Source organism: Eupeodes corollae, chromosome 3 (genome assembly GCF_945859685.1).
Source record: "Eupeodes corollae chromosome 3, idEupCoro1.1, whole genome shotgun sequence".
NCBI classification, from domain to species: Eukaryota; Metazoa; Arthropoda; class Insecta; order Diptera; family Syrphidae; genus Eupeodes; species Eupeodes corollae.
The window spans coordinates 122764437-122836293 of record NC_079149.1 but is presented as its reverse complement, the minus strand read 5'-3'; the positions used below and the strand labels follow the sequence as shown (position 1 = coordinate 122836293).

General features: G+C 34.1%; 5 protein-coding genes across 7 annotated transcripts; 3 read left to right on the top strand and 2 right to left on the bottom strand.

Moving 5' to 3' along the window:
• The first annotated feature begins 12738 nt into the window (after positions 1-12738).
• Positions 12739-13633, top strand: LOC129949870 (COP9 signalosome complex subunit 8). The gene is made up of 4 exons (XM_056061565.1): positions 12739-12900; positions 12965-13026; positions 13086-13264; positions 13332-13633. Exons 1-4 carry the CDS (start codon positions 12844-12846, stop codon positions 13589-13591), a joined length of 558 nt encoding a protein of 185 aa, XP_055917540.1. The 5' UTR covers positions 12739-12843; the 3' UTR covers positions 13592-13633.
• Positions 13634-15744: 2111 nt separating this feature from the next.
• On the top strand, positions 15745-28729 carry LOC129949858 (serine/threonine-protein phosphatase PP2A 65 kDa regulatory subunit). The gene is made up of 9 exons (XM_056061543.1): positions 15745-16170; positions 21514-21667; positions 21725-22143; positions 22208-22282; positions 22347-22484; positions 22546-22887; positions 22952-23237; positions 23297-23569; positions 28555-28729. The coding sequence occupies exons 1-9, from the start codon at positions 16087-16089 to the stop codon at positions 28557-28559; spliced, it is 1776 nt and encodes a 591-aa protein (XP_055917518.1). The 5' UTR covers positions 15745-16086; the 3' UTR covers positions 28560-28729.
• A 3028-nt stretch (positions 28730-31757) lies between these two features.
• On the bottom strand, positions 31758-33408 carry LOC129949864 (pancreatic triacylglycerol lipase-like). The gene is made up of 6 exons (XM_056061555.1): positions 33229-33408; positions 32916-33165; positions 32698-32855; positions 32420-32634; positions 32004-32178; positions 31758-31942 (listed from the first exon to the last, which is right to left on the bottom strand). The coding sequence occupies exons 1-6, from the start codon at positions 33390-33392 to the stop codon at positions 31873-31875; spliced, it is 1032 nt and encodes a 343-aa protein (XP_055917530.1). The 5' UTR covers positions 33393-33408; the 3' UTR covers positions 31758-31872.
• A 659-nt stretch (positions 33409-34067) lies between these two features.
• Positions 34068-43314, top strand: LOC129949865 (lipase member H-B-like). Of its 3 annotated transcripts, none has more exons than XM_056061558.1 (6): positions 34068-34201; positions 42133-42385; positions 42444-42601; positions 42664-42872; positions 42933-43107; positions 43170-43314. In XM_056061558.1, exons 1-6 carry the CDS (start codon positions 34161-34163, stop codon positions 43237-43239), a joined length of 906 nt encoding a protein of 301 aa, XP_055917533.1. In that variant the 5' UTR covers positions 34068-34160; the 3' UTR covers positions 43240-43314. The 3 variants fall into 3 exon arrangements, with proteins under 3 accessions (XP_055917533.1, XP_055917532.1, XP_055917531.1); XM_056061557.1 differs by lacking the exon at positions 34068-34201 and adding an exon at positions 37675-37793; XM_056061556.1 differs by lacking the exon at positions 34068-34201 and adding an exon at positions 41870-42070.
• A 1478-nt stretch (positions 43315-44792) lies between these two features.
• LOC129950772 (uncharacterized) lies at positions 44793-69558 on the bottom strand. The gene is made up of 3 exons (XM_056062691.1): positions 69436-69558; positions 45099-45440; positions 44793-45053 (listed from the first exon to the last, which is right to left on the bottom strand). The coding sequence occupies exons 1-3, from the start codon at positions 69556-69558 to the stop codon at positions 44793-44795; spliced, it is 726 nt and encodes a 241-aa protein (XP_055918666.1).
• Between the last annotated feature and the right edge of the window lie 2299 nt (positions 69559-71857).

Here is a 71857-nt window from a genome sequence, read left to right as displayed (position 1 = left end):
ACGACGACAACAACGAGAACGACTGGTGGCAGTGGTTATGTCGTTGGCAGATTATGTGGGGTTAGAGGATGACATAAAGTAAGGGAAGTTTTTGTGATGAAAATACGCCGTGGCATGACACAGCTCGTTTGGTGCCGTGTCGTAACGTCTGTGGCATTAGAGAGGCAAGTAGCTAACGAATGCGGGCTTGGCTCACTCTATACAAAGTCTGAACATACATATATATATATTGTTGTTTTGTTTTATGTTGTTTTTCTATGATGTGAATTTCTAGTCGTTTCTTCTTGACTTTTTTCGTCACTCTGCTGCTGTGATATCAAGAGTAAGCACACTGCCTACACTTACAGCTAAATTCAGGACTTACGATGGTGGTATAAATGGCAGCGGTAGTGGCAGTGGCATGAAGAAGGACGATAACCGGATAGCATAAGAAAGAACAAAAAAAAAATCAAAGTTTTATGAAACTAACTCAAAAGTTAAGGAGAATTGAGCTGAGTGCCTTATGGCGTAGCACCTTAATTCTGTGCTATTGACAAGGCATCAGGGACCGAGCAGGGGGTGAAAGAATAGCAAAAAAAACAGTGGAATGAGGAAGAAATCCACCGAAGAAATAAGCAAGGCATATCAGCCGCCAAGCCGAGTGAAGACGAAAAGGTTGGATACATCTTAATGTTCGAAAATAAGTTATTACCTTTTGGCTTGCAAGTGAAAATTGACAAATGAGCTTATTTTATTGTGAAATGACGAACTTTAGATAGAAATGTTTATATTTAATGTTTGTTTTGTTGAAAGAACTGCCGACAATATGAATGAACTGCATAAACTTAAAATTTACTGCTTTATTGAACAAAACGTTATAAAAAGGCATCGTGTAAATTCCGTACTCTCATCATTTTTTAAATTTTGAATATGAAGAAAAAGTCGAGTAAAAGTCATTTTTTCTGTGATCTTCTTGTTAATCATCGTTGTATTAATAAGCAAACAAATAAATGACATTATAGATATTCACATGGAGTGAAATATAAGCAATAATGAAATTTGATTATAAAGACAATAATTGGTTTACCAAACACGCGGCTTCACTTATTGTTGTTGTAATTGATGTCTAATTTTACGTTTTGAAATATTCAAATTATTCAATTTTTGGGAAATTTTTTGAATTTTAAATTGACAGTTGACAGGTTGATGACGTTTTTGATAAGAAAAAATATCGTTTCAACAAACAAACAAACAGGTCTAAGCGAATTCTTGTAGCATTGGTTTTATTGATAAAGAGTTTGGCAGCTGACAGATTAATTACATATGAAATTGGAAGTCCCAAAAAAAACATACTGATTCAGGTTCCTGTCTCATGTTTCTAACTTTAATTGGGCGGTGCAACAGTGTGCAGAGGATCATGGCGTGCGAATCATTTCATTAAATGTCGAATCTGAACGACTAATTTCAGAAAAAAACTTTTCATAACAAGAATTACTCTTGGAAGATTTTTCAAAAAATTTAACGTCTCAGAGATTGAACCCAAGTACACGACATGAGTCCAACGCACTAATCATCACGCCTGCTTTATCTCCTTCCTGCAATGGACAGATATTTAGTTTAAATGAGTAGGAGTAAGATAAGTGGATACGATTCGCAATGATTCGAATCCAAAGAGTCCAAAATGAATACTGCCTATAAATGACATTTTGTTTCATTATGCACAACTGACGTTGACATTTTACTTCTGTCAGTATGAAATCAAATCCAGAAGCTCTTAGTTTTTGTCCTACTTCCTCTTCCAGCACCAAGTTAAATACAAAAAATTGATCTGTTTGAACTTAAAAATATAAATTTCGTCTATACCTCTGGTTTACAAAAAAAGCATCAATTTGAAACTTGTCGTTGTGTTAAGGCAAACTTCTTTAACATACTGTCAACGTATTACTGTACATGGCTTAGATAGCGTACCAGCACAAAATTATAACCAGGCTGACGATGACTACGGCGATGACGATGACGCTGATCCAGAGCGACAATGACTACCGGCAACGACAAGGATAAAAGTTATACGATTCCAACTTAGTTGGTGCCGACGAAGATGACTACGACGTCGACGACGACGACGATGATAATGATGATGGTGATGGTGATGATGATGTGTTTTTCTCGTCCCACTTTTGACTGCACAGAAGGCACCGAATCGTTTTCATCCTTTCTCATCCCTTTTAGTCTTAATAATTTGTCAGCGACGGATTGTGCAGACTGTGAAGTGAACTGTGCACGAGATTTGTTTAATGGTTGCCCTCGCTTCTGGCACAAAATTTTCAACTGCCAACTCCTCGCCAGCCCCATTCCATTCCCAACCGCATCAACATGCTAAAAGTGCCGGCAGTTCTGTTTCTGTTCCATCGTTCATCGTGTGATCCCTTAGTGTTGTTCTTGGTTCTTGCTCCTGATGCTGATGTTACTACTGCTGTATGTCGGTTCAGTTGCCAGCGCCTTAATGGGCGGCATATCGGCGACGGCGACGATGGCGGTTGGTGGACGGGTTGCTTATTGAGGGTGTTTTCGTTTTCTTTCGTTTTTTTTTTGTTCGTTTTTCATCCCAAACCACTCAATCTACCCTAACCTCAAACCCAAATGCTGTTAACTAAGTTGCTCAACTTTTGCTTGCTTCTGAACTTTTACTTCTTCATGCCCGATGATTGTTCGTCGGGGCTTTTGGGTTCAGTGGCAGAAAAAATTTCCAACACACAACATAAAGAAATAAAAAAAGAGGAAATTTATAAAGGATAGAGAGAAATATTTTTCTGCTTTTCATCCAGATATATCCTTAGATACACACTCACATTCACTCTGTATGTTTGTACTCACAAAATACGAAAGGTATCCTGGATGGGTAATTATGTCCTTCACATTTTTAATACATTTTTCTTAGAAAATGTGCTCGTTATGGTATCATCAATCCAGGCAATCCATCCCGAAGGACATGATTCTTTTTTTTTCCTGAAATTTCTTTCTATATTCTTAGTTCATTTACTTTTGTGAATACATATAAGAAGTCCTTTTTTAACTTCAGATTACCCCGAAAATCGAAGCCCTAAAACGTTTAACATTTTTAATCTTTTTCGTTCACTATGGCGTATACTTATTGTAAAAATTCTAATAGTTACAAAGAGATTGTATATGCACACTTCAGAGAAATTAAATATTTTATAATAATTTCTCTAAGGATACAATTTTATTTCTAAGAGACATATTTTGACGTGTCATCAATTTATCTCGTTCTTATTTGAAGTTTAAAAAAAAGAAGGAAGAGGTAGATATTTTAATGAGTTGAAGCGATAAAACCATTCATAATGAGTCACCTCAAATCATTGAAATGTTTTCACTGTTACTGAAAAATATGTTAACTCAATTATTTTCTAAGTGCGAGGTGACGTTATTTCTCTCAAATTTACAAATGGTAGAAATTATGTCAAATCTGTTTTGCGAATTGACAGTTAATTGATGTAATTTCAGAATCTGTTTTGAAATTTTACAGTAAAATTATGAAACTAAAAAATGAGTCGCATCAAAATATTCAAATGTGAAGAATGGCTGCGTTCAATTTCTGACAGATAGGGTATTAAGATACCTTTTTGTGTAAAATAACAGCTGATCAAAAACAGCTGAAATGTCAAAAAAGGAATTCAAAGGTATCCAAGAATTTCTGGGGTATGTAGGTATATGACAGGACAGCTGATTCAACACATAGTTGAATTTCAAGAAACTTGAAAATTGATTTCATCTTTTTGTTTTAGTTTGTAAACAGAAAGATACAAAATGTTAGTTGTATTTGATCTATTTTTTTAAACTTCAAAATTGGCTTATTTATTAAATTGTTATGCACCAATTCAACATCATCCGACGAATGAGTTGAATTATCTATTAAATGTTTTATCTTACAACAATTTTGACTTCGAAGCTTAAGGGGGTATTCTGGTCTAGAGACATGAATTTTAGGTAATTTTTGAAGCGCTGTAGAAAAAAGCAAGCAACAATTTTACCATCAATCTTTGAATACAATATTTATTTACATTAGAAGCATAAAAAAAAATAAAAAAGTAAAAAAAAAATAAAAATTCCGTTAGTTATCAGCTGATGGAGTAGTGCGGCCCAAAAATTTGTTGCGTGACCATACCCACGATTTTAACTCTCCTAGAAATCTGAAATCAAAAACTAAAAAAGATTATTAATCTACAATAATGTCGCAATGTCTGGAACTACGGAAAAGTTACAAACATTTTTTTTTACAAAATGGCGACTGTCTAAAGAAAAATAAAAAAAAAATTACCATTTTTTTGAACATTCTTCGATTTGTTAAAAATAGTAAAAATGAAAATTGGGGGATGGCCGTAGTTCCGGACGTAGACAAGACCCTAAAGAAGACTCTCTTAAAATTTCAAGTAAATCGGTTCAGCAGAACCTGAGAAATCGTGGGTATCAGATTCAAAAAGACAGTTCTGAGAAAAACGCGTTTAAAGTTTCCCCTTATGCCTTTTGTTCTATTAGTTGCAGCCCAACCGATTTGGATGGCTGCTCAGCAAAATACTTATTTCTCCGAAAATAATTTGAATTTGGGAAAATCCTCTCGTAGACATATTCTTAAATAGTTAAACTACGAAAATGTGAAAAGAAAAAAAAATCGATTTTTTTTAATTTCTAGACCAGAATACCCCCTTAAATGTCTCAATACAAGTATCCAACTCAATCAACAAGGTATCTAAAAATCCATCTATCCAAGATACCCTATCCAACACGAGATTGAACGTAGCCAATGTCTTTCCAAATGGATGAAAAGTGGTGCCATATTGTGCAAATGTTTGCATATGTCAATTCTGATTTGAAATTGACAGTAAAAATTTAAAACTTCAGAATGATTAGTAAAATTACTTTCCAATTATAAGGTGGTGCCATTTTATGCCAATGGTTGCAAATGTGAACCCCACTTTGTTTTTTTTATGCAAACAAACACTATGTTTACTTCAAAAGATTTGTATGGCTAAATCACAAACTTCAGCTTCGGCTTCACTTGACGTTTATGAGTTCAGATATAGGAATTAAACGCATACTATCACAATGGAGCTTCGACCTCACGTTTTGTTTGACAATCGTAAGGAAAATAACGTAACGTGACTCCAAACGCAAGCTCTAGTTTAATTATCTGAACACTTGCTCACCAGCTGCAAAAAAATGTCAACAAACAAAATATTTGCTCTTTGGAGGAATAAAATAATAGAAATGTCATTCAAAGCAACCTCGAAGCAGGACCTCCGTAACGCAGACGAAGCCGAATCTGAAGCGTGTTTGTGATTCAGCCATCAGAGTAATTCGTGGAAGAAGAGAACTTTTGTGCCACCTATGGCTTTCTTTTTTTTAGTTCTGAACAAATTTTGAGCTATCTCACCCCAAATAGAGTTTCTTTTTTTGTTCAGTACGTTGAGATCTTGTGTTACTTTTGCTGTTCAAAATAAAATACAATTTTTGAATATTCAGAACGCGGCCCACTAAATAAAACTTGAAAAACAAGCTATCTGAGTAGAAAGTTGAACACAACAAATGTTAAACTTGTTAAATGTAAAAAATTTTTAAAAATTTAGTATTCAAATTGAAAAAATCGATGACAAAACTTTTGATTTTCAAAGTTAATGAATTTTTGTTCGTTCGAATCAAAAATATCGATTCCTGACTTATGCTAAAATTTATTTTAAACATATATTTTAATTTTCAGGCAACGTTCACAGCAGATTTTGTTCAGAGCATGGTGAACACGTTTACAAGACTAAGGTTTGAAATAAAATAGAAAAACACCATTTGTAAAAGCAACAAATATATTTTCATGTGATGTACCTCAGGGTTGTAATTTTTCTCCTTATCTTTTTACTTCTCATTTGTTGAGGTTAAATACCCGAACACCCGAAAACTTAACTTATCTTGGGAATTTTTTATGCGGGATGATTGTGATACCATTCATCATGGTCCTAACATGATTTTCAAACAAAATAAATAATTTTAAAAAGCCCTAAAGTTCACTGCAATGGAAATATATCGTTAACTTTATCCATTTCGTTTCTTTTGAAATGTGCTCTATTGACTTCTCCTTAACTGATTACATCAGATGTCTCATCTCAAACCCAAATCACTTACGTTAGCATGAACTCGATGGTTGGTTACGTAGGTACAAATATATCTACAAAAATAAATATATATATCTACAACTGCAGGATACTTTACTATAGCCATCAGCAAGCCGCAGATGATGCTGACATCCAGATCCACATTGTGTTTCCGACGAACAAAATAAAAATATCTCGAAAAGAAAATAAACGAAAAGTGAACTCCCTGCAAAGCACAAGTGTACTCTGTTCTGTATTCCAATCCAAGCCAACAGGCAAGTTAGCAGGGAAGCAGGCAGGCAGGTTGGAAGGGAACGGAAGGGAAGGAATGCAGGGAGACAGAAACAAAAGTAGAACCAGAACCAGATAGATACATCACATATAGATTGGGTTGAAAGTATATATATGGATAGTTTAATGCTGGGAATGCTGCTTCGTGTTAGGCAAGGACCCAAAGACCCAAACTCGTCCTTCGAACAGTTATTTGCCAAACCTCCATCATCTCAACCAAACTACTCCACCGCACTACCACCCATATTCGTTCTATTCATTTGGACTGCCGTCATCTCACAGGTCCTTAATACAAGCGCCTAGCCATAAGTATCTTCGTATATATCTATCCATCCCTAACGATACCATATAGCTCTGGCAACTCGATGCTCTTGGATATGAAATCATGGCACTTGGGACAGAGTGCCGAGTCAAGCTCCTCCGTCCGTAGTCTCTCGTAGTAGTAGTTGTTGTTTGTTGGATACGAGTGTATATGGCTATAGAAAAACAGCAGCAGTTGCTGCTTAAATACGTGCGGCACCAACTCTGGCACCATTGCCAACTCGTGCACCCGTAGTACCAGTGCCAGTTCCAGTGCCATTGCCAGTGATATAGATGTATCTATGGGGCATAATCATACGTCAATACTCCGCAGATACTATAAGCGTTCCGTTTCGTTGTTATTCAGAGGTGTGAAAGCATTTCCCAAGCAAGTTATGCTCTGCTTTCCGCCCAACCACCGGCACCGCCCCAAGACCACCCAGACAGTTGAGTTGAGTTGAGTTGAATTGTATAGCCGAAGAGTAGCAGTCGAGGCAGTATAGTACTCGTACCCATAGATCGTAGTCATATACATAGTTGGTATAGTCGTCCTCGTCGTCGTATCCGAGCCGTATCCTGGCCGTAGTATCTTTTTTCTTATGTTGCTTTTTACAGTTTTTGGTTCAATGTGTTTTCGTCGTTGTCATCATGGAAGTGAAGATGGCTCGTGCTGTGGATCTGATCCTGGAAGTTAGAAGAAAAGGAGCAACAGCAATAGCAACAGCAACAGCAACAACAACACAGAGTCATCGAAAGGACACAAAAAAATAAAACTCACACAGAAAGCTGGAAAAGGATTTAGGGGGTGGCTCTGGCTGGCAATGGATTTATCTATGAACGTCGTCGTCGTAGCATATTTTGCTCCTTCAGCTGCCAATGCTGATGCTGATGGTGGTGCTGATGCTGATGCTGAGCCATGTTTGGTGCTTTGTGTCGTCTCGTTTACGGTGTGCATCTGCACAGTAGGAGATTATTTTCACGTAGTCGGTCGTCTGAAGAGCTCTAAGACCAAGTTATAGATAGAGGTGGTAGGATGAGATGGTGCAGCAACCAGCATGGTAGCGGTAGTGGTATAGTGGTAGTGGTAGCGGTAGCAACGTTGGGTTCTGCTTTCTGCATAAATCAAACGGACACGGCACACAAAAAGCTTTGCGGTGAACTTACTTTGAAAACCTCTTTTTAATGGGGACTGATGCTAGAGCTGGAGCATGGAGTTGGTGTTGGATGGTGTGGAAGCGTAGAAGGGTTTAAGCCTCGTCATGTCTTTTGCTATATGCGGTGATGATGGTGGGATACTGCTTCGGCATCAGCATCGGCATCGAAACATCCTCAATTCATACCGACTTATAATAGGACCTGCCGTGCCTATATACGGAAGAGTAAAGATTTATGCTCCAAAGAAGGGTATACGAGCAGTTTATTTTTTGTTTGTAGGTAGGAAGCAGCTTTATTTTTTGAGGTGGAACAGGAGTCAGAGCTGGAGCGTTGCGCTTGGATTGATCTTTGGCAAGGAATGGGCCAAGGTGGTGGACAGGTAGTTATCCTTGATGATTCTCGTTGCAGCCTGATTAAATAGCTCGAGTTTTCAGGTTCTTTTTTTGTGTGTTTTAGCTTCCTTTTAGTATCTCTTCATCCATCTTGTGGTATAGATTGAAGTGGCTGTATATTGAGAGGATGAAAGACAGAACGAGCCAGGCATCACTTGTTATCTATCCACTTGGGCATCAATTAGAAATCAAAATAGGTTGCTGAGTCCTTATGGAAGGGATATGCTATGCATGTTCTTCAGTTTGTCTTGCTGGTTGGTGTTGCTGTATTGCTGTTGCTGCTGATGCACCTGTGCTAAGCGTTCGAGTTAAGTTTTAGCAAGTTTGTTTTACGAAATATAAACGGACACTAAAGGTAAAGGCGTAAATGTAGACGAAAGGTTAGAAGCGGGACATCAGGGGCTGTGGAGTTTTGTCGAGTTGCCATGTGGCAATGTGATGCGAGCAGGCAGGGCAGGCAGACAGGCAGAAGGATAAAATGGAAATTATTCCCTAGGGTGGATGTTTGTATAGCTATGCTTTATGCTTACGAAAGGAAGTTAAGGGAGAGTTTTCTTTGAAGTTTTCATTGAACTTTAGGACTTTTGGCCCATTTTGTGTTGTCATGGAAGTTTTAATTTGAAATCATTTGCACCACGATATATACCTAGGTACCTTAAATGGACATGGAGTGGGTAATTTTGGAAATAAGTTGTGTTTTAATATAGGTATACAAGCGTTCACCTATAAAAGGAGGAGGATGTTGTAGCGTTTATTAATGTGGATTAAGGAAGCAAGTGTAATTAATGGAATTAATGAACCCAATCAGTGTTTTTCTCTTGTTGGGGTTCGAGTTAGATTTTTTAAAACTTCCTAAACTTGTTGGGTGTAAGAAAACATGTGTCAAAAAGTGTCATTTTGAACATTTTGTAATGGGTTTTAAGGATTTCTATTTTTCGGGGTTGAACAAAGAACGAAAAATTTTAAGGTAGTTGTTTTCATATTCCACTTAAATTTATTGGCACAAAATTATATTTTAAACAGCCTTTTTATTTTTAAGGGTACGCATTTTAAATTGTTAGCAATTTTGAATTTTCAATAAAATACTAATTCATTTTTATTGAAGATTTCAGTATCAGTTTGTGGAAAAAAAAAACATATTAAACACACCTAGACCTGGGTAATGGAAGTATGAATTTGAAATTTCAAAAACAACATTTAGCAAATTAGTGAAAGTTAAAGTATCTGATTTGGGATTTTATTTTTGTGTCAGTAATTTACTGAAACGGTTAAAAGGTTGCGTCTTATTTTTTTAAAGAAGGTAACTTCAAACCCTTAGAACAAGTGCCTCCATTTTTTTTTTGAGCTGACAAGAAAAATGCAATTTAATACGCAGACAAATCACGGGTATGTAATTATTTTGTTGGAAAATATATTAATTTATCAATTTTATAATGGAATTTAATAATTTAAAGGACATACATTTATGGGCATTTAAATTGACAGGCCAAAAAAATCAATTTGTTTGTTTTGGGAATTTCAAAAAAAAGGTTTATTCATAATCTTTAAGACACGATTTTTCAAAACTAATTTTGGTACTTGAAATTAAGTCAAGTTTCTAGTATTTGATTAACCAGCTGCCAAAAATTGCCTTCCAATTAAGTTAACTTTTATAAAAAATCTCCTTTACTATCAGGGCTAGTCTAGTTACTTCAAAATGACAGTTGATCAGGTTTTTTCATTCAACAGAAATCTGAGCTGTATTAATCTATGGTTGATTTATTTTCTGCATAATTTTATTTAATGTTTTGTGTAAAAAGATCCCTTGTCAAAATGGAAAAGAAATAAGTAATATTTACATATTTAAAATACAAAATACAAGTCAATATGGACTTTTAGCTTGCCTGAGAAGATTTTTTGTTGTTAGTAGTTTTCACACGATCAGTTGAAAGTAGATGTTCGTGAAGTAAAGTTCTGAGTTTGAAGTTTATGACACTTGACCAATTAACTAGTTGATTTGGTCAAAATTTACGTTCTAAGAACGCAGTTTACTGCCATATATAAAAATATGAGTTTTGAAATCAACAAAATTTAATTTATCGAGGAAGTAGCTAACATAGCCTATAATAACCAATGCGAATCCCTCCAAAAGCAAATGTATTTTATTTGTTGACTTTTTTACAGCTGTTGAGATGTCAGACAAAGCAAATGTTCAGCAAATTTGAACTAAAGCTTCCGTTTGGAGTCACATAACGTTCTTTTCCTTACGATTGTCAAATGAAACGAGAGGTCGAAGCTTCATTGTGATAGCATGAATTGAATCCTATGGCTGAACTAGTAAACGTCTGCTGTTTGTGTTTTAGCCATGATGTCTTTATTCTCAGAAACATTAAACAAACTCGGAAAAATGAATTTTTGTGATTTGATTTTTCAATGTTAAGTGAGAATGAATATTGAATTCTGTTTATATTTTATTCTTCTGCTTTAATTTACAATCCGACTGAAATAAAATTCAGAAATTTTGGAAACATAAACTGGGCAGTTAAATATGTATAGGTAAAATATACGGCACTTGAAATGTCAAAAATGAATAATATTTTATTTTTCACCTCTCTTCAAGATTTTCAATACCGTTCAGGTCGGTATGGATTTTGAATTTTGCACGGTCTTAAGAAGTTGAGCGGTTTTAAGAAGAATTGATGGTCTTTAGAAAAATGCAGGGTCTAACAAAGACTACTGTAAGTATCCCGTTTGGGCAGTTCAAAAATGTTCTTCTGAATTGAAACCTTCTTGTTTTTTTTCATATCAATATTGACGGAGTTTTTTTTTTAATTTCTCAAGACAACATGACGTACGGTTTAAATTAATCTGTGTAAATTTAACCTTTTAATGAACCAAAATAAAATAATTATCTTTTTCTTAATTACTTAATTCATTAGTCTCTTCTTCTCTTCTTACTAAAAATACCAGTGGCGTGATGAATAGTGCGTCTTTGGGTTCAATCGCTTTTTCTAGTACTGCATCTTTCGAGGAATAAGAAATCCTTCAAGAGTTATTCTTTTTATAAAAACTTCTCTCTAATATTAGCTGTTCTGATAAATAATGAAATGTGTAGTTTCCCTTCGTCACTGACATGCGACCATACATAAGAAAGGTTCAGATTTTCAGAGTTATCAGTAACTAGACCCTGAATTTCTACGATCAGTTGCGCACCTTAATTTTGATTTTCTTAAGCTCTTCTCACTTACTATTTTCTAAAGCTCCTATATGATATTCGTTTCACGTGTTTTTATTTATATGAAGTATACAATTGAGATTAATGTCCATTAAATTATTATCTAAATGACGACGCTTGGACATTATTGGGGCTACTTTTCGTTAGATGTATCTTAATAGATAGCAGTTTGAAGTTAAACGAGTAACGAGTAAATATGTATAAATCATAAAAATGTTTTCTTTTCATTCAAAGACTTAAATGAACTTAAGACATTTTATTTAAACCAAATATGAATTTTTCTGACGTATTGTCTAAAGACTAACTTCATACGGAAGTTAGCAATTCTGCAGGTTAGTCTTGTCGTTGGTATATGGTACCGAAGAAAACTTTCATTAAACCAGTTTCGTTCAAATCAATAACATAAGGGAAGTTGACTTGAATAAGATATTTGCTCGGTTCTTATATCTTGAGCTCTGAACTAACTCGGATGTAAAAATTATCTGCTCCAGTATATCTGAGCTAAGAACAAAAGATTTTTGTGCTAACAGTTCCGTGCTAAAACCTAAAAAGAGGCCATTGATGTGATTTTAATTTTTTTTATTTTTAGCGGGATACACAATTATTTTGGTTTTTACTATTTGTCTATTTATTTTAACTTTGTTTGAACTGCTGCTAGTTTACTGGATTCACAACGAATAAAAAACTCTACCCTACTCTTGTAGAATTAACGTGTATTCAACTTTCGTTACACTCAGATTAATTGCATCTTGAATTAAGTGCTTACTTTTGAGTTAAATTTACGTAGTAATAAAAAAAGCTAGTTTTAAAACTTTAATGATTCTAAAATAATGATTAAGTTTTAGTTATGTAAATAATTTCCCTAAATTTAAAAAAATACGGATCACATAACCAAACAAAAACAAGGATGAAAAGTTTAAATAAACCTAAATAAACCATTATTGGGCCAAAAATTACAATTTTTAACATTTTTTATATATAAATGTTTTTCTACCGAAGAAGTTGAGTCTAACTTTCTTTTTTTTTTCTTTGAAATGTATAATTTAGTTTAAAAATTATAATGTTACCGTTGTTTTTAATAAATAACTGACAAAAAACATTTGTAATAATATATAGAAACGTCACATTCACATAATATTACAAAATAATAACAAAATCAAACTCACTGACATGCCTGCCACTACCTTATAAAGCGTAAAGCTCACATGTAAGAAAACCGAAATAAAAACTAATTTGACAGTTCTTATATCTATTTCACAAAAAAAAACTAAAAAGAAATATACCAAACGAAGTAATCAAGTTAAGAAGAAATTCTACTATTTTAATAAATTTAAAAAACATACAATTAAAAAACATGCAACCCGATAAATACACTGATTTGGTAAAACAACTTGAGGATGAAGAATTAGAGGTAGGAATAAATAAACCAACCAAAACCAATTAAACTGCTGCATCACTTTTCTTTTTGTTTCTAGTCCTGTATCAGTGCTGAACAATATATCCAACTCCTTGCTGCATATTTATACCAGGATGATCTGTAAGTCAATGCTTGATTATTATTTCCTTAGAGAACATTATAAACTTGTTATTTATCAGGTCAAATGCAAAATACCTATGGAAACGAATACCACAAAGTACTAAAACCGGCAACAAAGAACTTGAAAAATTATACACCTTGTGCTTGGCTCTGAAGAACAATAACACCGCTGAATTCTTCAAAGCCATTTCCTACACTTGGTCTCCGGCTATTAAGGATCTCATGACAGATCTAGAAGGTAAGAACAACATCCATTCTAATTAACGAGAGTACCAAAAATAACAAATTATTGATCATTGAAACAGAAAAAATACGACAGGATGTCTTTACTTTGGTTGGGAAATCATATACTTATATCTATGAGAATAAGCTAATGGAGTTAACAGCTCTTGCCCAAGATCCATTGAGAAAAGCATGCGAATCAATGGATTGGAAATTAGAACAAGATGCTCAGCAACAGTCTTTGGTTGTGCCGAAACTCAAACCTAATGCAGAATTAATTAACACACCATCTGAAGACCTTTTGTATACCCTAACTGAATTTGTGTCTTTCCTGGAGAATTAATAATAAAAGAAGAGAAGTTTTGTTTTATTTTGTGAAGAAGAATTTTTATTTAAATAATTTGAAATTTGTTAATTGATGTTAATCATTACATTCCTCTTTCAAAAATGGATACGAAGGTGTTCTGCAGTAGTTAGTTGCTAGTTGGGTCTTGATTAGGGATTTTGGAAGATGGGACATGGGAGCAGTCAACAAAAAAATCGGATATCCACACTTATGTCAATAAATATACTTTTTAAGAAAACTGTACTGCTGAGAAAAAACCCAGAAGATGGCAGTAGCAATCAAATGTCAAAGAGTATTACAGGGAAGGAACATTTTACCAGTATTTAGGAATTTTAATCGTTTAAGGGTATGTGTACATATATTTAACATAGTGCTGATTTTTAAGGTTGATTTTCACTTTCGAGCTTGACTGTAGTAGTTACAAATTTTTCTTCTCAATTGTTTTCAATGGCAGAATTTTTTGGAGTCTTTCATCTGGCATATTAAAAACTTTTTTGGTATAATCAACATGGCATTTAATAGTTTTGATGAAGAGCGGTGATAATCCTGTTTTAATTGAGATCATATAGTTTGGGGTGTTTTTCGGTAAACGAAAGCATCTTTTAGTGAAGAATCTTTGGAGTTTTTAAACCGATTCAAACGTTTTCCCTCCCCATACCTGTTCTGCATACATCATAAAAGATTCCACCACTGCAACAAAGACCTAATATTTAACACTATGTGATATTGACTGGTTTGAGAAGCATTTCTTCCATGTTGCGGATATTGCGCTTTTAGATTGAATCAGCTTTTCTTTATGGTGTGTTTCTATAATAAGATTGTTGATTACGGTAAATCCTAGATATTTGTAGGCTTTGAACATTTCGATTGGTTCTCTGTCATAGTGCCATTTCTCATTCCTGGCTATTTTACCAGAACCATTCTGGAATATCATTACTTTATATTTGCTCGAATTGACTTTCAGTCAATACACTTTTATTCAGTAAATCATTTACTGTAGGGTTTTGGCATAGTAAGCAAACATTATGACGTCATCTGCAAGAAACAAGGCTTTGATGAGTGTCCTCGATATTTCAATTCCACGATTAAGTAAATCAATCAGTTCCTCTATGGACAAGGCAAAAAGATTTGGGCTTAAATTGCAACCGTGCTTGACTCCCATCTTCGATTCGAAACACTCCGACTTTTCGGCCCCATTCCATACCGCTGCCTTATTTTCGTCAAAAATGCTTTCTAGTACCTGCCTAAATTTGTCTGACAGCCCATAATTGTAAAGCTTGAAGAATAGTGATTGGCGTTCAACGGTATCAAAAGCTGACTTGAATTTGACAAAAAATACCTAGAGCTTCTTTTTTTGCTCAATAGAGGTTGACGCTATACTTTGCAGTAAAAAAATATTGTCGATAGTCGAGTAGCCACTTATAAAACCTGCCTTAAATTCTTCAAGCAATTTATTATTACGTTTTAAATCACATTTGATCATTCATCCGTTGATTCAAATTTTGGTTTCGATTTTTTTCCTTAGTGAGGTTTTAATTTAGCTTTTATTGTTGGTTCTGTTCACAAATTTATTAGATTTACAGCTTTCACATCAAAGATGTAAAACAAAGTTATCTGCTCTGCATTACAAATGATAAAATGTAGCGTGATGGTTAGACTGTCAAGCAAGGGGTTTTGTTTTCAATCCCTGCCTGTGCCACCTAACTTTTTTCAAGGGTACTGCCTCTTGCGAGGAATTGACAAATCCTCCAAGAGTAATTCTTGTCATGAAAAAGTGCTTTCTCAAATCGGATTCGGCTTAAAATTGTAGGTCCCTTCCATCCCTGAAAAAAGTACTCGCACACAGGAATGGTTGAGAGCTGTAAGTCACTAGGCCCTAGTTCTCAAATGGACTGTTGCGCCTCCCAATTTATTTTATTTACAATTAATAAGCAAAAATTACTTTTGCGGTTATTATTTAATAAATCCGTCACAAAGGAGTCAGCAACAAAAACACTCAGTTTACATTCGCTTTATTTCTATTCGTCTGAACGCACCCTAGAATAACCTACTCCGAACAAAAATTTCTTTGAACACTGCCCAACAAAAATCCCACTTTTTGAAATATTTTTTGTTCTTTCAAATTAATTTTCCACTGATACCAACCTAACAAATGAAAAGAATCGAAAAATACTTGAACTGCATCGGAAAGCGAGAAGAAGTTGTGTCATTTTTTTATTCATGCAAAATTGAAAAAGAATAAAATTAAATTTTGATTATTATCTAATTAATTCAATAAACTAAATCATCGAATCATAACTCTAAATAATCTTTAACCAATTTTTGTGCAGTTCAGTGAAAAAATTAACGTAAAAACTCGCAAGAAAAAAAGTTCACGGGCGGCGACTGAACAAAAAGAAAGAAAAAGAAAAAACGGGGCAGACAAGAACAAAAAACGAAAAAGGAAAAAATCGAAACCACACATTTCGTGAGAATTTTGCAAATATCTTAAAATGGCAGCAAGCGACAAGGCCTTGGATGATTCCCTTTATCCAATTGCTGTTCTAATTGACGAATTAAAGAATGAAGATGTCCAGGTGAGTCCAAGTCTAGTTTTGGTTTCATTTTCGTTGGCCAATATCCAGAAAAGTCTGTGAAATAGAAGAAAAATCATTTTCAACAGGACGTGTTCCAATGCCAAGATCCCAAGAGCCGAGTCGAGTAAGGTGCAAGGGAATTTTCTTACTTCGTAGTCGAATAAATGAGTAATGGCTGCCGCTGCCGCTTGGTTGAAAAATGAAAATTTTCTTTTCTATTTTTTTTTGTTGTTGAATTAATTAATTTGCGAAATTTGTTGAGAGAATTGAGATGAGATAAAGTGTTGCAAGTCGCAACTAGCAAGTGCTTGTCATGATGGGCACATGGTGTCTGTCTTGTGTGTTTATTTAATTATTTTTAATTTGTATTTATTTTTGTTGTAAGTTTTTATGTTGACGAATTTAATTTCTATTTTCTCGTGTCAATTTGTGTTTCGTCTTTTCTGTGCTTCGGCGTTTATGAATCAATCAGGAAATCGAAATAGCGCATTGAACTTTTAAAAGATTCAAACAATAATGATGTTTGGCTATAGGTAGCTTTGTCATGTAAATAAAATAAAAATTTGTTTAGTTAGTATTTTAGAAAATTATTTCAAGATCATTTATGGGAGCTATCATGATTTTAACAGGATATTATTAACTTGACAGGTTGATTATGCGTTTTAGTAATCGATTGATCCTTGGAATTCTAATTATAATTTGAATTGTCACCATATAAAAAAAATAGATGCATAGAAACCTACATTAATCCCATAGCAACAATGCATGCAAGATGTGGATAATTTCCTTTAAAGATAACAAGAAGTTTTATAGAACATTTTCTAACTTTACTTCCTCAATCCTTGTATTTGATAAGATGTCAACAGTTTTGAAATAAAAGGAAAGATAAAATAAATGTTCGCATTTCATTGTTTGAATATGCCTCTTTGCTTATATTGCCGCCTCATGTGTGTCAGTTTCCATATGTTCTACGGCGTTATTGAACTGTTTACAAGAAATATGTATTTAATGTCTTCGGTGCGTAGGTGTTCGTTGGGTTAGACCCATTAAAGGCTATATGGTAAAAATACAAAAAAAAAGAAAACGAAACACACGAACGCCCACATTAATGGTCATGGGGATGAATGGAGGAAGTGAAGCATATAAATTATCGTGCAATTGCACTTATGGGGTATACCTACTATACCTAGATTCTAGAATATGTATTCTTAGAGTCACATTTTTCGTTTAGACTTTAATAAACCTAGAGATTTGGAAAACTAAATTGCGCTCATAACTACATATTTTTTTTAAAAAGTATACCTAAATAAATGTGAATAAATCTCTATTCTTAACAAGGTCTAACTCTGCACTGCGGAATAAATAATAAAAATAGGTATGTTCAAAAAACTGAGCTCCCAATAAATTTCCCATCTCTGGTATGGAAACAGAGAATGAAATCTGAACTTAAGTTTTTTCATGAATATACTGACTGTAGTAAACCAAACATCGAATTTGGGGGTGCGGCATCTTTCATACAACAATGGCAATCGTGATGCTATCAATAAAGAATCAGAAACAAGATTAAGAACTCCTTCAGATTCAACAAAGCGCACTTTTGGCTACAAAACACGAATGAAACGCACCAGGTAGGTACGAGCAGGTAGAGCATGAAATGCATAACATCAGTATTCAGGGAGTGAGTGAAACCAAATGGAGAGGAAGAGCTGAATATATTGCAGAATCGGGCCAAACGAGAATGTTGTACTCTGGTGAAGAGGAGGCAGGCAGTGGTCCAAGACTTAACGCTGTGGGCATCATGTTGACTAAGAAAGCTACCAAAAGTCTTATATCCTGGAAACCGATTTCGGCGAGGTTTAGCTCAAAAATCAGAGAAGTCACCATTATTCAATGCTACGCCCCAACGAATGAGGCTTCAGCGGACGAAAATCTTTTTTTATAATCATCTGAATTCCGTGTACAACGGTGTTCCAGGGGGCGATATCATTATCATCATGGGGGACAAAATTTGTTCCGATAAGGTAGGCTTCGAACGAGTTATATGTAAGCATGGCTTAGGTCAACGTAACGAAAATGGTGTTATGTTTGTCGACTTCTGCATTGGGGGTTCACTTGTGATTGGGGGTTCTTTATTTCCGCACAGTACCTGCCACAAAATCACCTGGGAATCTCCTGATGATCGAAACAAATATCTAGTCGATCACTTTATTATACAGCAGAAATGCAGGAAGTCACTGTGCGATGTTCGTAACGAAAGAAAAGCTGATGCAGGTAGTGACCATCACTTGCTGCTGGGTTTGCTTCGCTTACGAACAACTGGTGTACAGCGTCGCTCAGAGGGGGCAAGGACACCAAGATTTAACACAAGCGTTCTAAATGACCCTAATGAGTAATTTCGTTACCATACTAGGTGACAAAGCATCAAACATACAAAATGCTGGTTTATCGGTAGATGCCAGATTAAGAGGGCTTACATGGAAGCTGGAACTGAAACTATACCCAGACAGACAAGATCTAAAGATTCCTGGATATCCCAAGACACCTGGGATAAAATCACATATAGAAGAACACTTAAAATTAGAATCAATTAAGAAAGTGATGAAACGAGTATAGAGCATCTCATAAGACAGTGCAGTTGTGTCTGAGACGTGACAAGATACAAGGGTGGAAAAACTTGCGGAAAATGCGGAACGTGCTGCAGGAAGAAGAGACGCAAGGGAGTTGTATAAAATTAGTAAGGACATTGTCGGACAGCGCAGTAGCACTAAAAATAACCTTCCCCTGTTAGATTTGAACGACAACCATTAAGTGACGATAGAAGATCGGCTACAAAGATGGAAGGAGCACTTTTTTGCGTTGCTAAATGATGACCACAATGCAAAATTGAATCCACAATTGAACCACATGCGCAAATCTTCTAGGGGTATTGACACCAGTCCCCCAACAAGTGCAGAAGTAAGTAATGCGATACATCTTCTAAAAAAACAAAGCAGCTGGAGTTTTGCTTAAACTTCTGCAGGCTGTCTGGGAGAGTGAAACTTACTCAAGGGTCTGGAAGGATGGAATAATTGTAAAATTACCAACGAAAAAAAACCTCAAAAACTGTAATAACTGGCGCGGTATCAAAGTTCTGTCGGTTTTTCCGAAGTTAATGGCAACTATTACTCTCGAGAGGATTAAGTCCAGGATCGAGTCTACCCTCAATAGCCACCAAACTGGGTTTCGCAGTGGCCGATCGTACGTCGCCCACATCAACACCTTGCGAATCATACTTGAACAATCATCTGAGTACCAATCACCGCTGTACCTAATGTTTGTAGATTTTGAAATGGCGTTTGATCGGGTCAATCGTGAATGCATCTGGAGATCGCTTATTGCGCGAGGAATCCCTGATAAAATTGTCGCAGTTATTAAAGAATCGTACAACAACGCAAGGTGTTTTGTGTTGCACAATGGACAGCTTTCCGACTCCTTTGATGCCCGTAGTGCATTGGGAGTCCTTTCTCCTGTGTGGAACTCTAGCAAAATTTCGCTACGCACTAAGTTGAAACTCTTCGAGTCCAACGTCAAATCAATGCTGTTATATGCTTCTGAAACATGGAAATGATCTGTCAACATCTCGAGTAGACTACAAGCTTTCGTTAACCGTTGTCTGCCCTTTATTCTGAAGATCCGTTGGCTGCAAACTATTTCTAACGTTGAGCTGTAGAATAGGACCGGACAGAAAAAAATGGACGTAGACTGAGGTCAGTTGCGGTGAATCGGGATAGGTGGAAGGATCTTGTTGCTGCCCTTTGTTCCAGGAGTTAAATCGCTGCTGTACTTGCAGCCGAACAACATATATACTGAGAGCCATGGTACGATTTATTTTTAATCCCTCTCCAATCGACATCTTCAAAAAGACCTCCGTTCTTAAGTAATGTGCCTTTTCGTATTCAGAAAATGAACAAACCTACCATCTGAATGTTTGCTTTGACAGTTGTTGACAAGGATTAAATCAAATCGACGCATAAAATAAATTAATATTAGTTTTGCAAAAAAGTGTGAAATCTTAAAATATAACTTCTAAACTGAAAATAATACATAATATCAATAAAAATACAAAGTATAGCCATACATATCCAATGGCTTGAGGAAGAAGAAGAAAACGCAACACTGCGTCGAACTGTTCAGAGGCAAGAGATCACTCCAATCCATTGGAGTTACCTGAACCATTGTAAGAATGGAATTACATTTTCAGCTTTATTTAATCTCTAATTACAAATCATCTACAGATTTAAACAGGTCTATAGAGTAAACAAGGCAGATTTTACATACTTGCTAGAGGTCTTAATTAACGCATTGCCCGTAAAAGTACGATCCTTTGGAATACCACCCATCTATAAACTTGCCGCTTGTTTGCAGTTTTTTTCTGAGGGTGGATATCAAAAGAGTGTAGGTAATGATTACCAAGTTGGATAAGCACAATCCTCCATGAGTGGCGTAGTTTACAAAGTTCTCGATATATTTGAAGAAATACTTTGCCCACACTGGAGAAGGAACAGGTGGTGGAGCCGAAACAATGGTGATCTCCTCGATGTCTTTTATCTGTTCCTCTTCATATACATTTTCATCGGATGTTTAAATGCCTCCGATTGGTACGTTTCTGTGATCTCATTTGGTTTCTTCTTTGGCTGGTAGACGAAGTCCTTGACTACCTCAAAGTTACGTCTGTCAATGGTGACGTTTGGCCAACACGTCGGTATTGTATGTCCTTTCTTGACGACAGCATGTACTTCGTTTTGCCCTCATTAACCGTTAAACCCATTTTTGCCGTCTATGCCTCAATACTCACAAAAGCCCCATTGACATTACGCTGAATTCTTTCGATTATTTTAATGACATCCTCATATGCTAGTAATTAGACAGACTTTTGAAAGATAGTGCCTCTAGTGTTGACGTGTGAGCTCCGCACTATTCTTTCAAGCATTATGATAAAAAAATCACATGACAGCGCATCACCTTGCCTAAAACCTTTTTTGACATCGAAAGGTTCTGTTAAGTTGTTTCCAACCTTTGTGGAGCAGTGTAAATTCTCCATGGTCATCCTGCACAAACGGAAAACAGAAAACAGATACCATAGAAAAATAAATGTTCCTAGCTAATCGAATCTTCCGATTTCTACGACTTAAGGAAATTATAATTATGTTCTGTTCGTATTTTTCCCCGTGTTTGTTGATACATTTGCCACTCTTTGGGGAATAAGATGTTTCTATAACGTGTTAATTCTGATCTTTATGAATTATTTAGAATTTTTCTGTCTATCGAAACTTGTTCTAAATTTGATTATATATTTATTTTCAGCTCCGGCTCAACTCCATCAAAAAACTATCAACCATTGCCCTTGCTCTTGGAGAAGAACGCACTCGTTCTGAATTGATTCCTTTCTTGACTGAAACCATTTACGATGAAGATGAAGTTTTGTTGGCTTTGGCCGATCAGTTGGGAAACTTTACAAGTAAGCAAAATTAAATTAAATTTTTAGTTCATAATCAACACTCTTCTCTTTTTCTAGATTTGGTTGGTGGTCCAGAATTTGCCATGTACTTGATTCCACCACTAGAGAGCTTGGCAACCGTCGAAGAAACTGTTGTCCGTGATAAGGCTGTCGAATCGTTACGCACTGTTGCTGCCGAACATAGTGCGGGCGATTTGGAAATTCATGTTGTTCCAACTTTGCAACGTTTAGTTTCTGGTGATTGGTTTACTTCACGTACGTCGGCTTGTGGTCTTTTCTCCGTTTGTTATCCAAGAGTTTCGGCTCCAGTGAAGGCTGAGCTTCGTTTGAACTTCCGTAAATTGTGCCAGGACGAGACACCAATGGTGCGACGTGCTGCCGCCAATAAATTGGGAGAATTCGCCAAAGTTGTTGAAATTGAATACTTGAAATCGGATCTCATTCCAAATTTTGTTCAATTAGCTCAAGATGATCAGGTATGATTATAAAGGTCCCTATAATTTGAAATAAATTGTAAATGAAATGCATTTTTGAAAATAGGATTCAGTTCGTCTTCTTGCTGTTGAAGCTTGTGTAAGTATTGCACAGCTGCTGCCCCAGGAGGATGTTGAGCATGTAAGTTATAAATGTTTAATGTTTTTTAAGAGATGGTGAATTATGAGACTTTTAATAATTTTAGTTGGTCTTACCAACATTGCGTCAATGTGCAAGTGACTCATCGTGGCGTGTCCGTTACATGGTTGCAGAGAAGTTTGTTGACTTGCAAAAGGCTGTTGGCCCTGAGATCACTCGTGTCGACTTAGTTCCGGCTTTCCAAGTAAGCTTAAAACTCATTTCCCTTAACTCTCAACTTTATTGTATATAATATTCTTATGTAGTGCCTCTTGAAAGACGCCGAAGCTGAAGTTCGTGCTGCAGTTGCAACAAAAGTCAAGGAATTCTGCTCGAATTTGGATAAGACAAACCAAGTCCAAATCATCATGTCATCGATCTTACCCTATGTCAAAGAATTGGTATCCGATCCAAATCCCCATGTTAAATCAGCTCTGGCCTCTGTCATCATGGGATTGAGCCCAATGTTGGGGGCTTACAACACAGTCGAGCATTTGCTGCCATTATTCCTTGTCCAATTGAAGGACGAATGTCCAGAAGTGCGTTTAAATATTATTTCAAATTTGGATTGTGTCAATGATGTTATTGGAATCCAACAATTGTCTCAGGTAATTTTTAAACAATTAAGAATCAAAAAATAAGGGGGAAATGCAAAATTATGTGTTTTTTTAGTCACTTTTGCCAGCAATTGTAGAATTAGCCGAAGACTCAAAATGGCGTGTTCGTTTGGCAATTATCGAATACATGCCAGCTCTAGCTGGACAATTGGGACAAGAGTTCTTCGATCAGAAATTGCGTGGTCTTTGCATGGGTTGGTTGAATGATCATGTCTATGCTATCCGCGAAGCAGCCACCTTGAACATGAAGAAGCTCGTCGAACAATTTGGAGCTCAATGGGCTGAACAGGCGATTATTCCAATGATCTTGGTTATGTCAAGAAATAAGAATTATTTACACAGTAAGTTATACTTTCTGCTCCTACCCTTGTTACAAAGTTCTTTAAATGTTTTTTCTTAGGAATGACTTGTCTCTTCTGTCTCAACGTCCTGGCTGAAGTTTGTGGCACTGAAATCACAACCAAACTCCTACTACCCACAGTCCTCATCTTGGCCACAGATCCAGTAGCCAATGTACGATTCAATGTTGCAAAAACACTGCAGAAGATTTCACCATTCTTGGAGACGAGCGTCATTGAGACACAAGTTAAGCCTGCTCTGGACAAATTGAATGCCGACAGTGATGTGGATGTAAAGCATTTTGCTTCAGAAGCTATTGCTGGTATTGCTGCAGGTATTTAATGATTTTCTTTTTATATAAATTCTGTGCTCTTTCTCCCTCCTTTTATTTTGTATCCTTTATACTTTTTTTTCTTCTTTTTTAATTTATCTTAATTCTCTTAACTCCTCGACCAACAACAAAACCAAAACAAAAATGAGTAGATTTGGAACTTGATGTATTTAGAACAGACTATGTTGTAAATCCTCCAATACTTCAACTTGAAGAAATGCCAATGGAAGAAGATCTATATATTCCGAAAGATGAAATCGGAATAGAAATATATGATGTTTCATGTTAGTTTAGATTTTCTTTTACTTCGTTTTGTTCTCTGTTTGTTTGGTTAAACGTGTTTTGTTGGTTGTCTTTCTGTTTGTTCTTCTTGTACGAGGGGGCATGCTGCTGCTGATTCTCGGTGTGTTCGTCAGTTGTTGTTTTTCTATATCTATTGTGTCAGATTTCAGGGAACCCTTAAGTTTGAAGAGGAAAGGGGAGGGGGGAAAATGCACCGATATATGAAATATGTAACATAACAAAATATCTGTAAATTTTTACATTAAATTAAAATCAAGTCTTTGATGGAAGAATAAAAAATGCTGAAAGAATGAGAATGATAAGAAAAAGAAGATATCACAAGTGTCAAGCTGAACTTTTTAAACAAATTTACTCAAGACATCAAGAATGACAAGCGAAATGAATGAGAACCAATCTCAAAGAACAAATAAAAACAAGAAAAAGAAGAAATTTTTTAAATGTTATACAATTTTTGGGGATAAATTAAAAGTCTAAAGAAAAATTTAAAATTGTAAAATTTCTTGTTGTATTTTGTTGTGTCATTCGTCGTTTTTTTTTTTTTTGTAATTACTTTAACGTTAATTGTTAACTTGATGGCTAAATAGAGAAATATGTAAATGTCCTTTTGGTTAAGAATGCGTGTACCTTGTCTCTTTTTATGCCAAAAGCATGAGTACAAAAATTAAACTCAAATTAAGTTTTTGAGTATAAATATTTTGATGTTTTATGTGGTTTGCGTTTTGCGAATTGTTTTGAAAATGAAGCAAAATAACTGTTTATACATTCATATTCATATAAATAAGGCCATTCAACCCTTTTTCAGAGTCAGAGTTTTATATTACAGTTTATAGAACTCTACTTCATTTCTTCCTATGACAATACTACAAAATACATTTTCTAATAGACTTTGGCTTCAGAGTGATGATATGTCAGGTCCCTAGTGTGCTGGATAGACTATATGCAGGAATCTAGGATTTATTTAACACAAAAGTCTTTTACTCCTCAAACTTTAGGTGTTTGTAACTTAGCGTCAAACTGGAGCCACCAAAACTAAGGTTGAGAAATCTTAGAGGTACTTTTGTGCTAGTTATTTGGTGGAACTTCAGATTTATTTCTGATGCAGTGGGCCTCTAGACTTGTGGTGTTTCTAGATTAAAGTCAAGTTGGAAATATCAAAATAAAATAAGAGATTTTAAAGACCCATTTTGGGATCAGAATTATGTGAAAATAAAATGTTTTCGTTCAACGACTTCATCATAAATATAAAGCCAAGTCTAAATCTGATATTCATAAAATAAACGCTCTTCCTTAATTTTATTAATGATCTTTTGTCTGAAACTTCTAACCCACTAAATTGTTTCGCTGACGACAGCATCCTCAGCTTTTCATATTCGTTTTTAGATTCTCATCCATGCAACGGCAGCGTTTGATAAACTCATTAAATTTTGATCTTGACAGCATTGTTCAATGGGGAATCAAAAATCGTGTAGAATTTAATGCTTCGAAAACTCAATGCTGTCTACTGTCGCAAAAGCGTAACCCTCCCCCAATGCCACTTTCCATGAGTGGTACTTGCATCGAGGAGACTTAACAACTATCAGTCCTAGGTATGTGAATCACAAACCACTTGTTGTGGAGTGATCACATATTTGACATCGCCAAAAATGCTGCTTACCCCTTCTTATCTGGCTATAATTTACAAAGCTTTTATTCGTCCAAAACTTGAGAATAACTCTTATATTTCGGCTGGTGCTCCAATAACGTACTTGAGTCTTCTGGATATAATTGAAAAAAGAGCTATTAAAATGATTGGAGATCGTTCTCTTACTGAGACGTTTGCTTCTCTCGAACACCGCCGCAAGGTCTCATGCCTGTCATTGTTTTATCGTTATCGTACTGCTAGGAATGCCCATCAGTTTACCCTTGAGTCCAATTTCGGACGTACTGTTAAGTACAGAGATTCTTTCTTTAGTCGCACTACAAGAATGTGGAATGCTTTACCAGGCTCAATATTTCCCACTCATTACAATGTGCAGACATTCAAAACCAATGTGTATCGGTTTCTCGCACTGTGTTCAATCATTATAAGGGTATTCATAACCCCTTGAGTGCGCGCACAATATACAAAAAAAAAACTGCCAAGTTTATTTTACTTAGAGTCGAGGCCAAAAATCATTTTAAACCTTATTTACTTGTTTTCATTAGCGGTGCGGTGTATTTATCTTGACGTTAAACTAGGAGCACCGTACGTTTGAGAAGGAAGGGATTTTTGTGCTCAGTTGGGGTCAGAGCACTTTTTTTCAGGCGTTTCTAACTTTACGGATATTGAACGCCACTTATTTCTCTCCATGTGTATTTTTTTCTATACATGGATTTTTGGATAGTGTGTCCTTCTGCAAACTTTTTTAATACTCGCGTCTTTTTGTTTACATTTTTTCATAAAAATTGCTGAGGAGTCAAACTACTTTAAGCCATTAATGTGCTGATGTTAAATTTTCAAGAAGAAGAAATGATAAAAATACTAACACAAATAATAATAATTACGTAGTTCGACTTCTTTTTCAATGTGAAGTTTTTAACTGAGACCCAAATTATTTACTCTCCATTATCCATTATCTCCCCATACCATTTTTTTATGGCAAAAGTTAATCGGAAGTGAATAAATTAGGCTATAACAGATTTAACGAAGAACTTCTTTGTGCATATTCGTTACTTTTTATTTTCACTATTCAAATATTTTTTTTTTGAATTATCCGTTCCTAAAAACTAAAACAAAAATCAGCTTCGAATAAAATTGACTTCGGGACGAAATACAAAGTATGGCTCCAGTCATACAATTTCATGTATAAAATTCTATTCGCTTTCCAGCTAAATTTGTACCATGGTGTAATGATGAAATTGCTGAATTAAGAAGAATTAAACAACATGCTTGGAAATTATTTAAAAAACATCCAATGGATTGTTATTTGATTGCTTATCGTAAAGCAAATTCAAAATTTAGAAGAACTGTTAAATCTGCTAAAATTGCTTGTATAGAAAAATTTACAGAAAATTTTAAACCAGAATTTCAGCTTCAAAAAGCTGGGCATGGGCGTTGGATTTTTTTTATAAGGGAAACACAACTAAAAACTGTAGTTAGATTAATTATTATATGTCATAGGTACAGGAAATTGTTTGTTTTTTTTTCGACTTGCAAAGTTCTGCATTTTAACCCTCGAAATATAAAGCATGACATTCAAAAAATACATGTTGACTTTTTGTATGAGATCAATTTTTAAATTTTTTTCATCACCATACAAAAAAGAGGAGCAACAAATGTAGAGCTTCCCAACTTTGTCGATGGAAGAAAAGTTTTAACCTCGTCTTTTTTTATGTAATTCTTCCTGCAGTTTATAACTTCTTTATATTTTCTCTAGAACCGAGGATATGTTTGGTGGTTCGTCTTTTTACATATTTCTTTCATCTATTTACATATTTCTGCAAGGAAGAAAATATTGCACTCTTTAATTGTTCTATTTTTACTCATATTGACATAAAAATGTAACGAAAAATGTTATTTTTATCATTAACAAAGTTTCTATTTATTAAACTAGTATCAATATGGACTTTTTAAAACTACCATAATTACTAAAGTCATCTCATCGTAAAAACTCAATTATCGTTCTTTGTAAGTTGATTTCTGAAAACAAAACTATTTTATATTTCTAGAAAATATGCACAATCCAATCCTCGTAAATGTAAACTGCAATTTTTGAATAATTAGTTTTTTGATACTCCTTTAAATAAATATAATTTTATGGGCCTTTATGATTATTTTGTACAGCTAAACATATTTTTATTAGAACTACTAAATGCTCTTTTTCCTATTCTAGAAAAATTGTTTTAATCTTTAAGCAAAAAGTACCGAATCTCAGTGCCAAAAATGTCGGAAGTTAGCATTATTAGTATACTTAATAAGCTTACCGGAGTTCAAAATTTTGTTTGTATCCTAATCTAAAAAATCATAATTTTTGCAAGTAAATTAGTTTTCAACATTGCTGATATCGATATTCCTATAGTATGCATATCCTTTCGCTTATCCATAAACTTTAAAACTCGAGCGTAATTTTATGTCTTGAGGCAAACTTTCGGAACATCATTTGCTGCGTGGTTCATGAAACATGAAACAAACAACCTTTTGAAAAGTGGAGTTTACGATTTGGGTTGAGTTATTTTGGGTTTTCCGACATTTCCACATTCGGCTAATTTTACAGACAATTCGCAAGTCATAAGTAATCTTTTTCTTTTGGTGCCCTAATCTGGGACTTCAGTTGAATTTAAAACAAGTACCTGATAATTAAGTATTCCAAATTTGAACATAGATGATAAATTTACAATTCAGCGAGTAAACTTTTTTCTTCTTACCAAAAGATTGTATTTTCTTGAAGTGTCATTATTATGCGACCAATTATATTCTTCGATATGGTACACTCTCAATCTTTTTCAAACGACTTTCTATAACTTAAAGTCACCAACATTTTATATTCAACCTAATCATCGATTTGCTTGGTTTGAATTATGATGTATCCTTTTGTTTCTGCTCGAACCTTAACCTTCTATTTTTCAATCCATGTATTTTCCTTGTAAATGTATTAATATTTTTATTTTAAAATAAAAAAAAAATGTTTAAACTAATTTTTTTTCCTTTCTTTCTCTTTTACTTTCAGCGTAATTACATAACTAATTAATTTCCTTTTAATTATTATTATTTTTTTATTTTTAATCTTCGCAAGCGAAATAAATAAATTTTGAAATAAAAATAAAAAAAAACAAAAGAAAACTTAAAAAAAGAGAATAAATCAATTAACAGTGTTGTTTTTAACACGCTGTTGCCACAGCTAAGATTATTAATATTTTTATTAAACAAAAGAAAAAAAAAACAAAAACATCAAAAAGGAGAAAATAAAGTTAAGACCTAAATTGTCAAAAATACAAAACAAAACAAAAAACATTAAAATGATGATAAATGCATATTATATAGAAACATCTGTTTATTACAAATATAATAAAAATCAATAAAGTAAAATAAAACAAAACACAAAAAAAACATTAATAAATTATATAAAATCCAAAAAACAGTGTTTTTTTTATTAAGCGTTTTAAATTGTTTTAAAAGCAAACAGTATGAATATAACATGATTTTTTATATGTAAGTCCTCTTTTTCCAGAAAGATGAACGCAAGTTTATTTTAATTTTTTAAATTAAAAATTTGGATTTTGAGATTCGAAAGTTCTCCGAATAACTCGAACATTTATTTATTTTTTAACACTAAAATAAAACTTTGACTTTTGAATGATTAGAATTGAAAGTCATTTTTGCACCATTAAAGTTTTTTTTTGACGAAACGTGTATGTTTTTATATTCGTTGTTGACAAAAAAAAACAAATTACTTTGATAAATTATATATTGACGTATTTAATAAGAGTCGTATTTCAATTGGAGCAGCCGGAAACCTAAAGAAGTTCTTATTTAAGAACGGAAGAACAAAGTGATTAATAAAAGCTCTTGGAAAAGAGAACAGCTAAGGAAGAAAAGGTGAGATTTTCAAGCGTCAATTTATCAAGTTTATAGCATTTTTGTTTAGGTATTTGCAGAAGATACTTCCCATAGTGCCTGGTTGTACTCACTAGAAGTAGAATCTCAAATGCAATAACATTTCCATTCTAGATATTCGTCGTTTTTATAAATCCTTTTATGCAAATAAAAAAGATCGCACAAGATAATTTCATTTTAAGCCGCTCTGGTAGTAATTTGAATTGCATCTATATGGTATTTTGAAAAGTCTAATCTTAAGTGTGATTTAGGAAATGAAACACAAGAAGTACCTTTCAAGGGTATTTCAATAAGTTACTTTGTAAGGTCCAAGAATGATGGCTGATTGCAAGTTTGTCTAACCGCTTTTTTGCAAATTCTGGATATATCTAAATTCAGAGTTCAAAGTATATGCAAAAATCATCTCTCAGCTGGAGAAACACCACAAGAAAAATGAGGGGCGTGACACTAGATCCAGAAAATATCAACAAAAAAAGGGGATGTAACAAATTGTATTAAAAAGTTGTACTATGTGGAGTCCCATTACACCAGGTAACACAATTTTTGGTAATATACATATTCCAAGTGACTGGAGCTTTAAACTGCTTTGGAGGCAGTAGAACAATGGAGCTGATACCAGTCTTAATTTAAAGTATCACTTTATTTGGGAAATTTTTTAACGAAACTTCAACCTTAGCTTTTAAGGCCCAACTATAATAGGCATAAGCAAACATAAGCTTATGTCAAAAACCCAACGAAAATTCACTTAAGTTAGCGAAATTACTGCATAGCCATAATGCAATTTTGCTCACGTATCTAAATGTCAGATTTTACTTATGCGGCGAGCGACTGGGATCGCTCTTGATTAAGTGTGCTTAAGTTAACGAAACTGAGAAAAATTGAACGAAACGGAGCTAGACTCCATTATGTTCACTCTCATTGAGATTCTTTGTATTCGCACGTTTACTTATGCGCGCATATGCTAGCTTATGCCTATTATAGTTGGGCCTTTACACACCTGCGACGGATGCTTGTTCGGAGTGCATTAGATTAACGTCTCTTATTAAGTGTTCACCAGGGAAAGAAAAAGTGTTGACATGGGCAAAATATGCGGTGCATAAAAATAAAGATAAAGCTTTTCATCAAGTGCTACAAACACCCTCTGAAAAAATCTAAGTTTTCATTTCACTGTAAAAAATATCTAGTTTCACCAAGTTCCTGATCAAGCTGCTTATTATTCAAGTCAGCTCTATCATTACAATTTTACGATCCGTGAAGGGACCTCATAAAACAAATAAACACCCGACACTGTTAAAATTTATTTCTTACTCCTCGTATGAATACCACAGCATACACTGGTGTACTAAAGACGGTATTCCCTGAAATCAAGGATTTTGTGGACCCTTGGAATGGAAGTTCCAACACGATAACGCCCTATTTCTCTCGACCATATTAAGAAATTATATAATTCTTTACCCAACAGGATGTACGCGGACATAGTTAACCGTGGTGGGACAATATTTTATTAATTTTTTTAGGAATAAGTTGTAAATGTAAGGAAGTAAAATTAAAAAGAAAATCTTGGAAGTATTCTCTGCCCATTTTCTTAGGTTATTTGGCATTTTCAAGTGAGGGTTCTAATCAAATGTCCGGAAAAAAAGATGAATTTTTTTTATTAAATTCTTTAAAATTCAAAACGTTTTATTTCATTGACTGATATTAGGCTCCAAAGACAGGAAGCATAGGGGGCGCTAATCGGTTTTCGGTCAGTCTACACATATTTTACACTCATTGACAAATCACAATTTACCTTATAAGTCTAAAAGTAGTAATACCTGTGGCATGATGATAAGTGCGTTAGACTGTCATTCCATAGGACTTGAGTTCAATCCTTGCCTCTTGCGAGGAATTGGCAAATACTCCAAAAGTATTTCTTGTCATTAAAAGTGCTTTGTCAAATCAGCCGTATTCGGCTTGAATCTTTAGGTTTCAGTGTTTTAATTCACTAGGCTCTAATTCTCAACGGACTATTTCGCTACATAATTTCTTTAAATAAGTCTAAAAATAGTAAATTCATTTTATAGAAAGGTAGCATCATTTAATTAATTCATGATTAGACAGTTTACTTGCAAACATATCTAATCATATAAGCGTCACCAAAACTATTTGCTGACTAAGTGCAGTCAGCATTTTTTCTATTAAAATTGTTTATAAATATCTTCATATACATAAACCAAAAGAATTGTAAATATCAACAGCAAACAATAGTCACGACATTACTCAATTATATGAGAATGATCCATGGAAATATTAAAAAAGAAAATCGAATGTCGAAAATTATTTTCACGGTTTTTATATTTACATATGATTGTATTTGTAAAAACTACAGTCTTCCACAAATTGTACAAAAACACCTTAAGTCTTTATAATATTTAAATAAATTAATTAATTTTTAATAACCATCCATTCCTCGGGCAAATGGACTTTGACTATTGGTTTTGAGATAGTAATTTCCTCTTGCACTACAAAAATGAAATATTTGAAAGTTTAATTAAGTTTAAAATTAGTCTTGATGAATCTCACCTCATTGGACAATTGATTCCCATTTCAACAGGTTTATTTTTTAAATTCCCTTTACCTGCTGCCAAAAATTGTAAATAAGTCCCCGATGGAAATCCCAAAAACTTCGGACTGGAATCATTTACATCAGCAACACTTTCTGCCCAAAATCTCCATGATCTGTGATGACTGCAAAGATCTAAGAAAAAAAAAAACATTAAAGGTTGGAGCTCATAATATTTCCCTTTCTCGAACATTGGGAACGGTAATGATGATCAAAAGTTTCCCTCGAAATTAATTAATTAAGTTTCCTGTCAAATTGAGCTCATTGCAATGAGTTCATTCTTGGTTGAGGTACAAATTCCGTGGGAAAAAAAAGTTCCGAGGAAAACAAATTCCTCAGATTCTTGATAGACCCCATTATTTCATTAAGTATTTACCTTCTTTACTCAATGGAATAATAATTCCTTGCGGACATCCGGGCTGTCCTTGTCGACCGCCATTAGGCCAAAAATCTACATGACCTATGGTAAATGGCTGACCGTAGGTTCCAATGTCAGTGTGGATGGCTTGAAGGAATTCCGCATCATTTTTATTTACGGTTTGTAAGAAGCCTGGGAAAAACAGAGGGAACGCTGCATCCAGAACTGCCATTCTGAAACAAAAAGCTACAAATTAAAACATCGTGTATGGAATGTACAGGAGTGTTAAAATAAACCGATAAATTTTGTCTGTTCCATTTGACTTTAATATGATGTTGCGTCCAATTTTTCCAGCAAGTTGAGCTCCAAGAGAATGTGCCACCACGTTTAAGTTCTTTCGATCTATACCAGCATTATATAACTTCATAATAACTTCTGATAAGGCCACGCCCAACTGCAAAAGGAATTCAAAATTAGATTCTCCGGAAAACCCTTTTGTTTGTTCTTGTTTTACTAGTTCGATATTTTTTGTAGCAGCTTCAACATATTGTTCCCCAGCTGCCTTAGCCCAATCGACGGTAATTATATTGATGTCCTTTCGCTTCAAATAAGACTCAACAACAATATGAACACTTTCGGAATCTTGTGATTCCTTAAATCCATGTAAATACAAATGGATTTGGCCTTTGGCGTTAAAGTGAGGATTTTTAAGGATTTCAGTTGCATCTGAGAGTTCGTAACGCATTGAATCTTCAAATTGAGGTCTAGAATGAAATTGAAATTTAAATATCACCTTTTCTTAGTTGCATACAACAGTTTGAACATACCCATAATAAAAGATAAGTGTAGTTTCATTAGGAGCAACTTTACCCACAACAAATTCCATTGATCCTTGAAGAACAAGCAATAAACTCAAATAATGAAGTAGACTGTTTTTGAAAAGCTTAAAAACCATCATTTTGCGTTGGCGTGTTGAGATCAAGACGTACATAGTATTTCTAAATGCATTTTCATGTCGAGGGGTTATTTATGCATGCAACACAAAATAGTTGCATCCAATTTGATTTGCAAATTGCATTAGAGATATTTAAGTGGGTGATATAGATAGAACCCGCATGATAGAAATCCAAGCTTTTTAATTTGATATAATATCAGTTTTAGTTAATGAAAAATAAACAAAAATGTTATGTTAAATAATTATAATGTAGATATTGATAGTATCTTAAATTTAGTAGTACATTTGTTTTTGCAATATTTTGGAGTTGATTTAAATTTCAATTAGTTTAATTTTGTTTTTGGGTTTTTATTTTGTAGGCTTGTTTTTTCCTGACTTTAATTTTAGGTACCAAGCAAACGCTGCCGAAATTAGTTGAGGTTGAAAATAATAATAATTAATATACACAAAATTATAGAATAAAGAAAATAGATCAAGATTATGAAGAAACCTTAAATTAAAATTCTATTTACCTATTGAGGTGCAAACACGCTACTTAAAAATATAGTAAGAATTGTAAAGTGATTGGTAGAAGTTGTTTGGCCTTGAAGGGACGATGACGGTTTAGATTTTCCGTCAATCTTATAGGAGCCCCAGTGTTAGTAAGTTTTGGTGTTTGGGTAGTTTTGTGTTTTGTGAATAAGTGAACTACAGTAATGAACCTCAAGGCAGGAGTAATATGCAGACATATCACGAATTTAACCGTTATCGGAAACTCTTAATATTCAAAAAATATTCAGTCACCAAGAACGGTCGTATTGAAAAATGAATAATTTCCCAAAAGTTTCTCCTAGTTTAGCGTGGAGGTTAAAATGATAATCAAATTTATTTTAAAGTAGTATTATTTTATGATAGTTTGTAAGTAAGGGCTCCATTTATTCCTGTAAGTAGAGGATAGAGCAGTACCCGTAATATAATGGTTAGTGCGTTTGACTGTCATGCCAGAGGTCTTGGGTTCGATCCCTGCATATGCCATCTAAAGTTTCTTTCACAGGTACTGCTTCTTGCGAGGAATTCACAAATACTCCTAGAGTAATTCTTGTCATGAAAACTGCTTTCTCAAATTAGCCTTTCGGATTCGGCTTAAAACTGTAGGTCCCCTCCATGACTAACAACAGTACTAGCACACAGGAATGGTTGAGAGTTGCAAGTCAGCATAATTTTTGTTTCAAAATTAACCCAAAAGTGTTAAATAATTATACAACGAACAAGCTTCTTCGGCCAGCTCGATCCCTATCTAGCTGTCTCCAGTTTCACAGCTACATCTAAGTCGTTGGACTTTTTTTCTTTTTACCGGGTCAGTTTCGCTGTTCAGTTGGTCGTTGCATCTTCTCCTCTACTTTCCATTTATGCAGGAGGGACAAATAATAGCCCGAAGAATTTTAAAGTGGAAATATCCTAAGACGCACTTAACTTTCTTTGACAGGGTCTTAGTCTCAGCGCCATAAATGAGAATCAGGAAGAAGAGCGTCTTATAGATGGTGACTTTGGATGCTCGAGAGAGGATTTTACTAATCAATTGTCTTCTCAGTTCAACGAAGCAGCGATTTCGAAGAGCTATTCTTCGTTTAAATTCAGCGCTGGTTTCGTTGTCCGAATTTATATGAGCGCCTATAGGTAGGTAGACAAAGTCCTTAACTATCTCAAAGTTATAGCAGTTTTTGATAACAGCACTTGGTCTTCAGCTCATTGACAACTGAACCCATCTTCCCAGCTCCCTTCGTATTGCTCAGAAATGCTCCATTAATATCTCGCTTTGATCTTTCAATTATATCAATATCATTGGCGTACTCGAGTAATTGGATGGACCTTTGAAAGATTGTGCCTCTAGTGTTGACAGTTGAATTTTGCACATTTCTTTCCAGAAAGATGTTGAAGAAGTCGCACGACAGTGCATGGTGAAATCTTTTCCGACCTTAATAGAGCAACATGCATTCACCATCGTCATTCTATACAAACGGACTATCCCCTGTAAAGCTCTTCCATATAGGTGACATACCGGGCTTTAAAATCGATTAAGAGATGGTGGGTATCGATTGGAAGTTAATGAGTTTTTTCCAAGATCTGCCGTAATGTGAATATTTGGTCAATTGTGGACTGTTCTGGTCTGAAGCCACACTAATGTTTTCCTATGAATCAGGTTGTTGACGAACGGCTTTAGACGTTCACATAATACATCAGAAAGGATCTTTTATAGGATGTTTAGAAGACTGATGCCTCTGTAGTTCACTCATCGAGCATGCTTTCTTCTACCAAATCACCGCCTGCTGCTTTGAATCATTCTGTAAGTATAGTAGCTTTGTTGGACTTAAGTTTAGATATAGCTATCTTCACTTCGTCAAGGTCGGGTAGGCTCTGCATCGCCTAGGTTAAGTGGTGCGGAAGTCGATTCGTCATCGCCGTTATATAATTTGGAGACGTCTTTTCATGTTCTTTCTTCTGTTTGTGGCTGATACCTTTGGGAAGTTTTTTTTCACCACTTGGTAAAATTTACAAGGTGTTCTTGTGCTTCAGTTTACAGCTAGATGTTAGTTTTTTGATTATTTTTGGTTAAAAATTAACCCAAAAGTGTAAAATACTGAGGGTATGGATGATATATTCTTTAGGGCAAACGGCGCAGTGCTCTGACGAACTTTTAGTCTATGTTTTCGACGGTCTATGCAGTTCTTTGATTTCTATTGGAAGGAAGCCAGATTCAAATCGAAAATCTTAAATTAGTGGAATTTATCTTATTTGTTCCAAATAATAAACAACAAATCATCGGTGTACTTATTACTACGAAGTCCATACTGCCAGTCATTAAGAAGCTTTTGTTCTTTGAGATATTTCTAAAGCTGATAAATAACTATCGTTTCTTCTAAAGAAGGGACGTACATAAGTGCAATTGGATGAGTGTTAGGTTAGAAAGGATGCTAGCGTTAAAGAACACCCCTTCAGAACAATAGGGGGAATACTATCCGGGACAGCGGTTTTCTGTATATCAAGGTCTTTCGGTAATTTTGCAACTGCACGAGTGCGAAAGAAGATTCTTTCCATACAATCTTTGAAGCTCTCAAGTACAAGAGGACTGATGACACTCTCTATTAGAATCGAATTAACAACAAACTGTGCTGCAAGCACATTGGATTTATCAATCGACCTTATAAAGGGATTGTCAAATGACCATACATTTTTACATTTTTATCTTTGCATACAATGATCTTAACCTCTTTACAAAGGTTACAACCTTAAACAATGAAATAAGCTATATTTTGAAAATGGAACATGATTTTCGCGTGTTCATACATATTTCATCTTAAAATATTATTTCATAAAAATGTATCAAATTTTGTTTGTAATGTAATTGAGATAAGTTAATTTGCTGAAATATTAGATAGAATTTGCATGATATAAATTCAAAGTGTTACAATGAATTAAAAGTACCATGATATTATCTTAGTTAAGTGATACATTTTTTACAATAATAATTTCTTGTAGGGAATTTTATTTTAATTAGTTTAATTATGTAATTGCTTAACATGTTTCAGCAGTATTTTCTTTTTATTTTAATTTAAGGTGTGAGAGTGATTAAAACACAAAATTAGATTGATACAGCTTATAATTAAGGTAAAAAGGGAAATCACCAGCGAAAATAATTTGAGTACATTGTTTGAGATATTAATTAAAACCAAATTAAGGAGTCCTTGAGAATAGAAGTGAAGTTATTGCAAGAAACACAAAAGCCAAAAAGTGAGCTTGGAGCTCTTGGACAAGACATACACATGTTATGATATCCACAAGGGAAGGGAACATGGAAATCTCCTGATTAATCAACTGAAAACCATATTGACCACATTGCCATCGACGCCCAGTGTACAGGATGTCCAAAAATTGCGATGAGCCAACATTGACTTGGATCACTATGTCGTTGTAGCTAAGGTTCGGCTACGGATATCTTGATCCAAACAATCGCAAGAGATTGCCATGTCCTTTTCCCATCAAGTCTATAACAACTTCTTAAGAGGTCCTATGCTACCTGACGATGGAGAATGCACTCTGCTCTACTAAGGTCGAAAAAGATATCACCGATGCATTTGATGTCAAAAAAGGTTTCAGACAAGTCGATGCACTGTCATGCGACTTCTTCAATATAGTTCTGAAATGAATTGTGCAAAACTCAATCGTCAACACTAGATGCTCATTCTTCCAAAGGTCCATCCAAATACTCATATACGCCAATGTAATTGACATTACTGGAAGATCAAAGCTTGATGTCAGTGGAGCGTTTTTGAGAATTGCGACGGAAGCGAAGTAGATGGGTTTAGTGGTCAATGAGGGCAAGACCAAGTATATGCTGTCATCAAAAAAGGACACTGAACAACGACGTATTGGACAAAACGTTACAGCTATAATATTGAGGTAACTAGGAATTTGTTTACCTATACGCCGTTAAACGTATATAACTTTTATAACTTTTTTTGGTATATTCTTCGACTTTCTTCGATCTCGCTTAAATTTTATGTTTTTTAAAGCGCGCTAACACATGCGGGTTTTTCTAGTGGCTCTCAACTTGCAGTCTTTTTAGCACAAGAAAGACGGTTGGTGTCATCGCACTACTTCATTAATTTGTGCATACTATAAGCACAGATAATAAATATACAGATGTCTCACCCTAATGGCGAGAAATGATATATGAAACTGAAATCAACCAAAAAAAGAGCTTTTTCAAAAAGTTCAACACATTCACTAAATGAATACACGAAAGCTATGTTGCTCGTCATCTTTCCTATGAATGAAAACTAAGGCAAGGAAAAATCTGAAATCATTTTTGTATGTTCTTTTCCTCTCATAATCCTAATGCACAGTAACACATAATACACCAAGATCATTCTTCACAAATGAAAACAAAACTGTTTTATTTTGATTTTTTGTGGTGTGGTCGTGGTGTGGCTGGTGGTGATGCGTTGAAAATAGGTGCAGGAGAGTTGATCGCTTGTCGACGACGAGAAAAAACAAATATTTACAGTTGTCTTTGGAAATAGGAACAAAGCTAGGACAAGGTTGTCTTTATAGCTCGAGTCCTTATAATCGGATATGTAAATGCTAGTTGCGTGCATTCATTTGGATCTTTTTTATAAATTCTTCTTTTTCTTCAATTTTGTAAAATCTCCACAAATACATTTTTCTGTTTTATATGTTTTTAAACGTAATGAAGTGTTGTTGACTGGTGTCAATTGGATGATGAGGTACCTACATTATGTATGTCCAATGTACATGTATGTACCTCATTGTACATACATAATGCGTCAACAATTAAAATAATATTTTTTTTCTAGGTTAAAAAGAACTGATCTTATTTTTTTGTTCAAAAAGATAACTTCCTCAAAAATGGACAAGTAGATTTTGTGCAGCAAAAAATAAAATATGTACTGTTTTCTGTTCAAATAAGGGTCTTCCGGTAGATTTGTATTGTCTGATTTGTATGTTTCCTTGACATAACTGTATAAAAAAACGAGTTCCTTTTTGATTATTGTAATGGGTCCGATTTGTCGAATTGAAAATTTTGACATTTCACGACGTTTTAGGCTCCCTATAGTGGAAATAAAAGCATTTTGGGAAGATGTCTGTGCGTGTGTACCTACGTTCGTACGTTCGCGACGGTTTTTTTGCTGTCCATAGCTCAAGAACCAGAAGAGATATCGACTTCAAATTTTGTTATACAGATAATAATGTAGAAACATGCTTAAAGGAATCTCAAGAAAATTGCGTGGGTGGTTTTTTTTAACAATACCAGTTAAAACAAAAGGTGAAAATTTTGGTTAATCCTAAATATCTCACGAACCAATAACACTAGAGACTTCAATTAAATTTTATAGGTATTATATATTATAACGTCTATGTAAGGAAGATGGGTGGGGCAAGTGTAATCTAAGTTGATCTCTGAGAAAGTTGCAACCGCAGGACGAACGTTTGCGATAAAATAAGTTTCGCAAAAGTCTTGGTGTTTTGATTTATACCTTCCATTAAATTTTTCAGAATGTTGAAAACAATATTCCTTATAAATTAAAATTGGTTGGAAACCATCATCTCAAATTTTTGAAAAGATATTTGAGTCGAAAATCAATTTTACCAACTTTTATTGAGTTTAATTTGAATTTTTTATTTTTTGTAAAAAAAACTGTCAGTTCGATTTTTCTTAAAATTTTACTGAATGTTGACAACAATATTAATTAAACTTAAAAAGTAGTTTAAAGCCAATATCTCAAAGTTTTGAAAAGATATTTGAGTCGAAATTCAATTTTTAAAAACTTTGGGTAATGTTTTCTTAGGTTTTTATTTTTTATAAAAAAAACTGTCAATTAGATTTTTATCTCATAATTTTACCAGATGTTAAAAACTTTATTTTTCGTTGCAAAAAATTGGTTTGGAGATAAAATAATTTTTTATTCGTAAAATTTTCGGTGACAAATTCTTGTTTAGTTTTTTTTTATTTATAAAAAAACCTTTAATTGGATTTTTTTCAAAAAATATATTTTTATCTGAAGTTTCTTTGAAGTCGATATCTTTCTGGTTTTGAGCTATGGACGACGAGAAAAACGTCGCGAACGTACGATCGTACGAACGTACGTACACACGCACGCACATACATCTTTCTAAAGATCTTTTATTACGACTCTAGGGACTTTGAAACGTCGAGAAATGTCAACATTTTTAATTTGACAAATCGGACCTATTACAATAACTTCCTATGGGAGTTAAAATTAGAAAACACAGAAACCAAATCATCTGCACATTCACTTGCCCCTACTTGCCCACACAATATTTTCATATAGCAATACACAAGCAACATCTTCTATTCTCCTTACTGGACACCTAAAAATCGACATTCACAAAAAAAAAACAAAAAAAAGATCCAACATTATCACCCCTTTCTTCTTTTACGCACCAAAACGCGCATTAAAAAAAAAGATATACAGTTGTTTGCAACGAACCAAACTTTGTTTTTGTATTCGTTGGCAAACAAAATGACAAATGAGAAGAGAAAAGTTTCTAAAACGAAAAATAAATATGCAAGGCAAAAAGAGCTTTCTCAGCTTTATTTTTAAAAGCTCTTGTCTGTTAAGGCTTGTCTGTTAAGAGAAAAAAATGTTTCATTTTTTTCTGCTGGGATGAGACATCTGTATAAATTTATTATCTGTGCTATAAGACTTAAAGGCGGTGTGGTTGCATCACCGTGAGTTAAAAAGACGAAAATGTGCACCAGAACTATGACTTACTTAAAAGAACCATATATGTATTTGAAATGGAAATAATTAAAATGGGGAGTTTGTGAAGCAGTCAAAAATGTTTTTTTTTTTCAATCATCTCAAAAATATACTATATTACCCGTGTTTTGTTGGAAAATCTATCCAGAATATTGTAGAATTTTACACGAATAACAAAAACAATATCCATAATATGAATCACACCGATAGAAGTTAGAGTAGAATCTTACTATGGATGAGTCTCGAATAGATTTTATTTATGTGTTTTTGTTCTCAAATGTTAGTACGATTGATATTGCATTTATATTTCGATGGCTGCGTTGGTTGAGTGGTTGTGCATTTTTATTCATGCGTGTTTTCCATTGGGGAAAAAAATCAATCTATTGCTGTTGATATTACTTAGATTTGTTAGTGAAAATGGACCAACTAGACTTATTTTGCAAGAGAAAACAATAGAAAAGATAATTAAGTTTTGGTATGTTTCCACCAAAGGTTTATCTCAGTTCAGATTAAATAAATCTTTTTCTTGTTTCCACAGCACAAGAAGATTTTAAAATAATTAAGTTTGACACTTTCTTAAATGCAAAAAGCGTTTCGATGTGTGAAGTGCAAGTGAGATACCTAGTTTGATTCGTGTAAAAAAATGAAGAACTGATACTCAATGTCCATTTTTTTCTCTAATTTGATTAAAACAAAACTATATTTTTTGTACACACACATGCAAATAAACAGACCATAATGCATTATAAAGATCATTTCAATTCGATTTAGGTATGTAACAAATTTAGGCGAGCTTCAAGCTCACTTCAACACCACAAATTCAGCTTTGAGGGATTGCTTACCCCATTTCTCTCAAGACTCAAGCTTTTTGTATAAATATCCATCTGTCCAAAAGTTCGATCGAGTCGAATGAAGCTTTTTTCAACTAAATATAGTTTAAAGCTAGTTTTAAGCTCTTATAAACGAGGTAAACGTTGTATAGAACGATGGTCACCACAGTTAATATTTTAGTAAGTTAAAATTAATTCCCACCCACTTGAATAATAACTGGTTATAAAATAAAATAAAATAAAATGAAATAATTATATTGGGAGCATAATATAAGTATAGTTAAATACAATTATTAAATTCTATTATTAAAAAACCTCAATAAATTATCTCAAGCTTATAGGGGTTCATAACAAATCGATGTTATACTTTAACATGCAAGTTATATTCAAAAAATATATTTTACCTTAAATATTGGATTTTGCACATTTTAAAGTTGGACGTATTCAATTCAAAACGCCAGCACTAACAAACGATGTTCAATAGAATTTTGAAAAATCGTTTGCTAGTACAGTTATTGCTATCGTTGTTGTTGAGTTTCTTTGAAGTTAAAGTTGATGCAAGTGTTTCTATTAACGATACATCACTTATTTTTTACTATGGGTTGGGTTAAGAACTAATTAGTTTTCGAGTACTCCAATTTAATTATCTATTTTCTTCTCTAGACCTCAATTTTCGGATTCTACGCGATACGAACTTTCCGAGGCAAGTGAAATTTTGAAAAATCCTCACTTCAAAAAACAAGAAACCCATTTGTATTTTCACGGATGGAAAGAATCACAAACCTCAGGATCCAATAATATTCCAACTACTGTTGCCGCATATTTAAAGCGAAAGGATGTTAATCTTATTACGGTGGATTATGCTAAAGCTGCGGGAGAACGTTATTTTGAAGTTGCTTTAGTTAATATAGAAGAGGTAATAGTAATACTAATTGTATACACAAATTTGGTTACCTTGATGGCTTTTTTCCCAGTTGGCTCCGGTATTAGCTGACGCGGTTATAGATCTGTTTGAAGCCGGCGTAGATCGTAAGGAATTTAGAGTCGTAGGACACTCTGTTGGAGCACAACTAGCTGCAATGATGGGTCGAAATATCATCAAAAAATCAAATGGAAAACATAAAATTTATCGGTTCGTGAAAACGATTTCTTTAAATTTATAAAACAGCCAATGGAAATTTCCTTTCTTTTCAGAATGGCAGCTTTAGATCCAGCATTTCCTCTTTTTGGACCATTTTTTAAACCAAACATTAATCAAAACGATGCAGACTTTGTTCAAATTATTCATACCGAAGCTGGGACATTTGGTCAACCAGTTTCATCGGGCCATGTTGATTTTTGGCCTAACGGTGGTCGCGGACAACCAGGATGTGGCTTTCTTACACTTCCACTTTTTCCTGCAGGTTATATTTTAAAATCTGTACTTTATTTTTATTTTCTAAATTTTTTTGTATTTTGAGTAGATATTTGTGGTCATCGTAGATCGTGGGATTTATGGGCAGAAAGTGTTGCCAATGTAAATAATACCAGTCCGAAGTTTTTGGGATTTCCATCTCTTACCTATCAAGAATTTGTATGGGCTGGTGATGGAAATCTAAAAAATAAACCAGTTGAAATGGGAATAAATTGCCCAATGAGGTCAGTTTTTGGTTTCAATTTTTATTAATTTTTTTAACTTTTCTTTTTCTATTTCTGTTAAGCGCAAGGGGAGACTATTACCTGAAAACAAATAGTGAATCTCCATTTGCTAAGGGAATGGAAGGCTATTGAACATATAATAATTTTTTTTGATTTTGAAAACTTAAATGTATAATAAATAACAATTTTAGTTGTTTTTAAGTTCTTTACAGGGTTGTCGTTTTAAAAGTTTCGGATTTAGGAGTATTTCTTAACTTTTTAGGAGTATGTACAAAAATAAATTCTATCTTTTAAAGTTTACTAAATGTTTTGTTTCATGAGAAGAAAATGTTTAAGGAAATGTTGTAGCTCGGAAAAACAGAAACAAAATGTCCTTACTGCGAAAAAAATTAAAACTCAGCTGAATTTTGGTGGACGGTTTAACATTTAAGTCCTTCATACTCATACTTGAGGGATGAGAAAACGGGTAAGGGAATAGGTAGATTTCGATAACCACGATACAAGTCTCATTATAAATGTATTAGAAACTAAATTTTACACGTACTACGCTCTAAAAGTTTTGGATAGTTTAGTTAGTTTTAGTTTTATTGACTTCATAAATATATAAAAATTTACATTTCTGTTTTTGATATAACTAAGTCTTTTATGGTTTGGCCGAAGAATGACATTTTAATATAATTTGTACATTTTCAAAGATAAAAAGCTTAAAACATTAAATTATTAAATATTATAGAAATATTAAATTATTAGATAGTTTGTACTGAAGATGGTTATTTAGGTTTAGATTAGAAGCAATAAAGACTCCTAAGTACTTGTACTCTTTAACAATCTCTGTTGGTTCCTCTTCAAACGTCCACTTTTCCCTCCTCGAAAACCTGCCACCCCCTTCTCATAATCATAATTTTCGACTTGGCAAGATTAACCGATAAATACCAGGTTTTCAAGTATCGTTCGAATTGGTTTATCATTAGCTTCATACCGTTTATAGTCTCCGATAGGAAGACTAAATCATCTGCAAACATTAAGCCAGGGATGTTTTTTTTCCCACTCATAAGAATCTCCCCTTTTACACTATCGATAATGTCGTTTATGTACAAAACAAAAAATAGTGTACTAAGACCACAACATTGTTTAACGCCTATTGACGTTCCAAACTCGTCTCTAAGAATTCTTGAAATATGTAAGGTGGCTCATATTGAAGCGATGTTGATATTTGTGCTGTGTTGGGAAGATTCAAGAAATGAATTTTTAACTCTTCTATATTGATAACTGTGCAGGTCATGTTTTTTTTGTGGTGCGTACATAAACAAAGAAGGCGGTTTTCCGACGCGCTAACTCGTGACGTATAATTGTCCATGCGCGAAACAAGGAAACTCCAAGTTGATTCCGCAAACTTCACTGTCTTTGTGATTTATTTATTATCATCGCAAAGGCCAGATGTACTGGAATTCGCGGGATCAAGATATCCTCTCCTTTGTATTTTTCTTTTTTTATTGTTGCCTCAGTGACGTTATTCATCAGCTTTTTAACAGCCAGTCTTGTTCCATTGCATAGTCGAGGTTGATTAATGTTACGCAGCATGATGACAACTGATCCTACTTTTAACGGCAAATTGCGAGGTGGTAATCCAGGCAATTCCAGTGAATTTAAAAACTCCGTGGGATAGTTGACTACGTCATCCTGGTTCATAATGGTTTGAAGGAAACCAAGTGTCCTGGAAGAAAATTCTGAATGGTCGCATTGAGATCCTCGACATCTTTATTTTTGGCTGCCGAAATTGCTCGTTCACCCAGCCAATTATGGTTATTGTACTTTTGCGCTATATCTGGGGCAACACGCTGAATAAGCTCCTCTTTTGAATCTGTGATGTGACAGAAATCTGTGGGTAATGTGATGAATGCGCTTGAGGTGTCCATTGCAACTTTATTATTTCCAATATCTAAGAACTGCTTCGTAAACAAATTTGCAGTTTAATCATGTTGCAAAAATACTCGCATGTTAGTTGTTAGTTGGAGTGCCTTTACGTACTGCCACAAATTCGATGATTTTAGGCATGCATTAAGTTCATCAGAAAAAGTTGAAATAACTGGAAGAGTCTGACGAAAATCGCCTGACAACAGAATCATCGCCCCACCAATAATATTTTGGTTGTCACGAAGATCTTTCAATATTCTGTCCAGCACCTCTAGTGACCTCTTATGGGCCATTGTGCATTCATTACTAGCAATTAATTTGCATACCTGTAGGATCTTGGTCTTGGCCATTGCGCTATTTTTGGCGATGTTGCAAATTGGTGTTTCGGTGATTGAGTCATGTCTTCTTCGCCTCGGCATCTAAACGTAATTAATCAAAGTGAGAAAATTTCTCTCTCACTTAAAAGTAACTTAACAGTAACTTAACAGTAAAGTGTCACTATCAAAAAATATCAACAAAAAAAGAGCACACCACTTGGAAATGTTTACCTTTAAGACATAAATCTCCGTGTTCTGAAGTGCGACAGAATGATTGACATATTAGGTGGTTGTCAAATCTAATGAAAAATATTATAGTTGTGTTCAGAAACTTAATTTGTGACAAAACTTAAGATTTATCAAACTTACAAAAATAATCTGATACAGTTACAACTGAAGTTAGCTAAAATTAAGCTTCGTGAAGCCGACCAAATAAATTGGAAATCAGTACTACTAATAGTTGATTACATTTTTTGTCGCGTTCGCGATTCACGTTTGTTTATTTTCGGAACGCGACATTAGATCCTCCAAAGCGCACGCGAACACTATTTTCATAGATATGATTGAATTTGAACTTTATGCAACAGTAATAAATTGCAAATTGACTCTTTGACGTTAGGAACACACTTAAATTGCTAAGAAAGCAGTGAGTGATTAGAATTTCATATGAACTTTATTGAATAGCAATAAAGTTCAAATCGACTCTAGAAAACGTTTGTACGGGAAAAAGAAAAAGACTGTTTTTAGGTTTTTATTCGTATTTTTCTCGACTTTTAAACCTTCTCTAGACCTCCACGAACATTTTAAGGCTAAGATAAGATAAATCCGTTCAGCCATTCTCGAGTTTTAGTGAGACTTACGAACAGCAATTCATTTTTATATACAGCTGTGTTCAAAATAATAGTAGTGCTCATTGAACTATAGCATCCCTGACATTAACGCCATCTTTACAGTTGAAAACTTAATTTCTGTGATGTAAAATTTTTTAACGGTCAACAATAAATAAATATACTGTAACCTTATATTGAAAATGAATTAAAATCAAAAGTTATTAGTCAGCTTTGAGATGTTTGCTTAATTAGAGCTGTTCAAAATAATAGTAGTAGAGCTGATTTTGTTTGATTTGTAAGTGATACATAATTGAAACTATTTATTTTTTTCTTAAAAAGTAAGTGTCATTTTAATTTTGATAAATTTACAAAAAAAGTTGTTTTATTTAAATTGAATTATAAAGTGGAAAGAGGAAAACATTGCAGTGTGGATAAGCGATGCCTAATACTGAAGCTGCGAGGGGAAGGGAGAACTTATTTGGAAATCCAAAATCTGTTGGGGTGGTACCCGTGGCATGATGGTTAGTGCGTTGGACTGTCATGCCAGAGGTCTTGGGCTCGATCCCTCCCTATGGCATCTAAAGTCCTTTCACAGGTACTGCCTCTTGCGAGGAATTGAGTAATTCTTGTCATGAAAAAGTGCTTTTTTAAATTAGCCGTTCGGATTCGGAATATAAACTGTAGGTCCCCTCCATTCCTGACAACAGTACTCATACACAGGAATGGTTGAGATTTGTAAGTTACTAGGCTCTAGTTCTCAACGGACTGTTGCGCCACACAATTTATTTTTTTTTTAAATCTTTTGGGATGCTCATCCACAATTATAGTCCACGCCATTAAATTGCATTTGTTCTTTCCCGTCTAGTTATGGCTGCTATCAGAATTTTCTATTATTGGTATATTTTTGACAGTGTACTAGCGATCATTGATCCCTATTATATAGGGTGGCGGCTATTTTGTTTTGGTGACATCTGTCAAAAATCTTTTGCTTATTATTCAGTTGCTTATGCCAAATTATCATGGCAAGTTTCACGATTAAACATCTCGTTCAAATGATAAAACTTTGTTATAAAAATGAGTGTGAACGTTGCGCAAATTGCGCCTATTTTGGCCAAAAAATCATATTTAGCGACGAAGCGCATTTTTGGATGAATGGCTGTGTTAGCAACCAAGTGATAATGCATAATGTAATTGGTCCGTACTTTTTGAAAACGTCTTCAGTGAGGCGGTCACCGCCAACAGCGAGCTCTACATAACGATAATAATTAATTTCTTATGGCCCCAATTGAACCATATGGACCTAGACGACATGTGGTTCCAGCAGGACGGCGGCGCGGCGCGACGTGCCACACTACAACCGCCACGACATCTACTCGCTCTTATTGAAAAAAAAAATTTGCTCGCTTTAAGTCCAACTAGCATTGACATACTATACATGGACTGCTAGTAGCCAACTTCACGATGGTTCCACTTTTAACGGACAAAACACTAGCGCAAAGAGGGCTATGCGGAAAAATTGTGTAACATTTAATACTCACATCCACTGCTGTCGGTTTTGCTACTATAGTAGTATTTTACTATTTTCAGAGTCAACTGCTACTCTAACCACGGACGAAAACTACTCCCCAAAATAAAACGGAAAAGAAATTTGTATTTCGTTTACAATAAAAACCAAAATTTAAAATATAATGCCCCAATAATAGTGCAACAGCAGAAAGCAAATTTTCAGATATAAGCCTTATAAAAGATAAAAAAAGAAATTCACTCAAGGTAGAAACGGTAAATGCCCTACTAACTGCTAAGGAACTCCTTAAAAACGATTTCACAGAAAAATGGTAGCCATCGAAAACTTTAATCGAGGATACCAAATCATTGTATTAGGCGTCAGTTATAACTATTATTGGTTTTCATCATTGAAAACAAACATTAGAATTTTTTTGACAGGTCGTTTATAGCTATCCTTAAACATTTCTGTCATTGAAAAAATTTCCCGATTGAAATGCACCGACAAAATTTGGAACACAAATCAGTGGAACGATTCGTTTCACCTTTGAACATAAAGTATCAGCTGTTCAGGAAAATGAATTTCCGTTGTAGAGAAAAATAAATACGCAATTACACTTTTTTCGCAAAAAAACAAATTCTTTGTGTGATTTCCGATGGATGATTATATAATTTTCATTTTCAATCAAAGGGAAACACCGTCTTGATCGATTTCAATGGTAGCTATAATTGACCCCTTAATGATTGTAACTGAAAATATTAAACATCGAATTTACAATAATGACTTTAATTTGTTCTTGAATATTCAAACATGTATGTTGATGTAAAATATAATTTCAATTGTCAGTTTCTTATTTAATAAAAAAATTTATGAATTTAAATTATTTATTTCAACTCTATTATTTTAAAATGTTGGCCTTTAAACGGTGAAAGCAGAAATTTGGTACGACATTATATCCTTCTATTTGTCTGTTTTCGGAACATTAACCTTTGCAATAGGCCAATTAACTTCGAATTTGGACATTTTTATTTTCAGTTTTTAATTTTGTTCGTGGGCCAAGCATGTGTTTGTTGTTTTTTTGTTTTACTCCTCAATTTAAGAAAATGCTCCCCAAAATGATAGCAAAATACTACTCTTGAAATTTTCAAAACGACAGCACTGCTCACAGCAAAAAAACATGGTATCGTTTGTCTTCAACAAATTATACTAGATGTCAGTACTTTCTATGTCAAAAAAGCTTATCTCAACTAAATACAAACAGATGTCGCTAAATATTTCATAACTTTTTTTGCCACTGTGCCTGAAAGGGCTAGTGTAGCTAATTTGAAGTGGAACCATTTTTATTCAAATTTTGTATGGAAAATTCACACCACTAGCAGTCCATATATAGTATGTCAATGCCAACTAGATATATGTTTCTTTGACACAAACCTGTCATTGGAATTGTGTATATAAAATCGAAACAAATGTCAGTGGAATGGTTCCATTAATTTTTTGACGTTATGGAATCAGTGTTCAGAAAAATAAATTAATGCGTGTCAGAAAATCAAAATATGTTTTATCTCAACAAAATTTTATTTTCGAGTGATTTAAAAATTCCAAAAAATTGAACGAATTAATTTCAATGTTAGCTTACTTACTTTTTTATATTTTGAAAGACGGTCATGAGTTTACTAATAATGAATCTCGGATTTTCGTATGGAGAAATTTGTGATGTGTGAAAGAGGCCTTAAGAACTTGTGTGTTCCTAGAAGATCTCTGAGCACATTGAAACCAGAAAACTCCCATTATAAAATCACAATCACCACAAGAGTAATTTTTCGAACATTTGGCAATACAAACGGTTTTGAAAATATTTTTTTTTTCGGGATTCAACTGCCACTTATTTTGTGAAGTCATGTTATTCTGAGGCAACTTCAATGGAGCGCATTTTGTACTTAATTTGTATTTTTTTTAATTATGACCTTTAACAAAAGTCCCCATTGAATTTATCTTTAAAAATCTTTTGACAGGTTCGAAAATTAACACAAAACGTCATTTGGAAGATAAAACAAATAATTTTCTTAACTCTCCAACTTCAAAATTTTACCACCTATTTCGGAGTGTTTTAGAGATTCGCCAAAGTTTGGTATACTCTTAATTAGTTTGCAAAGTTTAGTTAAATAGCGTCCCATGGAAAAATAAGTGCAAAATAGAATCAACCTTGAACTCATCAGACCAGACAGCTATTGGATGTTTTTAGAAGTATATCATTTACTATCGAATAAAAACTCCCTGAGCTTTTAATCGACATCAAAAAATGTTTTGCTCCCAAAACTAATTAACAATTTATTACCTTTGCCAACAAAAACAATGGAATATATTCCATGCTTTTATTATGTTCCGGCTGTTTGGTCATCGGAATCGGCCATTGCAACACATTAATTATGACAAAATATTCTCATGCACCATCTATAAGCAGCAATTTTTGTCAGTTAAAGAGGCAGAGAAAAAGAAAAAAAAATTAAGTTAAAAGATTCGCCAAGAGTTTACCTATTTTTATTACCATTCCACGCCGCCGTCGCTACAAAACCAACTCTCTTTGCTCAGACACAAAACTCTCTGTCAACTAATCAACATTAATTCCAAAGGTTTATGATTCAACATAACAAACATAAAACAGAAGTCCTTAAACAACCGAGGGCGCACTAAATAAATTAATTAGTGCCTTGTAGTTGGAAGGAAGTAGGTATATAGTAAAGTCCCTAAGGAAGTTGACGAAGCGCAAGCGATGTCGTCTACCGCAACTATGACGATGACTACTTGGGGCATCGATCGGGAGGAAGCACAGTACTCGTACGTAGAGTAGTGACATTCAAAGCGCGAATTTCATTAAATTCACAGCAAATGGGTGACGACGTTCAAGACAACGACGACGACAGATCCCAAAGACGGAACGGACAGACTCAACAAGTTGCAAACCACTCAGAAAGATTATGTTTTCTTTTTTTTATTAAGAAGCACTTGTGCCTTCGAGAGATGCCCTATTGATCGTAATGTTCATGAATTTATGTTTTGGCCAACATCGGACCCCGCGAGAGAGAGGGATATCTCGGTTGTAGTTTTGGTCTAAAGCAACCCTCTCTTGCACTTCCATTCCACAACGATCATCATTTTAGTTGGCTTTATGTTTAATCAAAATGAAATGATTAGCATTCTAGGCTACGATTAAGTGCACATTCTCGGACGTTATAATAATGGCCAAACATTCGCAAATGATTAAAGCTGCCGATTATACGTTGACAGGAGATAGACCGAGCCGAGACGAAACAGCCAAACGGTTATAGGGTAAAAGGCTATTTTGTGATGACTGATGTAAAGGTCTAATTTACTTATAGCAAGGATAGGACTTTATTTATATTGAATTCTGGGGTTCATAAAATCTTATGATGATGGAAATCGATTTGATTTTAGTTAAAGTTATGCCTCTACGTACATATCATTAATTAAGACAAAAACTTTTGTTGATTAAGTGAATGATTGATTAAGCGAAGCTATGCAACATGTTTTGTTGAGAAGGGTTGTAATGGATGTGCAGTAGTAGACTTTAGACAAGGTGATACTGCTTTTGTGTGTATTGTCATTAAGAAAGGACCTATACATAACCGACCCGTAGTGACGTCTTGGTCAAAACTTCACCATCAAAAGAAATAATTTTGAGTAAGTTAAGGACTTTGTCCTTAGCTGGGATTGCTCTTGAAAAACCGCCGTTTCTTTGGGTTAAGAAAGCAATTGAGAAGTAAAATCATATCTCGAGCAATAAAAATATCGCTATATAATATCATCTACATCATCACCATTCTAGTAAACTGCACAGAAGCATAGACTACGACAAAAACGAATGAAAGACTTTTTTGGGTCTTTTCTGTAGAAATGTTCTTCTCGTGATCTAAGGACAAATCTGCATTGAAAGTGAGTGGAAGAGTAAATGGAAAAACAAGCTTATCCTTCTTATAGTTTCTAGACCATGAATACCAATTCGGTCTAAATATTTTCAAAGATGCAAGGTAGTGCAGTAGTTGTCGATAAGTAGTAAATCTTGTTATTACACGTTGAAAGGTTCTTCCAATTCTAGCTTCTCAGCTTTCACAATGTTTTCCTTTCCAGTTCCAACCTCTGTCTGAAAACACTTCTCAAAACATACAATTTATAGCTCCATTTGTGAGGTTTATTGGAGTTGTGCTATCAAAATTCCTTGCTTTTGTAGAGATCATCAGCTTATATACGTACACACCAAGCTGTGTTCTAGAAGAACTGTTTGTATTTGTGAGGCCCTTAACAACTGAACTGATTTTGAATATGCTATCTGAATGAGGATTACTTCTGGAAAGGCTTAAAGTGTTGTCGTTGAAATGGAGATGCTGTTTGATTTTTGCAAACGGAACTCCAATGGTTTATAACTCTAGTCAACTGATTAAAGATGCAGTATATTTTTATTAATATTTAATTTTATCGTGAACGACAAATCAAAAGCTTACTGCTGGTCCTTGAAACAACTTGTACTTGTCAGTATTGGAAATTATTAATTATGCTTAAGTTAAGACATGACAATAGCCTTCAAGGCTCTATGTGTTACTAGCAAATTTTAATAATGAAATTTTCTTTTTTGTTGAAAATGTTGCTTACGAAAAAAATGGCGGGAAGGGCTTGATATACCAGACCTAGATATTTGTACCGTATTATCAATATCACATAAAATTATACATACAAGAATTACAATCCACAAAATTCAAATTTCCGCCCTTTAAAATCAATACAATTTAACGTATTCGAAGTTGACGCTATGGAGCATACGAATTTATTAAAGACAACAAAAAAGGGCATTTGATATCATATGATAGAATATCACTTATAAACATCACAGAAAACATTTAGCTTCCATTTTCAAGTGATAAATAGTTAAAAGTTGGCATCTAGTTCTGTATGATGGAGTTTCGATGTTCCACCCAAATTTTTGAATTGTGAATCTTGTAAACTTTTATTTGGCTATTTCTCTTAGATTGAATGTTATAAAAAGGGTTCCAGATTACACAAGAGTATTCTAAGATTGGTCTTACATATGACGTTAAAAGCGATTTGAGAGCAAAAGGGTCTTTAAAGTCTATGCTATTGCGTTTGATAAAACTGAGCATGGAATTGGCTTTGGATACACTAAATTCAATGTGCCTAACAAAGTTGATTTTAGGGTTGAAAACTACACCAAGGCTTTTCTTCTCCCCTACTCTTTTCAGACCTTGATTCTCAGATTTGTACTCAAAAATAATTTTAGAAATGTAGCGGCAAAAAGAAAAACATTGGCATTTAGCGACATTTAAATATAATTGGTTTTTCGTGCACCATTGGGATAATTTTGAAATATCGTAGCCAAATATTTAAACCACGAAAAAACTTTAAGTCATAGTCAAAAAGAAGTTGACTAGAATTGAGGAAAATACTAGGTAAATCATTTAAAACAATTAGGAAGAGAAGGGGTCCAAGATGGCTACCTTAGGGCACACCGGATGAAACAGAAAAGATGATCTGTTGTAGAATATCCCGATCAAAGGCATGCTTGTTCTTTTGGTTGGTTTCTGTTGAATGTTTCTTTACATCTTCTTAATAGACATTTACCGTATTCTTTGTAAATTATTGATATAATACTTATTGGTGAATAATTATTAATATCTTCTTTTTTACCCTTTTTGTGAATGAGGATTATCTTTGATTCTGTTCATTGATATGGTAGTTCTTCATGTATCAAAGTTTGATTTAATATAAATGTTAAAACATCGATCGATCGAGTTTTTTCCAATTTTAAGCATTTCCGCTTTTTCCCGACTTCAGTTCGTTAATCGACTCTTCCACTTCCGATTTCAAAAACATTGGAAAACTATATAAATGATCCAAATCTGGCACTATTCATCTAAAGCAATCATCCATTATTTTCCTTGAGAAAAGTGTTTCTTTGGTTTTTTGATTGATTTGTTATCTTCCAAGTACATTTTTAACATTTTCTCATCATATATTTTAATGTCATCTTCAACATTTTTTTTGATACGTTTTCTCAATAATTTGAGAGTTTGTTTGTCGTTTTCATCTAAATATGTTTTATGACGAAGATTTTCTCTTTTTTCAATTAAACTTTTTATTGTACTTGAAATTTTATGTGGCTTTTTAGGAATAGGTTTAATTATGTTTTCCATTGCTGAGACTAGTAGAGCTTTTTCGAACTGTACTTAAAGATTTTATGAATTTCAAACTACACATATTTTTGATTTTCTCTGGTTTTGTCTTCATTTGATATAATTTTTGGTATATCCTTTTTGGGTTGGGATTTGTGGTATTCTTTTCTCTTGTGGCTGATTTCTATTTTAGCACATACCATTCGATGGTCGCTTTCAAAATTCAACTGGTTTATAAAAGAGACTTCTTAAACTGTTTTTCATTTGTTGGTGACTATGAAGGCAATCTCATTTTTTACTAAACGGTTTGGAGGTATCTAGGTCCATTTATTTTTGTCTTTTTCTTAAACAGACTGTTGCAGACCGTTAAACCATTTTGCCAAAGCCATGTTATCATCTTTTCACCACGCTGGTTTCTGGATCCAAATCCGTACTATTCCATTATACCTTCTTCACCATCTTTTCTGAAGCCCACTTTAGCGTTAAAATCTCCAATTATGTAGAGAATTTTTGATCTTGATTTTGATATAATTTTATTGAGATCTTCATAGAAAGAATCAATTTTTTCTTCGTTTGAAACTTCGGTGGGAGCATAAACCAGGACAATCACGACCCTTGTTTTGTTGATCTTCAACTCGCACGATGCAATTCTTTTGTTGTTTAGAGTTACCACTTTAATATTTTTCTTCAGTTTTTTATTTATAAGTATTCCAACACCATATAGGTCTTTGGTCTGCCCAATATAGAAAAAAATATTTTCGTTTTCCTCTTCCAACACTTTTTCTCCAAATAATCTTGTTTCCGCCAAACCGATAACGTCCCAGTTTATGTTTCTAATAGCCGTCGTATCGAATTCGATGCGTTTTTCATTTGTTGATAGGCTTCTAATATTATATGTGCATATATTTAAATCTGTTATTTGATTTTTTCTGTTTCATATTTTTTAATATTTGTAGTTTTGTATCCTGATCTGTTTTTACTAACGAGATTTCTTGTGTCTGAGTGAGGTAACTTAGACTTGGGGGGTTTTGGTCTAACTCCCTAGTGGTGGACAACCGTATTGAGGAAGTCTTTTTATCGTTAGTCTTACTCTTGTTCATTTAATCGTGCCTGGTGTTGTTTTTGTGTATACCATTTGTAAATTTGCTTGTTGATTGTTAGTTACTTAAATGTGTTACATTGGCTTCAAGAAATTCTTTCATAGAAGTTGAGCCTTTTATGAATTCTTGTTTATGTTTTTTACTGTTTTGTGGAGTTATATTTTTATCACTTTTAGACTTAGATGTTTCTTCGAATGACCTTGCTCTTTTCTTCTGGGTATTTTCTTTGTTTTCTTCAAAAATGTTCTTACTAATGTCATCTATAATTTTCTTTGCTACGTGTTGATTGTCTGCGAAGATTTTCCATTTTTTATTGATGCAGCTACGATTTCAGCCTTGAGTTCATATAAAAAAAACTTTTCGTTTGTTTTCTTTCGGCTGCGATTTCTTTGAACAGGTCATCATTAAAATATATTTTATTGGGTAATTTCTTAAGATACTCTTTGTTCTGCTTAAGTTTACTCGTACATATCAATTGACAATTTCAGGTTATTAATAAAAAAGTCATAAAAATGTAAATGCAAAGAAAACAAAATACTCACGCCACGGAGCATGCACCATGTAACTCCCTAGTATCAATTATTATTTTAAATAGATGTTTTACTTCAATAATTACTACATATTGTCTGATTTCGGTCTCAGATACATGAAAAGTATTGTTGGGTCTGTGCTACACAGAGGTTCGTTTCTCCAGAAATTTTCTGTACAATCTCGTAGGAAATAAGTAAAGAACGAACTATATATAGCAGTTTCAAGATAATTTTAAATGACTCGTTTCCACTAAAAGAGAGATTCTTACAATAAATGTTTTATTATTTTTTAAGGAATTTAAACATTTTGAATACTTTTAATTTTCACTCAAAACATAAGTTAACTACTTTTACCTTAACTACCAAAATCATCTAACATCTCTTAAATCAATAGCCTTAAATGTTACCCAATGCGGAAATACAAACAAATAACCTGCCTCTCCCCAAGTCCTTGTTTTTTTTTTTATTACAATCAGTGCAAGCCTTAATGACACATGTCAAAAAAATACAAAATTTCATCTTTGTAAGCAAAACATCACTTTACCCAATGACTATGTCTTCCTTTTATTCTTATCCTTAGGGTAATGTGTTTTTTAAAAGCCATTTATTTTGAAAAAAAAACTATAAAGAAGTCTTAATTTCAAAAGTACTTCGCCTAATTTTACTACAACATGAGCTCAGCATGTCTTGTTTTCCATCCGGTTGCTCAACGATTCGAAGGCAATCTAATAATAAAATCATACCTTAAAACACTATAACTCAAGCTATAGTTGCTTTGAGTATGAATATGACTTCAGCTATACATGAAATAAATTTACATTTTCACTTAATTTCACAAACATATACAAATTTATAGAAAAATAAAATTGAAAACCAATATAATGATGTTCGAAAGCAAATGACTTAAATCATAGATGAACTAACTTATGTAAGTTTTGTGCGCGTTCTGATGAAAACTGTCAGCAGAAATAGTGCGTGTTGATTAAGAGCGACGAGTAAAATATGTAGGTATATAATATAAGATATACATATATATATATGTATATAACATTTGTTTTGATTTGTTATATTTCTTTTTTCTTTAATTTGCAATGATACAACTTCATTTGAGTTTTAATTAAAAAATGATTTGGTAATTACAAAAAGAAAACAAATGGAAACAAAAATACATAGCGCTTAAACTTGTCAACACTTTTATATAAAATATTGTCATAGTTGCAAGACTTGTTTGATAAATTAAAATTTTACTATTGAGTGAAGTATATGAGAACACGCAATTAATTTAACAAGGAAATAAACAACCATCATGTCGAAGTCTATAGAAATAGATAGATGGTGGTTTGGTTGCAAAGGATTTGATTTTTCTTTTTTTCTATTGAATTTCCTCATTCAAATCAATAAAACTGTTATTGATGTTGTGGACCATTGAATATAGTTAGCTATTTTCAACAAAATTTGCTTTTAAGATAAAGGACATAAACATGTGTCAAAACTGTTGGAACATTGTTATATCACCTTTTTTATAATTTACAGGCACTGAAGGGGTTATTAGTACCCTTTATCATTTTCAAAGCCCTTATTAATATTATATCCAAGAGATTTAATCTTGTTTTAGGAGCACCTGCAAAGATATGCGAATTAAATTCAAGCTTTGGACGGATAAAGGCCTTGTAAATTACAGCCAGATCAGAAGGAGTGAACAATTTTGTGCACCGTCGGAGAAATCCTAAGCACCTGGCCGCATTTTTGGCAATATGAAATATGTGATCATTCCATAAAAAGTGATCTGTGATACACATACCGAATACTGACAGTTGATTAGTTTCCTGGATGCAAGTGTCACTCATAGATAGTGGCATCGGGGGTGTGTTACGCTTTAACGACAGGAGACAGCATTGACTTTTCGAAGCATTAAATTCTACACGGTTTTAGATTCCCCATTGAACAATACTGTCAAGATGAGAATTTAATGAGCTTATCAAACGCTGACGTTGAAGTTCCACATCTGAAGGACAAGGGAGCTGCCGTTAGCGAAACAGTTTAATGGATTAGAAGTGGCAGACAAGAGATCATTTATGAATATAAGGAAGAGAGTCGGAGACAAAACGGAGCCCTGGGGGACACCAGCATTTATTTTATGAATTTCAGACTTGAAACCATCCAATACATCTTGTATGGCACTGTTAGAAAGGTAATTCCTAATCTAACGAGAAGTGATTCATGAATACCAAAAGCATGCATTTTTGATAAGAAAGCTTGGTGCCAAAATCTACCAAATGCTTTTGAAATATCAAGTGCAATAATCTTACTTTCTCCAAAACGATATGTAAAGATTTATTCCACTGTCCAATGAGATGAACCATGAGATCACCAGTGGACCTATTGCAACGAAAGCCATACTGCAGGTCATTAAGAGTGAGTGCTATTGGACGATAGTTAGATTGAGAGGAGGATTCGCCTTTTCTAGGGACAGGCTTGAAAAATGCTTACACAGGGAGTGTCATGGTGGACGAGCGTTGGAACCGAGGATGATGTGGTGTTTCGCACGTTTTTTACAAATGACCAGACATTTTTACTACCTTTGGAACATTGTAGTTGTATTTTTTGCCTTAATTTCTGATAATGTCGAATATGTCCATTACAGGTCTTTCTAGCTTGTTTGAACTTATTGGGGTTTTTGTCAGTCGGGTTGGCTTTGTAAACACGGAAACTTTCGTCTCTGAACCTAATAACATCTTTACAGCTCGAATCCAACCATGAGTTCTCTTTGGGTTTGATAGATTTCTTCCTATTTGGGATCAAATTTCTCATTCAATAAAGAATTAAATTTGTAACCATATCTGCGCTGGAATCCACGTCACTATCGAGGAAGCATGAGTTTTAAAATTTTAAGAAACACGTCTTACAGTGGTTGCTTAAATAACGATCTGTACACAATCTACCTTGAAGTTTAAAAAATTTAACTTAAGAGGTTGGTGTTTTCTTAGCTATTCTTTGCTTAATTTTGAAATGGACTTAAATACAAATTGCAAACATTGTAGTTTAAGAAAAAAAGTTACCAAAAATATAAAGAACAAAACACTCTAGAAAATTCACTTAAATTAAATTAAAATGTGAAGAAATTAATGTATAAAATTTCGATGCATCATTTTAGGCGTTTATTTAAAAGAATGAGTATAATTAAATGTTACTTGTAAGTTTGAAATTAAAATAGGGTAGTTTATAATAAAAGTGGTCTCAACGCACACCCCTGCTAGACACCTGCTTCAGTCTGAAACTATTCAAAGATTTAATCTTCATTTCAAACCGTATCTATAGTATCATTGTTTATATATTTTTGAGGACTTTACCGAATTTCCTTGCAAAAGAGCACATTTTTGTCCACCACACCAAACACTTCTTTAAAATCCACGAAGAAACAGTTAAGTTTCTTTTTGCTTAGCAGAAAGTTCTCGGGAATGCTCTTAAGGACAAAAATTTGGTCGACCGTGTAGTAACCGGCTCTGAAACCGACTTGAAACTCCTTCAATAAACCATTTTGTGAAATCCACAAATTAAGTCGTCTTTGCAAAATCGCCGTAGAAATTTTGTATGAGGCGTTTAAAATACTTATTCCACTATAATTGTCTGGGTTTTGGGTTTTTGTCCACCATATATTTTCGCTTCCAAGAACTTGCGAACTTAATAATAATTATTAATCCATTTAAAAAATGCTGTCCTTATCCTGATTAGATATTATTCAAGTGTTAAAAATAGGTAAGGTTAAGAGGTGAGAGCTTTCATTTTTATTAGTTTTTAAAGGTTTTTAAATTTTCTTTTTGACTAATTAAAATGTCTGTTTAAGCTTTTGACGAAAGTAGTGCCACTTAAAAAATCTTCCTCTTTCCGAAAATTTGAAAATTTTGTTCAAAATAAAACTATTCCGCCTAAAATAAAAATTTTCAGAATTCTGAATTATATATAGTTAAGTTATATTGCTGTATGTCTTATGTTCTGTATTTCAAAACTCTGCAGACTTAAAGTATTGTATACCAAAATACTGTATAAATAAAAGACTGCATGTCAAGGGTTGTTCAAAAGGTACAGTCAATTTAGCATTTGCGCTGTTTTCATATTTTCGGTTTTCTTGTGGCATTATGTTACTTTTGACTTTAACCTAAAAAAGGGATACAAAAATGTGTATTAAATTTTTATGAAAAGCATAATTAAGTGTGGAGGTTGTAAGCATAAATGAGAGTAACAACATTATGCCACAAAAAAAAAATATGAATTAGAAATTCGCGATACTTTTTGAACAGAGGTTTTATCTCCGAATTTTCTTAAAAGTGTGTTAATGGTAGTTCTATTCTTTTTTAACTGTCTGTATTAAAAAAGCCAGTACTTTATCCAATGTACTATTTTTTGAAAACCAGAACAAATGTTTTTTTCAGATTCCAATAAAAAGGCATATAGAAGATGATAAATGTTACTAATATTAAAGAAATTTACACTATTTACAAGGTTCATGAAAAAAGCTACCAGTTTTTTAAGAACACAAAAAGTTCACATTAATTCAAAGAATGCGTACACACGTTAATTGTCTTAAATTATATGATAACTTATTCTTAAAAGCATCCTGTTTTTAAAATTATGTTTTTAAAAGCATTTTGAATTACAGAATTTTGTTTAACCAGAATTTTGTGATACAGAAGTTTGACTAAGCAGATTTTTTTTTTTCATAAGTATTTTAAATACATACAGTTTATGGCCCATATAATATTGCGACTCCAAACCTTGAATAAAATTTCTTTCGGAAATATTTTATTTTGATATGTGGAACATAAAATTTTTATTAAGCCCATACAAACTTATAAATATAATTCAATCAAAATGATATTGAATCGATCGAGTCGATGAAATCTACCATCCAGTATTGGTCCTTTAAACAATCTCAGAAAGGACCATTGTACCAAATTCCTAGCAAATCCAATGACTTGTATAGACTCAGACAAGGTAACGGTGCAATCAATCTATATTTTCAGAACTTTTGAATCATCAACAATCAACATGTTTATTTTGTTTACAGCCCCAATTTGTTAACTAAACATAGCCGATACTTTATTATCTAAATCAAAACATATTTGAAAATGATTTTCTTATTTCAAATACATATTATGTACACATAAACTATTTAAAATATTTCCTTACATTAAAAACAAAATTGTTGACGTTTAAATTAAATAGTAAATAAAATATAAATCTAAATTAAAGTTTGTTGCTCAGATCTTTTGTTTCAATTTTCAATTACATTTGTATGGTGACTTTATCGTGTCAGATTTCTTTTTGCAAAGTTCTTCCATATTTATTTTTGACATATTCAAAGTTAATTTATGTTAATATTATTTAAACTCCATAATTACATCGGAAATGTCTTTGAAAAAGAAATCAAAATAAAAATAACAAGAAAGTAAAGAAAAAAATGTAATATAAAAATGAATGTTTTATTAAAATATTTATAGTTGATTGGTTTAAACTCGTTAGAAATAACTACAACATTTTATTTGTTATAAAAACACATACACAGATATATAATATGCTTAATATTTTATAGTTTACGAGTAAATTATGCAAAAAAGTAAATTTATTTTAGTTTTTCGTTTTTATTTTGTTTAATTAGTAGAATACCCGTGTAGACATTTATTTAAGCCATCTTAAATCTTTTCTACATTTTTTATCCTTTATACGAGTATATGCTCTAGTTACAGAGAAGAGAGGACACGCATGCAAAATAAAAGAAAACAAAAAAACTAAGTAGAAACGAAAAACCGAACTCAACATGACATTAAACCATTCATAGGGTAATTATCAATAGTGACAGCGTGCACAATTCCTAAGATAATGGCTAATTGATTCTTATTTACGACTTCAGCCCTCCAAACTGCTGGCTGCTCGAGCAAGCGCGATTCCATTTGCACTGCACTCATGGTGATGGTGCTAAGGCTAAGGCTAAAGCTAAAGCTGGAACTACGGCTACGGTTGCTGCCGTAGTTGCGTTTACGATTATGTGTGTCGCAGTGCATCCTCCTCACCATACTCCAATCTACTCTGGGGCCATGGGTTTTGTTGCTGTTGATGTTGCTCTTGCTGCAGGATTCAGAATTTAATTCGAGGCCAAAATAGTTGTTGTCCAAAGCGAATGGTAGTTTAAAAGTAGCGAAGGTGAATTAAAATAAAACAAAAAATAAAAGGAGCAAAAGCAGATTCAATGCAGCGTGCGCGCGAAACAAGATGAAAAACAATCTGTGAGTTGCAAATAAAAAAACAAAATTACATTGAAAAAAAGATGCAAAACCGCACATCAGACGAAGAATTAAAGGCATAAAAAGAAAGAAATGAGTTAAACAAGACGACGACGATTCTGTAACAAAGCAAATGATACACCGTCATCGTCCGTGCGTCGATCGGTTGGTGTGTCCTTTCGATCATGTCATGCGGTCTTTTGATATGTTTTTCTTCTTCTTGAATCAACTGCCTCTGTGTAGCCCTTTGGATGCTATTGCTGGCTCATATTTGAACAGCGATGTTATAATATTTTCAATGATTTGACACCTTCAACCGAAATAAAACAGTTGACACTTTTCGATAAATTTCCATGAAAGTTCAAAAGCTCCTCCTCCAGGATTTTAAATTCCAATTGATAAACATTTATAAATTTGACATTTAAAAATTCACTTTGTGTATAACAACCCTGTTCATGTCAATGTACAAACCAATTGCCTTGGAACTGTTTTCCTTTTGGCTGATAAAGTTGATGACTTTTTGATATTGGTGATCGTCCTATGGTGTGTTTTGTGTGTTGTTCCCTTGGAGCAGAGTTCTGTTCGGTTGATGATTTTTGTCTACTTTGACATCGTCTGTCAGTAAGTACATGGCGGTGGACAATTCTGCCTGTGGCTGGGATGACACATCGAAACCGGCAAGGCCTTCACTCTATGTCTCTCTCTCTTTCATTTTCTGGACTGGATTTAACACAGATTCTTTTCGTCGACTATCTGGACGTCCTCCCCTTCCTCCCCCTCTGTCTTACACCTTCAGCAATGATTGGTAAGAAGAATTTGCCAGTCGTGCTTGCGGTCGCGTTTCTTTAAAATGCGTATAAGCTCAAAAACACACATCCACAAAACAAAACACCACACATCATATTATACTGTGATGCATTTCGGGCGACCATTTCTGTTATGTTGCTATTCGGACATCGCAGACCTTGCTGATGATGCTCAGCTCATAAAAGGACGGAAGATCATGATGATGATGCGAGATGGAGAAGTTGTTGGAAGGGAAGGATTGGACAAACGCGAAACGCCTTGTGAAATTCCTAAATCAATTAAAACCGGCATGCAGGGAATAATGAGAAATTAACACCTGAAATAATCACCAAGAGATTCCTTGGGAAGCCATCATAATCATTCGGTCTTCTTGTTTTGGTTTTTAGTTTGGATCGGATCGGTGGTTATTTTTGCTTCTCTTCAAGTTGTCGGTCGGTCGAAGTCGTGGTAGTGGTGATGGTGGCCGTACGGCGGCGGCGGTGATCGGTCGGTGGTGGTGACTGGTGATGTTTTTGGTTCTTGAGTCTTACAGCGAAATATATGGTAGATGTATGGAATTTTTGACGATGCTGTTCTGTGCTTCACTCTTTTTTACCCTGCTTCTTCTTTTTGGTCCTTCTTGTTCATCTTTTGTTTTGGTTTAGGTAAAGTATAAGGTCCAACAATCCTATGTGCAATGATATGTTCCTGCATGGTGGTAGTTTTACGTTTTACGTTTTACGTTTTATGCTGTCATGCGAATTTTGAGTTTTGTCTCTCTAATTTAGCATGAAATTAATTGGGCAGATTCACTGACGATAAGCGGATATGGCTAATTCATTTGATATTTAAAAGAGAGAGAGAAAGGAAGAGGATATACTGATGGAAGCTGTATAGCTGATCGCGGGTTATATTGTTTTTTGTTTTTATTGTTAAATATATTAAAAAATCTGACCAGATGTAAATTGAGTTTTTAAAGTGAGCCTTTAGGGTAAAGTATTTAAAAGTAATTCTTTTTTTTTTCTTTTAAATTTTTCATTGCTATATGGAAATCATCATGAAATTGACTTTATACTATATAAAGGTAGCAAATTGAAGATTCGTTTTGCAGGTGCAGTGAACTTGTCACGCTATTATAAAGTTCAATAGTACTTTAAGTTCAGTTGATGTCCATTTTACCTTGCCAACACTTCAAAACATTGAAAACTTTAATGAATTATCGTTATTTTCAAATATTTAGGAAAATTTAGACCACACTTTAGTACAGACTCAAAAAAAGGCTTTCCAAACTAGAGTCAAGGCATTCTTTTTGTAATACATTCTAGAGGGTTTGAAAATATGAAATTTAAATTGAAGTGTGTATGGACAAAGAATGATATTGACTTGAAACTGTGTTTGTCTTACACAAAAAAAAATTAAGAAAAATTGACAGACAATCAGTGTGGGCGCATCCCATCCTTTTTTGTATTCTTGAAATTATCATCGAGTGAGATTAGTATTAGAAACCATTTCTTCTTTAATACCTTTTTGAACAGAGAATGAAGCACTAGTTATTTAAGTTTTAAAGGTTTTAACAACAAGGTTGTAGTCTTTGTTATATTTTCCAGAATTAAAATTGCCAGTTTCTGTGTAATTTCAGACTTGCGGTGAAGTACCCTGCCAACCACTAGGATGAGGCCACATATTTTGGAAATGGTTTTTGCCTTTTTATCCTTCTTGGAAGTTTTGTTCCCGGAACCTTTTATTACCTTTGTATGTATGTGTTTTTCCCTATTACAAATTCATTAAATTAAATTTACTTAGATCAAATAAAGAACTACTAAAAAAAGTAGGTGCTTCGAATATTTCCGTGCACGAGCTTACATTTGGGACCTTTTGAAAACTTTTTGTATAGAATTTCTTAGGTTAAAAGCTATAGAAAGAACAAAACTAGAGGTTTTCAAGGATTTAGGACTCCGAGTATTCCAAAAAAGACGAACCTTTTTCCCCCGCAAATTATCGACCGATAGCATTAACGTCCCTTCTTTCTAAGGTCATGGAAACGCTGATTAATTATCAGCTTAAGAAATATCTTGAGGAACGAAAACTTCTTAATGACCGGCGGTATGTGCCTCGTTCGTAGCAATAGGACCACTGGTGATCTGATTGTTTATCTCACCAAACAATGGAACAAATCGTAACATCGTTTTGAAGAAAGTAAGATTATTGCACTTGATATTTTACAGGCATTTGATAAAGTCTGGCATTTTTCTCTCTTATCGAAAATACGTGGTTTCGGTATCAACAAAACTCTTCTTCGTTGGATTAGAAATTTTCTTTCGAACCGTTCAATAGAAGTTATTTTGGACGGATTCAAGTCCGAAACTCATAAAATAAATGCTGTTGTGCCCCAGGGCTCCGTTTTGTCTCCGACCCTCTTCCTCATTTTTATAAATGATCTTCTGTCTGCTACTTCTCGTCCAATACATTATTTCGCTGACGATAGCACTCTTTGCTTTTCATATTCGTTTCCAGACCCACAACCCTCCTCTTCGGATGTTGAACTGCAACGGAAAAATATGATTAGTTCATTAAATTCCTACCTACACAGCATTGTACAATGGGGAATAAAAAATAGTGTGTGTCTTGTATCGTTAAAGCAAGATATACCCTCCTTGCCACTATCTATGAGTGGCACTTGTATCAACGAAACTGAAAATCTAGACATCCTTGGAATGTGCATTAGCAAACACCTGGAGCAATCACATACGCGATATCCCCAAAAATGCCGCAAGATGTCTAGATTTTTTGAGACGTTGCAAGACATTTTTCTCTCTGTCCGACCTGGCTCCAATCTACAAAACCTTCACTCGTTCGAAACTTGAATATAACTCTTATCTCTGGGCTGGTGCTCCAGTTACTTATTTAGGCCCCTTGGACACTCGAATATCGTCGTAAGGTTTCTTGTCTGACTCTTTTTTACCGTTTTTTTTACGGACAATGCTCTAGTGAAATAGCCAGTTGCATTATTCCGCTTTAACAATTCAACCGTATTACCCGCGCTTCTAGGAATGCCCATCAGTTTACCCTTGAGCCCAACTTCGGCCGTACTATGAAGTATAGAGATTCATTTTTTAGCCGTATTGCGTAATTGTAAATGCCTTGCCACATTCTGTCTTTTCATATCATTGCAATGTTCAGAAATTCAAAATATATGTACACCGACACCTCCCATCCAACCCTTCCTTCTTTTCCTAATGCTCACACTGTCTCTTTGGCATATTAAAGGTATTCAAAACTCTTTTAGTGTTTTGGCTAAATTTTTTATTAAAAAAAAATCGTCCTAGAAGATCAACAATTGAACATCTAGTGAAAACATTTGAATCCACAGGTACAGTAAAAAAGTTCCCTACCAGTGAGAAATATCGAGAATATTGCTGCCCCTGAGGCTTCAGTTCCAGAAAGCCTAAATGTGTCTCACACATCGTTCTCAAGTGTTGGGCATCATCATCATTACATCCCAAGAAAATTACGTTTTCGTGTGGTTTATGGGCCGGAGGTGTCATTGGGCCGTACTTCTTCCGTGATGATCAACACCGGCACGTTACTGTGAATGGGGGTCGCTACCATTCAATGATAACCTAATGTTTTTAGCCCCAATTGCATGATATGGACTTGGAGGATATGTGGTTTCAACAGGACGGCTCGGCGGCGTCACAAGCTATACGGCGAATGTCACAATCAATTTTTTTGGAAACCCAGTTTAGAGAACGTGTTATCTCACAAAATGGTCCAGTTGCTTGGCCGCCTCAGTCGTGCTATTTGACGCCGTTAGACTATTTCCTTTGGGCTACGTCAAGTCTATAGTCTAGGCCAATAAGCCAGAGACGATTGCTGAACTTCGTACGAATATCGAACGTGAAATTGCAGCAGTTTTGGCCGATTTATGCTTGAAAACCAATGAAAATCGTGCCCGTAGTTTAAATGTAAACTTCCATACAAAATGGCATCGAACGTGCTTTCAAAAGAATAAAGAATTGATTTGACATCCAAAACCGTTTTTTATTTACAAACATTTCTGTAGAGCTCTTATTGAAAAACCCGTTATTAGTATTTTCAAGTTTAAGTGATATAATATAAAAGTTTCAAGATAGTTTTATAATTTTGTATGGTTCTAAAGTCTAAGGGAGTTGACTTAATTTTTTTAGTTGTGACTTTTCTCCATTGCAACATAATTCATCAGATTGACGCTTATATTAATCAACTATTACATAATTCTGTTTTATATTAATGTTATTCTATTAAGATCATCGTTAAAAATAATCTTTTCTCGACTTCAAAAACTAAAATGTTAAGCAATTTACATGCCATGCAAGTTTATTTTTTCAAACTTCTAGAAAATATCAAATGTCAAAATCTATATTACAAAATTTCGGAAATTTTGCAAACAAACGAAAACATCTGATTTTCCTTAGCCCGAGGGCAATCTCATCCATCACTATCCAGAAGTCATAAGCTTTTTACTAACGAAATTACAGCACCCACTCTATTGAATTATAAGCTTCCAGAGGTATCCAGTATGTCAGTATGTCAGTATTACATTTAAAAAAAATCATGATTGAAAAACGCACGAAATTAGAACAATAGGCTGTCATCTTTCAATTTATTTACAATATTTATAATGCATAAAATTGGCACAAAAAACGTGACGGAATGAATCTTTTGTTTATAAATTTCCACACATGTACATATGTACACATAAAAATGCTTGTCTTGCACTTGACTGTCTTGAAAAATAAATAATAAGAAAATATAAAGACACACAAAATGAAGAAATCCCAAAAAAGTCCCTAAGTCCAATTTAAACCAAAAAACCTACCTAGATATAAGTTAGAAGGTGAATAATCCGGAAAAATAAGCCAGTTATAGGTTCCTATAATAATCAACAAGGATCAACTTATTGACCTTAAGGTATTACCTACATTTGACTCCTGGAAAATCATAAACATATAGAAACTGACCATTGGCTGCGGCGGCGCAGAGAGGTAACTTGAAAGTTAAATGGTAAATGGAAAATTGAAAAGTGTCTTTCATCGTTATTCATTCATTTTCATATGGCAAAAAGATCTCCCATCAATAAATCTCTAATGTTCGGTGGTGGTTATGGCCCCAATCGCCGCCGTAGCACATACAATAATGTACAATTCTCTCCATATTCTCCCCCGAAATCTCCAACTTCACTTTGCATATGAATTATGCAAAATATTGTCGTGAATTACAACCAACTAAGCGCGTTATGCAATCTCACATGAGCCTTAAGCTGGGAAATGTATCTATCTATATATTTGCATGCCATGTTTATAGATAGATTCATAATATCGATGGTGATTTTTTGTTCGTTGGTTTAGTCCGGATAGTTCTCTCCGTCCATTTCATATGCCTAGGAATCAAAGCTTGAGCTAGAGACATGGCTTGGTGTGGTGGCTGATGGTGAGCCCGTCAGACCTCAGAGTCACTATCGAGCTTCGTCATTTGAATTTTTCACATTCTGCAGTCACCGCTCGTTGTCATTTTGTATTTTTTTTTTGGATTTTTGTTTTTGTTAATTTTATTTCGATTTTTTTTCACAAGCGTGTGCTCTGCACCCCCACCCAATGCCCCTTTGAACAAAGTGTTTTGACACAAGCAAACAACAGACAACACACACGCGAGAACGTGCAAATCCATACAAAAAACAACAACAACAAAAAAGATATAAATAATAGAAAAACGATCCCAGTTCGACGTAAAAAGTATCTACGGCGAGAAAATCCGCCAAACGATCAACTTCAATGCAATTATTCACTTGAAAGGAAAATTTGCATGAAATAAATACACACATAGAGATATACTCTCATGCAAACAAACTGACAGACAGATAGACAGACAGAAAGACGGACCGATATATTTGCTATTGAGTTAAAAGTGTTGCATTTGGCAGTGCTGTCGAAAGAGGAATTTTTTTTGAATTACTACAATTGTAATCACGCTTTTTCAAAAGAAGTTTATAAAATAGGGACAAGCATAATATTGGAGCCTTAAGGTAGTTATTTGAGAACAAGTTTTTGGAAATCTGTGATTTTTTTCTCAAAAATGTATCCAACACCAGTTCATTTAAACTTTATTAGAGATCACTTGTACTACAAAATTCAAATCAATGTTACTAAAATGACAGCCCTGTTTTATTTTCCGATTTTCCGATATTTTTCAGATACACAAAACGAGATGCATGTGTAGTCAATTGGTTCGATGGAACAAATAGTTTGACGGTCATAGTCAATTTTTAGCACCAACCACGAAAGTGGAATTTTTCTCCCTCAACCTCAACCAAAAAAGTACAAAAATACAATATTTCAAGTCAATGGTGTGTCTATCTTGAGATGCAGATGCTGGTAGCCCACCTACTCCCCCATCCCATCCGTTTCGCGTATTTCAGTTCAATTCAAAGGATTTAACTTCACATGGCTCATTTTGTTTGTTTGTCGAGTCGAGATGCAGATGGAGTTAGAGGAACAGCAGCAGAGTACCGGAGCACCAGATCGATGCTAGCGATTGGAAATAACCAAATAGAAACCCAATCACATGCCCACCATTGCCTCTAGCTTTGGAGCCATCACAAACCATAGAGAGGACTTCTATAAGCGATACGTCGCGTCTCGTCGTCGATACGCTATTGCGACTTCGACTTCGACTACTGGCTGCCGGCTAGTGGGTCTATAGCTATATACTCTACACAGTTAGCAGCTTGGTCGATCCATCAGACACCACCACCGCACACATTTGAGCGTGAATTTCCGATTGCGTAATATTCCATTAGAGCTTCTGGCCATATTATGGCACTTGTTGTATACTTGCTGCTGAGACGAGCGACGCAGACGAACGACGCGGACGACGACCGAAGTCGTCGACGACGCAGGCAGATTGTGTCCGGTTATATCTGAGCTGAAGCTGGAGCTGCTGCCTCCCATGCACATAGTTGGAATGGGCTGCTGTCGGAGCTGCAATCCAAATTACCATACAACTGAAAATTACAACAATTCGTGAATGAATTGCTTCTGTTCGTTTTGCTGACGCAGTTTTGCCAACGATCGATGGCAATACTTTAAGTCTTCCAAGGTTTTTTTTTCTTTTGGTATTTTCTTCTTAAATGTGCTGCTGTTAGCTACTTCTTGTATAGGTAAGGTACCCCTGGTGGTTATGTTGTATATGATGGTGGAATGTTGTGTGCGAAGCAAACGAAATGATGGAAGCTTTAGTGTTGATAAGCAATTGTCACTTAAATTGGTATTTCTTGTTTAACGTTTGAGTATTTAAGTGGAAGATATTTCATTTTGTTTATATACATTAATTTTTTTTTTTGAAATAAGGTGTTCGACAAATATTATAACGGTGACTGACCATTGGATTGAGAAGCCTTTACTTAAGTTTTATTTCAATATATGTCCACTACCAATAAATTTAAAAATTGTAAAAAAGGATTTGTTTTAGCTTAATAGGCATTTGGGTAAAATCAATCAATCTTAATGCTTCTGTCGCTTGGGATTAGAAATAGCTAGTGTTTTCCAAATTTGACACTAAAACATAAGCACTTGGAAAATCTTCCCTTTTTAACATATTCCTTAGATCTCGATGACTTGTGTGCTACTTTTCTATCGATATCCCTTACTACTAAATGATCGTTGTCTACAGAATAATGTTGAGACAAAATAAGATACTATGACCATCATAGATCATCAGGACCAAAGAAATCAGTCTCTTCTCTTCAGATCCCTTAAACCGATGTTAAAAGTCAAAAAACCTATAGGATTCTATAAAAATCCAAAATTAAAATCAGAAAAAAAAAACAGAACAGTCCTGGTTCTCTTCGGACTGTTGCGCCACCTAATTTATTTTTTAGTTGTTTTGACCATTTTTGTTGCCCTTGAGAGGTCTTATTGGCTCGTATAGTATTCATTCATCTAGAAGGTTTGAACGGTCTTGAATTGTTCTAATTTATACATATTACTTTTAAAATCTTGAAAAACCAGGACACACTTAAGTTGTCTCAACGTCAGAACGGTCTTGAAATGTATGGAGTCTTGGTAGTTTTGAAGGAAAGGAGACCTTTAAAAAGTATATGGGCTGTTTTGATGGTATTAGCTTGAACTGTATGAACTTTCCTTACAGCCTTTCGAAAAAGTGACCATTTTAACCATTCCTGTGTACGAGTATTTGCAGAAATGGAGTGGACCTAAAGTTTTTATGCCGAATCCGAACGGATAATTTGAGAGGAACTTTTTCATTTCAAGAATTACTCTTGGAGAATTTGTCAATTCCTCCGTGAATAAAACTTTAGGTGTCACAGGTAGAAATCGAACCCAAGACCTCTCGCATAACAGTCCAACGCACTAACTATCATGCCATGGGTACTACAGCTCCCTTCTAGTTGAATGAATATAAAAAGGGTTATTAAGGTCCCTCGAAACAAGTTACAATCGTAAGGACTGATGAAAAACGCCAGCTCTCTCTCTGTCAAACACGAATTTAAAAGTCTCTTACTTTAAGTCAAGACCATTGCATTGCTTCTAGATGACAGAATAAAGTTAATGTTGAAGTTAATTCGTGTCAAAATCGTCACACACCTTAAAACTAAGAAAAATTGGGACTTGCATAAACATTACCCCAATACAACCATTTAGACAGACTATTTTCAAATATTGGTACGACAATTCGGTTACATCTAGACAGGCTAAGACTTTACAAAATCATAACTCAAAATTATAAGGCTAGGTTAGGTTAGTTTAAAGTGGCTGTAAATGATGGAAACGGACACACTTAAGCCAGTGAAAATTCAAGATTATAAAGAGCTTCAAACATTTTTAGAATCTTCAAGACTATTTAAACCTTAAAAATTCAAGACACCTCTTAGTGAAAAATCAAGGCCTCTCAAAAAACTTCAAGTTATTATAAGTTCAAGTTATTCAAGTTATTATAGTAAAACTGTTTAAGGAGAAGAATTTAGCTGGATAATTTGACAATAGTCCATTGAAATAACGGTAAGAATTCAAAATGATGCAAGAAACGTTACGAAGTTAACTAAATGACGTAAATGAAATTATTGATATTATTATCTAGTATACTTCCCAAGAGGCTTAAGTAAGTTACTGTATTCTTAAAGTCACTAAAGTTTGATTTTTTTCCTTCTGTAAGGGATTGCAATAATTTTATGAAGAAAATCTTTACCGATCATAAAGTTTTTAATATATTTCTTACCACACATTCTCCGTGCCTAGC

Bases quoted from the DNA above. Each gene is read 5' to 3' on its own strand.
- LOC129949870 (XM_056061565.1), top strand. From the start codon at position 12,844: ATGCAACCCGATAAATACACTGATTTGGTAAAACAACTTGAGGATGAA. The intron at 12,901-12,964 runs GTAGGAATAAAT...TTTTGTTTCTAG, and splicing joins TTGAGGATGAAGAATTAGAG to TCCTGTATCAGTGCTGAACA. The intron at 13,027-13,085 runs GTAAGTCAATGC...GTTATTTATCAG, and splicing joins TATTTATACCAGGATGATCT to GTCAAATGCAAAATACCTAT.
- LOC129949865 (XM_056061556.1), top strand. From the start codon at position 41,943: ATGTTCAATAGAATTTTGAAAAATCGTTTGCTAGTACAGTTATTGCTA. The intron at 42,071-42,132 runs GTTGGGTTAAGA...TTTCTTCTCTAG, and splicing joins TCACTTATTTTTTACTATGG to ACCTCAATTTTCGGATTCTA. The intron at 42,873-42,932 runs GTTATATTTTAA...TATTTTGAGTAG, and splicing joins ACTTCCACTTTTTCCTGCAG to ATATTTGTGGTCATCGTAGA.
- LOC129949858 (XM_056061543.1), top strand. From the start codon at position 16,087: ATGGCAGCAAGCGACAAGGCCTTGGATGATTCCCTTTATCCAATTGCT. The intron at 22,283-22,346 runs GTAAGTTATAAA...TAATAATTTTAG, and splicing joins CCCAGGAGGATGTTGAGCAT to TTGGTCTTACCAACATTGCG. The intron at 23,238-23,296 runs GTAAGTTATACT...GTTTTTTCTTAG, and splicing joins AAATAAGAATTATTTACACA to GAATGACTTGTCTCTTCTGT.
- LOC129950772 (XM_056062691.1), bottom strand. From the start codon at position 69,558: ATGTGCATGGGAGGCAGCAGCTCCAGCTTCAGCTCAGATATAACCGGA. The intron at 45,441-69,435 runs GTATACAACAAG...AATTACGTTTAG, and splicing joins GTCGCTCGTCTCAGCAGCAA to ATGCCGAGGCGAAGAAGACA. The intron at 45,054-45,098 runs GTATTTTTGCAA...TTTACGAAGCAG, and splicing joins AACTAACAACTAACATGCGA to TTCTTAGATATTGGAAATAA.
- LOC129949864 (XM_056061555.1), bottom strand. From the start codon at position 33,392: ATGTACGTCTTGATCTCAACACGCCAACGCAAAATGATGGTTTTTAAG. The intron at 33,166-33,228 runs GTATGTTCAAAC...ATTTCATTCTAG, and splicing joins ACACTTATCTTTTATTATGG to ACCTCAATTTGAAGATTCAA. The intron at 31,943-32,003 runs GTGAGATTCATC...TCATTTTTGTAG, and splicing joins GGAATCAATTGTCCAATGAG to TGCAAGAGGAAATTACTATC.